The 72,089-nt window shown below is 37.8% G+C and overlaps 3 protein-coding genes and 1 pseudogene across 16 annotated transcripts in view; 3 read left to right on the top strand and 1 right to left on the bottom strand.

Moving 5' to 3' along the window:
* Nucleotides 1–34,493, top strand: part of LOC113105807 (trithorax group protein osa-like) — a 61,446-nt gene extending 26,953 nt beyond the window's left edge. For both annotated transcript variants that reach the window (XM_026267110.1, XM_026267111.1), the window contains exons 2-5: nucleotides 8,861–10,483; nucleotides 30,289–30,414; nucleotides 30,557–30,629; nucleotides 31,492–34,493. In XM_026267110.1, coding sequence (XP_026122895.1) covers nucleotides 8,861–10,483; nucleotides 30,289–30,414; nucleotides 30,557–30,629; nucleotides 31,492–32,519 — 2,850 coding nt within the window. In that variant the 3' untranslated portion in view covers nucleotides 32,520–34,493. The remainder of the gene's footprint in view (nucleotides 1–8,860; nucleotides 10,484–30,288; nucleotides 30,415–30,556; nucleotides 30,630–31,491) is intronic.
* A 1,862-nt stretch (nucleotides 34,494–36,355) lies between these two features.
* mtm1 (myotubularin 1) lies at nucleotides 36,356–50,095 on the top strand. 3 transcript variants are annotated; one of them, XM_026267108.1, is made up of 15 exons: nucleotides 36,356–36,447; nucleotides 38,575–38,658; nucleotides 40,453–40,525; nucleotides 41,344–41,438; nucleotides 42,870–42,980; nucleotides 43,278–43,379; nucleotides 43,584–43,667; nucleotides 43,803–43,952; nucleotides 44,327–44,512; nucleotides 44,976–45,161; nucleotides 45,247–45,450; nucleotides 45,627–45,719; nucleotides 46,190–46,303; nucleotides 47,281–47,457; nucleotides 48,111–50,095. In XM_026267108.1, the coding sequence occupies exons 2-15, from the start codon at nucleotides 38,596–38,598 to the stop codon at nucleotides 48,291–48,293; spliced, it is 1,821 nt and encodes a 606-aa protein (XP_026122893.1). In that variant the 5' UTR covers nucleotides 36,356–36,447; nucleotides 38,575–38,595; the 3' UTR covers nucleotides 48,294–50,095. The 3 variants fall into 3 exon arrangements, with proteins under 3 accessions (XP_026122893.1, XP_026122894.1, XP_026122892.1); XM_026267107.1 differs by having other exon boundaries at nucleotides 36,365–36,447; nucleotides 38,476–38,658; XM_026267109.1 differs by lacking the exon at nucleotides 38,575–38,658 and having other exon boundaries at nucleotides 36,361–36,447.
* A 1,508-nt stretch (nucleotides 50,096–51,603) lies between these two features.
* On the top strand, nucleotides 51,604–61,297 carry mtmr1a (myotubularin related protein 1a). 11 transcript variants are annotated; one of them, XM_026267097.1, is made up of 18 exons: nucleotides 51,604–52,040; nucleotides 52,617–52,722; nucleotides 53,062–53,085; nucleotides 54,106–54,129; nucleotides 54,483–54,548; nucleotides 55,138–55,213; nucleotides 55,302–55,396; nucleotides 55,519–55,626; nucleotides 56,466–56,567; nucleotides 56,663–56,746; nucleotides 56,852–57,001; nucleotides 57,555–57,743; nucleotides 57,988–58,173; nucleotides 58,592–58,798; nucleotides 59,418–59,510; nucleotides 59,661–59,774; nucleotides 59,864–60,040; nucleotides 60,133–60,300. In XM_026267097.1, exons 1-18 carry the CDS (start codon nucleotides 51,916–51,918, stop codon nucleotides 60,298–60,300), a joined length of 2,094 nt encoding a protein of 697 aa, XP_026122882.1. In that variant the 5' UTR covers nucleotides 51,604–51,915. The 11 variants fall into 11 exon arrangements, with proteins under 11 accessions (XP_026122882.1, XP_026122881.1, XP_026122884.1 ...); XM_026267096.1 differs by having other exon boundaries at nucleotides 51,605–52,040; nucleotides 55,135–55,213; nucleotides 60,133–61,297; XM_026267099.1 differs by lacking the exon at nucleotides 53,062–53,085 and having other exon boundaries at nucleotides 51,605–52,040.
* An 8-nt stretch (nucleotides 61,298–61,305) lies between these two features.
* Nucleotides 61,306–71,882, bottom strand: LOC113105806 (CD99 antigen-like protein 2; annotated as a pseudogene).
* Between the last annotated feature and the right edge of the window lie 207 nt (nucleotides 71,883–72,089).

The following is a 72,089-nucleotide window of genomic DNA, read 5'->3' as shown; positions in this document are numbered from 1 at the left end:
AGTTCAAGCATCCCTGGAAATCGAACCCATGACCTTGGCATAGTTAGTGCCTTAGGTCTACTGTTTGAGTTAAAGGAATAGAATGAGTCTGAAATGCTGGAATAGCATTAACAGAACACAAATGAACATTATAACTAAAATATAACTACCTAAATAAACAATTGGATCAAACTGAATCTAAATCTAAATGGCGAAATTAGATTCCCCAATTAACAAAGCTTTTGGGTTATCAGTTGCACTTCATTTTACAGTAGGTGTACCTACATGTACTTATAGTGTACTTACAGTGTATTTATCCAAGAAAGTTCTGGTAATACAAGGCAATCGGGGTAGGTTTAGGTTTAGGGGTAGGTTCAGGGTTAGTACCTAGTTATTACATACTTATAACATACTTATTGTAATTACTATTATAAGTACATAGAATGAACATGAGGAACAGGACTGAAAAAAAAAGTTATACCGGGTTATCTAAACTAATAATATCTATAGTACATGTTTGCCGCTGTGTTAGATCTCATCTTCATGCGTGGTCAATGTCAAACTTCTCAGTCTCAGGAAAAAGACAAGTATCTGAGTTGTGTGTGTGTGTGTGTGTGTGTGTGTGAGAGAGAGAGAGCTTGTGCCTCGTTGCTTTGACACAGCTGGAGTGTCCAGTGAGACTAGCAAAGCTGCTAAATTAGCCCTACCCTGCAGCTGCTTTTATATATAGTCACACGCAAACGCACACACTCTATCTCTCTTGTTTTATTAATAAAAGTGCTCGGATGGACGTTAAAACAGTCTGAGAAAGACAACTGGGATCACTGTGCGTCTGGTCAGGATGACTAACAAATGCAGTAAAAAAATCACTGAATGAACACTTCCTATCTGTGCGAACACAGATGTGCCTACACGCACGCATATCCAAACAAAGACGGGCTGTCTTGCATTTCTTTTCTCTCCGTTTCCTTTTGTCTTTGTCCTGCGTTTATCTTTCGCTATGAAAAGGCTGTGCATCTGTCTCTCTCCTCTCACTCGCTCGCTCACTCCTCACAAGTTCATTGGCATTCACTGAACACAGCACAGAGCGCTCAGACCTTCCGGCACTCTGCGCTCAGAGACTGTTTGTGTGTGTGTTCCTCGCTCTAGCTCCGTGATTAGGATTGTTATTCTGTATCAATAAGTGAATTAAATCACAGTCATGCTTTTCTTAGAGAAAAATAACAGATGGAACCGCTTGATTTGGTGTCAATGCGTTTGAACTGGAAAATGTTTGCGCTTTAATGACTATTTTTGTCTTGTTTTTCAGTGAAACATCTTTTTACATAATAAACAAGATTATTTACCTAATAACCGAAGCCGTGCAAGATATTAAGACTTTTTAGATATTGCATTACCTGAGCATTGTTCCAGTTGTTTGTCACTTGCTTGTGCTTTTAAAAAGTTGTTTTAAGCCTTAATATTTTAAAAAATAAATAGATGAAAAGATGATTTTATCTTCTAAAATTATTACTTTATATGTCAGAGATTTCATGCATTTATTTATTTATTTATTTATTTGCAGGTTATTCTGCAGGTTTTGGTAATGTTATGCAGTCTTTTCTTTTTTTTACTATTTTTTTTTTTGTTGTTGTTGTTTTATTTATTTATTTCGATCACCTCTCATGCAATGCCACTTATCAGGCGAATTAATCTTGTCTGTAATATTTAGTTATTTTTACTGGAAATCGCGACAAAGATGTGCATTTAAAAACGGTGTGTGGTGAAAGTGAGCGGAAAGTGCGTTTAGGTTATTCCCTCGGTCTGATCTCTCTGTTACTTGTTGCTCGTCATTTACTGAAATCAAAACCGGAAAAACATCCTAAATCGCAGTCGCACAAACAAAGATTCACACATCGTGTGAGAGTGACTATCAAGAAAGGAAAGAAAAACAAGCAATGACTCAGAATAAGAGTGCCCCAGTTATCTAAATCTTACTTCTCTCTTCCTCCTGATGAGAATTCAAGGACTTCCTCTCTCAAATGAGCTTGTACGATATGTGTCGCCCTACTGCTGCTGCATGCTCATTGTAATATGTAGACTCTGACTTTCCAACCAGTGAGAAGAGTAAACGACAAATGAACCCAATGAGCGGAGTGTGATTTGGTCATCCGTTCAGTATGACCTGTAGGCAGACCGTAGTCTTTCTTAACTAATCAATATCAAGGTTGAAGGATTGTATTATTTTAAGGTGATATAGTGTGAGAGGGGTGAAAACGTCTTTATTTGGGCCGATTAGTTCACTTGTTAGACATTGTTTTGGATGTGATCCACATGGTTGACAGATTAAAAAATAATGACTGTTTGTCTTTCTTTGTTTTAGCTGTGATTTGCTCTTTATCTCTGTGTCTCTGGCTCTTGCTCTCTGGGGTGCTGGAGAAGGGCTCACTCCTCGCTCTCCTAATCCTCTTTATCCTCTCTGAAACCTACCCCACCTGTCGTTACACATCTGGACACACACACACACATTATCTGTGTTAAGTTAACACAGTCATACATACTTAAAATACATTAAAGTGTCAAGTTTATAATAGATGTTATTTGTACAGATATACATACTGCACTTATAAATGATGTATGAACAAAGCTGTTTGTACAGAACATGGTTTGTTATGCATCCAGGCTGTCCTGTTTATACGTGTAGATTCTACACTGTCATATATAGCTAAGATTTAAAGATATTATGTATATAGTTGGCATATGGCAGTGGGAATTGGGATTCCAAATGGGCAACAAATACATGAAATGTATGAGATAATTATCGTAATATGGTGTAATTCTCAATCAAATGGTGAGACAGTTGCTAAATCAGTCCCACTTTAGTGTTTAGATTATATTCAAGATAAATGACGGCGCAGAAATTGTAATCAGTTCATCTCCTTATTCAATTATCCTCACAAGTATTGCTCCCTAATTAAGATTTGAACAGCAAGTATGGGTTTCTGTGTGTTATGTGGATGCTGGTGGATTTAAGACTGAAGATCTGGGCTAGTTTTCTGTCAGTTTCAGGTTGCAGAATTATTGGGTACCATCACTAGTTTGCCCTTGAGCGAGGAACTTAACCCTAGGCTGCTCCGAAGGGAAGAATCCCTGCAGTAAATGTGCTGTTAGTCACTTTAGGTAGGAACATTTCTGCCTAAATGACAATGGTAAGATGTGATTTTAAGGTGTTTCCCCTTAAGAAATGTACTTTGACAATGAAGAGTTCATATACACTCATGCTTTACTGCAAATTTAGTAGTCGGACTACCGTTCAAAAGTTTGGGGTCTGTAAGATATTTTTTCAAAAACTTTTATTCAGCAAGAAAGCATAAAGACATTTATGATGTTACTAAGTATTTATATTTCAAATAAATGCTGTTCTGTGGACCTTACTGTTAATCAAAGAGTTCTAAAAACAATGTTTTCAAAAAGTATGGAAAAATAGCTGCTGAAAATTCAGCTTTCACAAGAATAAATGACTAAATATATAAAAATAGAAAACAGTTCTTTTGATTTTCAGCATTACTGTTTTTACTGTAATTTTGATTTAATAAATACAGTTTTGGTGAACATAAAATGTCCTTAAAATCTTTCTAAATGGCATTGACCCCAGACTTTTGAATGGTACTGTATATATTTCAATAAGTACAACACAGTTATTGTCCTTCTACATTTCTATAGAATATATGATGTTTCAACACAGGATAGTTTGATTATTAAAATACAAAAACAGGTGCAATACACAAATAGCTGAGATATCCTTATCCCCGATATAGAACAAAAAATATCATCTACATTGAAAAAGTTTGCCTCTGTTTAAGAGTAAAAAAAATCAGTATGATCCTATTAACCTCCACTTATTAGCAGAGAGTTGCGAGAATAGTTCAATTTCTCTTTATTTAGATGAATTACTAATCAAGCCATAATATATTCCCATCTTCATGTGGACTGCTTTTCTTTGTCTATTGTTGCTGACTAGTTTTATTAATTAGTAGATGATCGTATATCTGCTACTTTATAGCAGTAGACTATATGGCCTTGCAACACCATTATCAAAAGTTTTGATCAAGCACACACCTTGACTGCACCGTAAGTCACTTTATACAAAAGCATCCGTTTATGAATAAAACTTTTTACACTACTCTTCACTTGACACACTATCATTAATAAATACAGTTACAAAAATATCTAGTAATATATTTTCTTAGTTACCATTTATGTAACTAGATGGGGCATGTCTGAACAAATGCTTATCTGCAAGGTCATCGTGTTTGTGAGATAAGCGTTTGTGCTCATGCCGCAAAAGAGAGTTTGAGGCCGAAAGCATCACCAGAGCCGAGCAGAAGACACTAACACACACATACTCACGGCGCAAGCTCACACTAAAGCAGTGGCGCATGGCTGCCGGGCTATTCTTTGTTTATTAGCATATCTAGATGACAGTGGCATCGCAGAGGCAGCGGTAATTAAGGGCATGACAATGGAAACAGTAATGATGATTGGCATACCATTACATGCCACAGGGAAGGAGGGAGGGAGAGAGGAAAAGAGTGCAGTGGGAAAAGAGATAAATGAAGAAAGCTTGCTCTTTTAATCTCAGCAGGGCTACTACCTCAGTGTGCATGCGGGTTTGTGCGTGGGTGTGCACGTGTGTGTTTGCTCTCTTGTTCGCCTGTGTGTAAATATGCACCAGCTCGTTTACTTTCGCTGGGAAGTCGCTTGTTTTCCTTTCCCCTCCCTGTCACACAAGCACACAGATTTTTTTGAGATGGCTTATTTAGAAAGGAGGGGTTTTCTTTTCACCTCTCCTAGCTTTTACTGCTTTAAAACACTCTATCCTCCAAGTGTCTCATCATATTTCTGGTCTAAAGTCTACTTTTGCTCCATCAGTATTTGTGACTTTTACATTTCTGCTTTTATGGATTTTTTTTTTCGCTTAAAGGAATAGTTTGTGCCGAATTAAAATTCAATCATTAAGTACTGAGATGCTAGTTGTATAATTTACCTTAATGTTGTCCTAAACCTGTATTACTTTCTTTTTCTGTGTGACTCAAACTGATACTACAGATATTTGAGGAATATCCTCATCCCTCTTTTCCACACTGTTATCTAAACGTTTGGGGTCAGTAGATTCGAGAATTCAGCAGCTGGTTATATGCAGCACTGAACGTTTTAATCACACTGGTGTTTGTCTTTGTGAGTGTATGCGAGGTTGGCCATGTGTTTTCCGGCACACACACACATGCATTAAAAACATTAGGCGTGTTTATGTTGGTCTATGAGACGAAACTCTGTTTATATGCGCAAAAAGTGTCTCCAGACCCCTCCCATTCTGTTTCTCTTGGCACAGACCCTTCCTCTGCCCTACTCTGTATCTCTATCTTTCTTTCTCTTGCACACGCACTCCTCATCCTGTTTCTGTGTTCTCTAACATGAGGGACTGTCCTTAATTACCCTCTTTGTGCAGTGAAACACAAGTAGAAGTAGCTTTCTTCAAAATCTTCCTCTTAATCATTGCTCAGATAACCTTCTGCTCTCCACAAGCCAAAAGTGAGTACACTTTGGCTCTTCTGAACTGAGTTAAATTTATTTTTTCGAATTAATCACTGCACATTCATTAATAATGGTACTGTGAACGTTACTTAAATTATTTAGAACTCTGGTAGTCTGTGAAATCCGGTTTAGTTGATTAATGGTGGTGGTTGGTGGTTAAACTGACTTTTTATGAATAGTCATTTTGCCAGTCATTTGAATTACTGAATGAGTCATTTAAGATAATAACGTGTCAAAGATTCCATAACTTTGTCTTGGCATCTGTGAAGAGTCCAAAAGCTTCTGAATCATTGATTCGTTTCAGATGACTGCACAGACAGGGACACAGTGGTTGAATAATCAGCCGTTGCAGAGGTGGATCGATAGCAGCCGTCATGGAAAGCTGACTGTGTGGACATGACAGCCAGGTCCAGACGCAAGGGGAATGAAGGATGAAGAAACAAATATAATAGCCTAGAAAGAACGCTACGCAGACCTGTTATTTACAATAGACAACAAATGATTTGAACACACCAGGATATTAAGTAGTTAAACCAGGAACCAGAGTTTAAGAACATCAGTAAATTCAGTACTAAATGCATTTTAATCTGGAGAGATAATTTACTAATTGTAATCCGTTACTGATTCCAGTTAGGGTTAGTTTGTAATCCATTACATTACACACTTTTGTTCTATAATCAGATTACGTTTTGATTACTTTTAGCCTAATTTAACTTGTTTATCACATTTATTTAAATAGGAAAATCTTGTACCATGTTAATATAAAAATACAAAGAGAAAGGAGATATATTCTTTGGTTATTAACAACATGAAGTGCATTAATCCAACTACACAGAGTTCTTTATTATTGATTCACTACATAACGAATGACTCTAATGAGCTGATTCTTTTTAGTGAAACTGAATTAAAAATTTTAAATTGGGCTATGCTGGTCACACTGTTGGGTCTGTGGCGATGCTGCTGTGCCACTGAATAAATAATGCAGCAAACTCTTTGAGAATGTTTTAGTTCAGTATGCATTACAGGTGCTAGTGCCTCTAATGGAACTGAATGTCATTCATGCATGCAATGTCAGTCATGGTTTTGACATGGTATGCAGTCTAATAAACATACTAGTGTGCATTTTTTGTAGTTTTTGCTGGTTTTTATTGATTAAGGTAGTATTTTATTGATAATTCTTAGTATTGGTGATGGTGGCTGTAGTATTTTTACTAGGCATTGTTCTAATTGACAATTTGGTCTCTGGTACCATTTGATGCTTTTTTATTTTAATCTCAATACCAACCAAATCCACAAACCCATTTATTGAAATGTAGCATTACACTCGGACTGCACTAATTTACTAATCCCCTCTCATCACGGTACCATTCTGTTTGTTTAGCATCCTGCATTTGTGTGTGTGTACAGTGCAGCTTTAATGAGAATCAGAACAATGCAATCAGATGTATGCCTTACCAGCCATAATTATGAGGAATATGCACAGCAGTGTGGATGATAGGTCTGCTCTCTCTCTCTCTCTCTCTCTTGCCAGCGCTCTGTGCTGACAGATGGTTGTGTCAGTCATAATGGGACAAATCTGATCGCTACCGAATGAAAGGCATCCCTCTAGCAGAGAGAGAGAGAGAGAGAGAGTCAATGTGTCTGTATTGATGTGTTTACTCAGGGTGAAATTGGCATCCATTAGAGAGAGAATTGTGTTTGTGTGTGTGTGTCAGTGAGAATACAGGCTCTAAAATGAAGGCTGCGTTAATTCATATTCTTTTACATGTGCACAGACACTCTTCCTTTTTGTCACATGTTCACACTGTCTCTTTTTCATACACAAGACACACACACACATGCACGGCAGGGTGGACTGCGCAGACAGCTTGGCGATGCCGGGGAAGGTGTGTCTCCAGAGTTCCATTGTTCTAGTCGGAGAGGAATCTATGTGGAAAACCTCCTAGATGAAAAGGGGGTGGGGAATGGAGGAATGAAGGAAGAGAGAGGAGGAAAGTGTGCTTTTGTAGGAAGTGGACTAGCAGTGTCCACAAACCAGCTTCTTGGGAAGGGGGTGTGAGTTGTAGTGTTTATATATTCCTGTATCGTATCTAGGCGGATGCAATGTAGGGAGCTGTCAAAACTGTTTTTCTATATGATATGTACAATATTTTGTAATTGTTTTCCCAATGGCTTTTACAAGTCTGAAAAAGAGCTTAAAAATTGACAATGTTGTCAGGATCCTCATGAAATAGAGAGAATGCAGAAGAGACAAGAATGAAAAAATACTGCACATTTTTCTGCAGCTGGAATGTTACAGTAAATTATTCATCCCGTCAAGAATCCATTTCTTGGAGGTCTCTCTTCATTCGTCCCTCTATCTCTGTCTTTCTCAATTTTTCTATAAGGTTAAAAGTGCCATGGAACACACAGGATTTCTAGCTGCACTGGGACTAAAATCCACCAAGATGCTGTCTTTCTAGTTATATCCTCTCTCTCTCTCTCTGTCTCTTTTTTACTCTCTCTGTCTTCTTGTACCTCTCTTCTGGGAGTCCACTAGTCTCTTAAACAATAAAAAAGGCTAAAAATCTGTTGCTCTCATGAATTGAAACTGCTAATACATGATTTTTCTGGTCTATTTTGTAAGACCAGAATGAAAACGTATTATTTTATTTTACTAGAACTCTGTTTTAAGTTTCATTCAGTGATTTGCTTTGATAATAGGTGTCCCTTGGAGGCCACACATCTTAAAAATGCCCAGACTCTGTCTTTTATATAATGTGATTGGCAAGTTTGCAAACATCTTCATTCTGAATGTGAATGAGGTGCTTTTGATTGGCGGCTCTTTAGTCTTAATCTGCTAAGAGGGCTCTCGAGAGGGCTAGAATTGGGGAGGATGGGGTAAGAGAGAAGGTGTTCAGGGTGCTGACCCACGCACTAATGGAAACGGTCTGCTGAATGATCCCACTTTTGGCACCATTGGACGACAGCTGGGCCCTTAGAAGACTCAGACCCAAAAAAAGCCAGTTTTGGAAACAGGCATTCATACTGGTAGTGTTTGAAAGATGGAGCCTTGAGATCCCTACAGACCATTTGTGGGCAGTAACAGACCAGTCAGCTTGTAGTAAAAATCAATGTGTTGCCAAAAAACTAAATACATACTTGAGAAATGTGAATGAATGTCAAGATTTGGACTCTTAGTAAATGTTCTCGCATAAAATTAAACAATTCTGGTCATATATCTTTTGTGTTTCTTTTTTTTTTTATTCTGTTTTCCTTGAAGCAACTTGCTGTGATAACAAGGCTGTCTCTCTCTATGTCCCCACAGCTGCTAGGATCCCTGAAGAGGAAATTGACTGGGGCTGTCGAGAGTTCTGCATCACTTAACGGGGTCTCTGACACCTCTATGACCCAGGGAGGTGGCAAACGACTATGTCTGGAAGATGTCACCCTGGCCATGGGCCCCAGCTACACTCAGCCCCCATTCCCTTCTGGGATGGGCAACCACGGGGGTGTTCTGGAAGGTAATAGGCTGAACAGCAACAACAATAATTTGGGCTCTCCATATTCCGTACCCCCAAATGCTAGTCCTGGATCAACACCAGTCACTGGGGGAGGCTCAGGGGGCTTCAACCCAAATGGGAGTTCAGCCACTCCTTCAGTGGAACAAGAACTGCAGGAGATTTTGGATGAACTTACAAAGAACCCTGATCCATCTTTACCAGAGCTTGATATTGAGAAAATCTTAGGAAAAGAAAGTGATGACCAGGCAAGTACAGCTGGAGGTTTTGTCCACCCAGAAGGTAATGGCACCCCCAAAAGATCTCCGCAGAGACAGTCACACCTGGAGGCCCACCTCACTCAGTCCCCTGGTTTCTCTCAAGCTGGGTCTCCTCAAGTGGGTCCAAGTCCTGCTGGGGCACCATATACCCTACCACATCCTTCCAAACCAATTCCATCTCAACTCTCAGCATCACCCCTGTCCTCCTCTTCTTCAAAAGGGCAAAATCAAGCACGGTCACCTATGCTATCTGCCGCCCTATCCAACTGGCATGAAGTGTCCCGGGCTCAACAGCTTCAGCAGATGGCATCTAGTAAGCATCATTCTAACAACAGTGCAGGTCCACCACCTGCACAGTCAGGGTTGTCTGGATTGGGCCAGCAGAGTACGTCTTGGGCTGGTCCCTCTCCACCTTACCGACCAGGGGATAAGCTGCCCAACTCATCACCTCATCAGCAGCCCTTCAGCCCAGCAGGAAATATTCAGAGTCCCCAGAATTCTCTAATCTCTAGCATGGCTCCAGCCCCATCCACCAGACCTTCACCACCCTACAGGCCAGAAAAGCTGGCCAGCCCAGCAATTGCTCAGCCCCCTTTCAGCCCCCAGAACAGCATTCTTTCTGGAAATGCCCCACCAGGAGTTTCCGGAACTGCAATCCAAGGTTCTCAGGCAAGTTATCTTCCTGGTGTTGCCCCAACATCAAACAACACTCGACCATCACCTCCTTACCGACCAGATAAACATCCTAGTCCAGCTGGGCAATGCCAACCAGGAACGCAACTTCCCACACAAGGACATCTTTTCAACTCGCAAAATAATCAAGCACCTGCAATGTCTAGCCAGCTGTTCAAGGCCATCACATCCAATCAGCCACCCAGTAGCCTCAAGCTCCTAATGCAGGCGCAGGGAAAACCCTCACAGCTGCAACTAAACAAGACCTCCACAACTGGTATGGGTCCAGAACCATACTCTTTCAACAACACAAAGCCGTTACGACATTTTGATCCCAATCCCTCCGTGCCCAAGCTGGGTCCTCTGGCTATGGGAGGATACCGCAGTGCTAGCATGCAACCCACGGCGCCCACTTCAGCCACAGGACATGGGCATCTTCTGCCACAGCGCATGCAAAGGGGAATGCCTGCTGGTGGTATTGTGCCTCACTGCAGAGATGTGAGTACTGTTTCTTGCTTGTTAAATTTGTATGTAAAATGTCATATATTGCAAAATATATTTTCACAAATAACATAATGTCAGACAGCTAGTATAAAACTCTACTTTAGATATGAGCTCAAGGATTTTCATTACACTCAGGACTAGTGGTTTCTTTATGTCTAACTTGATGTGTTTAGCCACATGAGACTGACACTTTACTCTAAGTGTTAGTTTACCCCAAAATGAATATTCTGTCATTTAATTACTCACACTGACCCTGCATAGACAACAACGCAACTGACATGTTTAAGGCCCAGAAAGATAGTAAGGACATATTTAAAATAGTCCATGTGACATCAGCGTTTCAACCGTAAGTTTATGAAGCTACAAGAATACAATTTGTAAAAATAACGTATTTCTTCTTTTCAATGATTTTGTCGCGCATTCAAAAGAGTACCACAGTGCATACATGTGCATTCCTCTTCCTGCAAAAAAGCTGCAGCACATCCAGGTTTTAAATCAGAATGCCGGCTCCTACATCAGCAGCATCACTTTGAAGATTTGACATGGAAGAGAAGAAATTGGTGAATAGTTTTTTTTCTTTTTTTTTTTTGAATTCTCGTAGCTTCATAACATTGTGGTTGAACCACTGGTGTCACATAGACTATTTTAACAATGTCCTTACTACATTTCCGGGCCTTGCACACAGTTGTTCCGCTGCTGTCTATGCAGGGTCAAAAAGATCTCAGATTTCATCAAAAACATCTTTATTTGTGTTCCAAAGATGAACAAAGGTCTCGCAGGTTTTGAACGACATGAGGTTGAGTCATTACTGACAGCATTTTAATTTTTGGGTGAACTCTCCCTTTAAGTACAGGCAATAGATGACTTCTGTGGTTGTTTTTCCTCAGACTGTGATGCATCTGTGTAGTCTTCATAATTCTTGATTTATAGAGTCGACAGATGATTTAGCACACTGAAAAAAAGAGACAAAGGAATAACATTTAGGCAGGGCTTCTAGAATTGTGTAATTAAATAAACAAAAATATATAAGAAGAGGGAATTACATCCCTGGTTTTTCCATTAGCTTGTGGAGCTTTGGGTATGTTCACTTCATACAGCGGAGACTGTTTCTGAAAGATGGAGCAGGCACCCTGTGGTGTGTACCAAGGGAAGGGAGGGCAGTGGGTGTTCCGACTCTGATGTGTGTATAAGGGGGGCAGTTAGGAAGCTCCAAAGGTTAATTGAATGGACAGCTGAACAGAGAGTGAAGGAATGTGAGTCTTTGTATGTGATTAGCTTTCATGCTAAGAGGCTGAATGTGCTCAGTCCATCTCTGTTAATTAGGATAGGGCCAAAAATACTGTTGTTTTTTTTAGTTGTTTCGATAGTGTATCATGTCTAAAAAGATCATTTCTTGAATCAAAAAAAAAGAGAAGAAAAAAAGCCACATTTTAAGTTGTTTGTTCTGTGCAACCTGAGAGAAAATTTGAGTTTTATTCATTATTGTTTTAGCTCTGAAGTGAGAGTATGTGTGTTTGTTTATGCAGTAAAGAGCAAAGGCTTTGTGGCTGTGTGTGTGTGTGTGTGTGTTTGTATTTCCGTGCTAAAGAGAGAAAGGCAGTGTGTGTAAATGTGTGTGACTATAGAGTTTCAAAGTACTGCTGTGCATTCTGTCTCCCTCCGTGGCGGTCTGTTTGAAGACAGAGTCCCCCTCTTTCAGCCCAGTAGTCCTCTTTCATCACACCAATAAAACATAATGAATTTTAGAGGAGACTGAGATTGAGGAAGAAAGAGAAAAGGGGGCCAGTTTCTTTAGTGTCTTGGCATGCATGGCTGCAAACTAAAGAGGGACTCAAAACTTCTACCCCCCCAAACTGACTGTCTCTCTCTCTCTCTCTCTCTCTCTCTCTCTCTCTCTATCACACACACACAATCAGAGTTATTCAAAACCATATTTAACAACTCAACTCACCATGATTTTTGTTTTGATATGAGATTAGATTTTTGTCCATCTTTTGCAATGTCTAATCTTGGACTTGAATTAAGCATTATTAGTTATCTGAAGTTCCATTGTTTGAGTTTAACATTTATAAATATATTTAAATATATATTTATATATATATACACACACACACACACAATACAAATTATATTTTAATAAATGTATTTAAATTTATCACATATAGTATAGATTTTTATAATTGCATAATGTTTACATATTATATATACTAAATTTACATTCACATTTATACATTTAGCAGGCACTTTTATCCAAAGCGATTTACAGTGCATTCAGGCTACACATATATATATATTTTTTTTAACCACTTAACAGGAAAGTGTTTGTAATTGTTTTGGTAAAACTGTGTGGCGCATCTTATTATAAACTCACCATGTACGTCTATTTCCTCGAGGAGCATAAACGGGTAGAAAACAAAAGTTTGATTGTTATCAAGACTCATGATTCACAAGAAATATACAGCAACACAGGTATTTCCCAGCAGGAGCAGCTTTCTGGTAGTCGTTGACTCAAGTGGGGATTCCCTCCTCCTACTGAACACCTCTCTCTCTTCTCTCTCTGTCATACTAACAGTTTGTGGAGGAAGTCTGTTTGTCTGTACGCTCGGAAGCAGAAGTGAGATTGCCTTTTTTATCTTTGTAACCTCTCTGACACTCCACAATTAGGGAAAGTAAGAAAAACCTTCAGAGCGATGAATTGATTGTAAAAAGCCCAGAATCAGGAAGACAAGCAAACGAGAGAGAAGAGGATGGGGAAAGGAGTTGTTAAATGTCGAAAAAGTTAATTTCTATGTGGGATTTTAGAACAAACACATTTTGTCCTCATCTTGCCGTCTGTTTGTAGTCAGTTCCAGTTACCTAGATATGAAAAACCCTTTTATCCTTTCCTCTACTTGCCTTTTTGACATCAGTGACAAATTCTTTGTTTCACTCTGTCTCTTTGTGCTTCTTTTCTCTCTGTTTTAGCTGTCTTCTGTGCCTTGGTGTGACAGATTGGATAACCCTAGCGGTGTGTGTGTGTGTGTGTGTGTGTGTGTGAGAGAGAGAGAGGTTTATTTGCCCTCACAGCAGCAGTGGACACTTGACCACATGTACTGAATATACACTCTCTCACACGAAGCCTACAGGCTATAAACACGGCTGATTTGTGTTTGTGGTGTATGCTGTCATATAAGCAGAGCTGCTTCTGTCCACCTCTCTGTGTGTTTAAGTGGTTGCCGGAGAACCTCAGGTGTGGCTTTAGCTGATTGGTTTATGTGACTAGAGACATTTTTGATGTCATTTCCCTAGTGCCCAATTGATGTTTAAGTGACTCAGTGAATCTGAGGTCAGAAGGAAAGTGATTGATTGTTGTCAAAGCACAGTGGAGACGTGGTTGAATGCTGGAGAGGGTTGAGGAACTGTGCTGCCTCTACTGTTTATAGTTTAAACTTTGATTTCTCCTCAAAGTTCATAAATAAAAAGATGATTCGGTTTCGATTCGAAAGAATTGAATCAGAAATGTTGATATAAAAAGATTCTGTTGAGACTTTTCCTATCAAACTACAGTCATCTTTTCAAAGTATACTTCACAGGAAACATAACTGAACATTTGAAGGATTAAAAGTTCACCTCCCTCCATAAACAATCCCCACCAGTGTTATTGTAATATTATTTAAATACTATTATAGTATTTAATAATTTAGCTTAAATTATATATTTTTTATTTTCAATTTCATTTTGTAAGTTTAGGTAATTTTTGCTATGTCATTTTATATATATATATATATTTATTTATTTATTTATTTATTTATTTTTTTTTTTTGCGCTGGGCAATGATTAATTGCAATGAATCGCATCCAAAATAAACGTCTTTGTGTAAATAATAATATGTGTTTGTATTGTGTATATTTCAATTAAATTCAGGTTTATTTGTATTGTGCTTTTCACGATGCAATTCATACAAAGCAAAGTTTCTACTTTATTTTTAGTAATAGCTTATCAGTGGTGATGTCCATCTCAATTTGATGTCCAACTCAAGCAGTTAGTTAATGTCATGTAATCAGACAGACATTAAACACTATTGACATCAATGATTATATACTGTGAATTTTTTTTTTTTTTTTTTTGTAGTTTTGTAAGTTGTCTGAGGGTTGGCATCATCTGAGGTCTTTTGGGGGGTTGGCATCATCTCTTCTCAGGTGTACATTTATTATGCATGCAGTATATAAATATACACTCATGCATTTATATATTTAAGAAATACATGTTATGTTTTTATATTAAATATATTTTTATATATTGTAAATTATATGAATATAAATATAAACATAAATGTTTTCAAAATATTGTATAAACTGTATGTGTGTATTTACATATACATAATAAATATACACAGTACATACACATATATTAAATCAACAAAAAAGTTTCTTTTGGATGCAATGAATTATGCACTAATGCACTAATTTTTACAAATGTAATTTATTTTTAATAGTTTTTGTTGTAGTAATTTTAGTACTTTTGTATGAAAATGATAAATGCTGCCTTGGCGTTTTAGTAAGCTTAATTTTTCCATCGAATATTAATGGTTTATTTAATTACACCTCTATTTAATAAATTTTAGTTAACAATAACAACACTTAACTCCGCTCAGCCCTGTTGGCTTGTATATGTATGTATCACTCTCTTTTCTCTCTTGTTTGTGTGTTCATGTCCTTCCTTCAAGGCTGAAATGGTGGAGTGGGGGGGCTGGCTATATACACGGGAGAAAATATTTCATACCAACACTATACACACACACACACACACACACACACATATCCACAGCAGTCTTCCCAGCAGGGTGTGGAGAGTCTAACCTTGTTTTGCGCCTCTCTTCTGCTTGGGCACGTTCAGTGATTTTAACCATTTTTAAAAGCTCTAAATGGGTCAGCTGTACATAAATGTGTCTGAGAGAAATGCAGAGACGGACAGACAAAGGGAGGGCAGGCCACACATTTCCCCACATGTTATCTGTGGGTTTCGTGCCATGCATGTGTTTGTGTTTGTTTTATATTCGGAAAGTGGACGTGTCCTTTGTGATGTTGTACTCCTTATAAAACTACTGTAAACAGACTTTTTCTAGTTGTTTGCTAATGCTTTTATATATTCATTTTTTTATGAATGTAGCATTTATGACTTGAATTTTCTATCCTTGTTCAGTTGTCACATCACAGGGCCATTTCATATGAACTAGTGAAGGCAAATAAAGCTGTTAAGATGTTTGTATTCATTTTAAATTTCATTTACGTCTCATGTGCGAAACTCCAGACTGTGGCCACAAATGCAAAAGCAATTTAAAATCTTCTTGGGAAAGCTTTTTGTGTGTCCCATATGAGATTTCGATATCATCTGATTAGAGTGCACCCCACTGTTACCTGTGTGTAACTACAAAAAAAAAAAAAAGTATTTTTGTTTTCTTTTTTATTGGTCAGTCAAAAAGATTCATAAAACAGTTTAACCTTGCTGGTTTGTAACAACAGACTCAGTGATTCAATGAAATCTTCATAGCCATTATGGACTTCACAACTGATTATTTTTCTCTCTCACTAAACCGCAAGTGTTTTTTTTGTTTTTGTTTTTTTTTTACTCGAAATGAAACCGGAGCAATTGCTTTGATTTGTAGCTACACTTTAGATGTTTGGTGTACAAATTAATTCATATATTCTATAATACAGTGCTTAAAAAGATAAATGTAATATTTAAAAAATATGAATATGATTATGAGGTCCAATTGTAATCAGCTGTTATGAGCACTTTTTATGGGTGAAATGTTGGAAAAAATATCAACTCCACATTTTTTATTAAATTTAAATAGCACAATAACACAATTAATGTATGAAGTGATAAAACATTTATGCTAAATACAAATATAAAACCACCTTATAGTAAATATGACTTAAATAATATATATATATATATATATATATATATATATATATATATATATATATATATATATATATATATATATATATATATATATATATTTATATATATACCAAAACAGCATTTCTTCTTAACACACAGCAGTGACAGTTGTCCCAAATATTTTATTTTATTTTATTTTGTTTTTTGGATGTGTCCACTACCCATATGTCTTACAGCTTAGCCCTTACTCAAGAGTTCATATTGGGGCCACAAATGATATCTTGATTTATTGTAATGAAACTGACAAGGAGGTCTTAGACTAAATGCCTTCTTTAATTTTATTCAGTGTGTATAAGAAAGAAGCCTTGTTGTGTCAGCTTCTGTGCTTTGTACCCGGAGGAGACAGAGAGAAAAGAGAGACGGAGATAGAGAGGACATTCAGCAATCCAAGCCCTCATCAGTCTTTTATTAAGGGAACGAGAGGGTTTTGCTTGCTTTCCACACACACAAATACATATTCCTGCTCTTCGTACTCACATTTCCAGCCGCCAGAATCTACAGACGCACTCTCAGTCAATGTCAAACACATTTACCTATCCTCTCTGATTCTTTGTTTTGTGTTTGTGCGTGTGTGTTTGTGTGTGTTGCTGTTTTAGCAAGAACGGCAACGATTAAACCCATCTGCACCAAATGCTCTTTCTCTGTCTGTTCAAAGGCAGCTCATGTTTAATTCTCTCATTTTTTCATCTTACTGTGGGGGGAGAGAGGAGGGGACGGATGCTAGAGGAAGAGAGAGAGGGAGGGAGGAGCGGAGTGTCAGTGTAGAGACACTGAAAGAGTCTGACTCCAGACAGGAGAATGAAGCAGACATACAGAAAAAGCATAGTGTGTGAGCGACACTGGGAAAGAGAGAGTATGTGAGTTTAGTGAGGGAAGAAGAGAGAGAGAGAGAGAGAGAAAAAGAGGGAGGGAGAAAGTGGAGGCGGAAAGGGAGAGACAGACAGGAAGCAGACAGAGTGAGACAGTCTTGGCGACTGAGTTCTGGGAGCTGCTTCACACACACACACACACACACACATACATGTTCTAAAAGTATCTGAGTGATATACACAGTCTATAAAAATATCCACCTACACAAGAACTCTGATTGTTTAATATCAATGGACTAGCTCAGATTTATTCAGGACTGAGGCAAGAGCAGTGTTTTGGATGTTCTTGTTAGGCATTCTCCTCTGTTTAAAATGTGTACAATATGAAGTTCTGTCAAAGCAAACCATGTTTATTTCAAATGCATATCACATGAGTATACTTTTCAAGCAAAAACATATTTAAAGGTTAGGTTTTAAATGTAAACACAGTAGATATGCTGTTTACTATGAAGACAAATATACTGTATTTGTTGGTCAGTCTTTACAATGATTAATAACCAAAATGAGCATATAATCTATGAAAGCCTGTTTCCACCATGTAAAAAAAAAAAAAAAAAAAAAACCTAAACTAAAAATCATGTAATTATGAGATAAGAAGTCATATTTTGATATAAAAAGTCAGAATTCTGACTTACTAAGTTATAACTGATTTTATAATTTAGACTTTTTATTTGATAATTATGACTTAGTATATCATAATTATGACTTTATTGTCTTAATCATTACTTTTAACTCATAAAATTGATTTTTATCTCATGTTAAATTGACATAATAATAACTTTTTGGTTTTTTTTACATGTCAGAAATGAACATCCATATAATGCAGTGCCGTTCACTACTGAAAACAAGTATTATTACCCTTAGTATAATTGAAATCAGCAGATCCTCATTGATGAACGAGACCGCTCATTCTGTGTCAGTCTGAGTCTTTGAATTCACATTCAGTAGAGTGACTTGTTCACTGAAGTGCATGTTCGTTTCAATAGTTCAAACCAATGAAATGTTCCCATTCTGTGCTCAAATGCTATTAGCTTGTGCTCTAGCTAGTCTCTGAAGGCAAGAAAATCCAACATTTCGAACAAGAGAGACGTGAACTAAAAAATACCAGTGCATAGAAATGAATGAGAACTGTCCAGTTGTTTAAATGGTTAATTCAGAACCACAAATTAATTCATGAATGAGATGCCAATCTGTTTCACTCTGTATCGTTTTCATGCTGTATATTCCTGTTTAGTCTATAATTCTGAACTGCTCTCTTTGTATATTTAGCATCAGTTTACACAAACTAGGCTACATGACCAGCCACGTGTGTGGTGACTTTTGGATTCGGTTAGACGCTGTGTTTGTGTTACAGCGGGTTATATAAATGTCAGATTGAGTCTAACGCGACATGAAGCCATGTGTTGACAGTGATGACTGGCTGTTTGACAGCTCTAGTGTATCTGCTTGCCAGATATAGTACATTTACCTACATGCATGGTACTTTTTCATATTTGTTCATGTCTTTATGTCAGATCTATGTAACTTTAATAGTGACCATGCCAGCTCTGTTTCATATCAGTGCCTCTGCATGTAAAAGCCTTAAAATGTAAAAATGCAATACATTTGGTAATATTACATATTTCTGACTGCGTATTGAGTTGGAAATAATAGAGGATGGGATTTAGTTAGGTTTGATATTGGATTATATTTTTACCAGCTGATGTGAACTTGGAGACACAGAAAAGACACAGAAGGTACGTCTGGAGTGGCAAAATCTTCAGTTCAGACCGTTTATGTCTGTTCTTTTTTAATATTATTGTCAAATATTTACGTAAGTAGTTCAGTATGACAAAGGATCATGTGTCCAAATGCCCTCGTCCTCAGAAACCATTAACAAAACTACACAAGCTAAAAGAAAATATGACCCAGACGACATTAAATACTGGTACGGGTTCAATTTCAGTGAGGACAAACATGGCTGGTGCTTTGTTTAGTGAATTACCGGCTCCTGAGAGCATGAAAGTCAAAAGTTCAGAAGGCCATCAAAGTTCAAAAGATAACCAAACACTCCAAACTAGAAAGAAGAGCCGGTGGTTAGTCTGATCTTAATATATTGCAGGAAAATGATCAGTTTAGAGTTAAGATTAATACCATTTAATGTTGTATTTCAGAGATTTCTGGGTCTGCCTTGGGTTGCCACTCGGTGTTCTAATGTAAAATGTGAGCCTGAAGCCAAAGCGGTTGAGAAGCAGTGATCTAGACAGCAGCTCTTGCTGTGGTGGATGCTGATTCAGTCTTTTCTCCTCTCAGCGCCTTCCTGCTCCTGTTTGGGTGTGTTTCTCTCTCTCTCTCTCTCACTTTCTCTCTCTCTTCTACCATTCATTCTGTCTGACATGCAGTCGTTTGTTGTTGTCTTTTCCTTGCCTTCTTCCAGACACCCTGTGGAGAGAGTGATGAAGGAGAATACAGGAGAATACAGAAGAGGGAGAAAATGACAAGGAGGGAGAGGGGGGAAAAAAGAGGGTGATGGCGTAAAACTAGCACTGAGCGTTTGAGCCTTTGTTCTACTTTTATGTTGAGGAGGAATGAAAAATGCTGCGGTGCGGTTGGAGAATTACCAGATCCGGGTTTGATTTGTGTGTTTAAATGTGTGCTGTAGCTTTAATAAGGATGGGTTTTCTTGAGCAGGTTAAAGATATCAGTCAAGTGCGGCGTGTGAATGTTTCAACCAAATTGATTTCTCTCTCTTGTGCTTTTTCTCCCCATCCATCTCATCTGTCCCAATAATGCACTCCCAGCTATAAATATATTATTTTAAGAGTGTAGAATACAGCAATCACAAGCATCTATAAAACTGCCTTTATTTACTGGTGGTAGTATTCTACAATTGTGTCAGTGCCTGATATCAAAGCATCATATCATGGTGTAAAACGGTGCAAGTCAAAGTATAGCCTTATTTTAGACCAAAAAAGCAATTTCAGGGTATTTTGGAAGTAGCTAGGAATTTAAAATCACCGTTTCAACCATGCAAAAGAGTCAAAAGTAATGGAAATCTGTGTAGTGAGGATGCATTTTGTAGTTGCGCTCAGCTCTAAATATTTAATCAGCTGGATATTGCTCTTCTGTAGAGTAAAAACATTACAAATGATTGCTTTGAGTCATTCTTTTGAATGAATCAGTCAATCTGGTTCGCAATTTGGTCTTGATGGTTCATTAGCAAATCAGTCTAAATTAGACTGTTACTTATTTGTTTATTTTAATTTCGTATCTAGTAACCACAGATGATTAGAAAGGTTACGATAAATCCACTGGTCATTAACACAATCCATCTAAAAGATTTGCATAGCAGAAATAAATGCTCTGATTTATTGCATCTATTCAAACCACCGACCTATAAACACCCACGTTTATACACTCATGCAAACATCCTCCTCACGACTAGAAATTATTCCAACAGGCCTATTGTAGAGTACAAAGTGAATTCTTTCAGATTGTGCAACACTGAAGGTTCAGTCATAACACTGGTTTATTTTGTGAAACCTCCTCAACTAATGCCACAAACCGTAGACACACCCAGTCCTATTGGCCCAGGAGGAACATGAGGGGCGTGGTTACAGTCCACTAAGCTACCAAGTCGACCACTTGTAGACATTACGTCCACAATGTGTTTGTTCCTGTCTTTTATACACGTATGGGTGTGTGTGTGTGTATGTGTGTGTGTGTGAGAGAGAGAGAGAGAGAGAGATCACATTATGGTCTGTGTCAGTGGAAACCTCTCTCGGCTTGACCTTTGTGTAAAAGAAATATTCATTATACTTTACCCGGGTGACTTTCTTAAAGATACAACAACCAGCATTAGACTGTTTTTGTATACACAACCTTTCAAAAGTAAGACTTTTTTTATGTTTTTGATAGAAGTCTCGTCAAGGCTGCATTTATTTATAAAAAAAGAAGAAAAACAGTAATATTGTAAAATATTACTGTAAAATAGTTCTATTTTAATATATTTTAACTAAAATGTATTTCTGTGATGGCAAAGCTGAATATTCTGCAACCATTAATCCAGTCTTCATTGTCACATGATCCTTCAGAATTTATTGTAATATTTTGGTGTTTAAGTAAAATATCAATATTAAAAACATTTTCAGGGTTCTTTGATGAATAGAAAGGTCAAATGAATAGTATTTATAAAGCTTTATAATCAATTTAAAAGTCTTTAATGTCTCTTTGAATAAAAGTCTTTAATGTTATTTGATTGTATCCTTACTATATATAAAAAATAAAAATAAAAACATACCGACCCTAAATATTTGATTGGTCTATATCAGTTTTTTCTAAAACTGTCTGTCTGTAATAATGGTGGCTGTATCTCAATGTCAACGATTCCAGTATAACACTAACATATTGCAATAACATACTTTACAGAATAATTTAGACAAGATTAAAACCCGGATTAAAGTTGGCAGTCCAGCAGATGTTACTAAAGTGAATCCATCTCTCACGTTCTATCCCATTTTATTCCCTCCCCAACAGGGGATCATCACACACATGGATGTTCATCCCTGCCTCTTCTGTCACACTCTTGCAGAGGAACATATGGGCGGGAATGTGGCATGCATAATTAAACAGATCACCAATAACATTAACAACACCAGTTTGTTTCAAAAAACTACATTTCAATTCTGCCTCATTTATATATTTCCAGCATGATTCATTCTCAACTTTAAGAGTTGCTCATCGAAAACGTTGCCTTGAATCATTAAATTGTTGTACATGAGTCAAGTGCTCTGTATAATGCCTTTTAAATTGCGCATGAGGTACTTGGCTGTGTTTCGATGTTTAATACAAGTAGCTAATGACAGAGTAAGAGGGTGGAAAAGGAGGTTTCGTTTGGTTTCCTCCTTTAAATAACAATAAATAAACGTAATGACATGCCATTGCGGGCCCTTAGCATGCGATTCGTGTTTGCCTGTTTGGCATCTGTCCGGTTTAATAGTGGCGGCTCCTCCACTCATCCCATGGGGCTTTATCTTCCACTCAGCACACAAATCTCCCAATCAATTTACCAAATGAAACCGGGTGTGCAGTGCTTAAAAGAACAGTCTATGCTTACTGAGCATGAGAGTGAGATGGCAAGAGAGAGAGAGAATATATTGTTTATGTGACCTGTTCCCCGGCATTAACCTAATTCATTCATCCAGGATTACGATGCGTTATTAAAGAAACAATGGAGGGTGAAAGAGAGTGAAAACAAGAGGAGACGTTCAAGAAACTAAGACTGGGAAGAATGAGAGAGGAAGAGAGATGGGCCAATCGATCTTGAAATATCAATATGTCTGATGCTGATGAAGAAGGTTGATCCTGCATTAAAAATATCTGTTTAAATGCTAACCATTTAGTTATTTATTCAGCAAGAAAGTTAATGTGTATCATAAACATCAAAGTTGTAAAATGAACTGTCAGCAAGAAAAGCATCATGCAGTTGCATTTATTTCATATATACCAATAACAAACTAGTTAAATGTGACATTTATCTTTTTGCAGCATTTACAGCAGCAACTCATTATACTGTAGTGTATAGAAGCTGCTAAATGTTTTATATCTGATGTTAGCAATGCAGTTACCAATAATTATCACAATAACATTAAGGTAATCGGTGTAGATTTTATTGTACTTGGAAAAAAAAAAAGTTGTACCAACCTGAAGCTTCAATTGTATGGTGTCTTCACATCCTTTTGGTTGCTCCTCCCCTTCGTGGTTGTCATACTAGGAAAAAAGGAATAGAAAGAGCAGCCACATAAAAACACATGGGGTTTTTTTTATAGATCCTCTCACATTTCTGCATCATGACAAGAGAAAGGGGAGTGATACTGAGATACTAAAGGGAGAATAAAAGAAGAAAGTGCTCAAGGACGTGTGTGTGTGTGTGTGTGTGTTATATACATGTTATCAGTGGATTTAAATTGCTAACCTTGCATAAAGAGAGCCAAGAATTGGTGAATCTCAAGGACTCCCTCCAATAAGTACCTTGGACAGGCTGCAGATATCACAGAACACACACACACACACACACACAGTCATACATCTCATGCATTATTTGGAATACTTGATTGTGATTGGTCAGTCATGACATACTTGGATCAGTTTCTGTGTAATGTTAAACTGTAATTTGACCATTGTCCCTGGTAATTAGCATTTTATTTTTATTTTATTTTTTTGCTTCAGTGCTTTTAAAGTAAGAGAACATATATTTAGCATATCATACCATTTAAAAGTTTGGGGTCAGTAAGATTTTTTATTCAAGGAAATTAATTTTTTATGCAGCAAGGATGCATTTAATTGATCAAAAGCGACAGCAAATTTACAAAACATTTCTATTTAATATTTAATATTTATTCATAAAAGAATCCTGAAGAAAAAGGTTTTCACAAAAATTCAGCAGCACAACTAAAACAAACCATTCTTGAGCACAAAATCAGCATATCATAGATACTGACAATTCAGCTTTGCCGTGACAGATATAAAATACATTTTAAAATATATTAATATATTTCAAATGTAATATTTCACAATATCACTGTTTTACTGTATTTTGATCAAATAAATGCAGAATCTGTGAATTTATTCATATTTTTAATTCATAGATTTATTTATTAAGTAGCCAAGTGAGTCTGGGTCCTGACCCCCCTGTTGGAGTTTACATCATTTTCTTGAGCTTTTAGCTAACAGACATGGTTTGGTTCAACTTTTAGCTAAATCACCACAAAGATTTAAATAGCTACTTTCTATTTCAGCATTTCTTGTATGTTTCACTCATCCAGTTTTGAAATGGAAGCCAGAACTTATATGCATTTCAAAAACATTTCTGTGCTTAGAGGAAGATAAAACCTTACGGAATGAGTGTTATTTTAGGGCAACAACCTGTCATGGTAGCTTTGTGGAGTGTCTTAGAGGCTAATAAGCTACGATTACAGGTTTAGAAAGAGTGTCTGAGGTGTTTATAAAGTGTTTGTAAGGGATTGCCTGTTTCATGTAGCTTCTACCAGTCTGATTTAGACAAGGGTGAGTGGTCTAAGCAGCTGATCTATCCTGACAGCAGTAATCCCCCCATGATCCCTCTCAGACTGTGTGTGTGTGTGTGTGTTTTAATTGAAGAAAGTGTCTTTGGTTTCAAATTGGAGAGGTCGAATAGTACAATGTAGCAGCACAGCACACACTGCTCTTCATTTCTTTGTTCAAGATAATCTTTCCCCATTCCCTTCTCATTATTAGATATGAGCCGCCAGACCTGTGTGCTTGGTATTCTGCACCACACTCACACACACACACACACACACATACACCTGCAAGGTATCAGTATCTCAGGAGAACTACATGGAAATCAAACTTTCTCTCCCCCAGTAAACAGTCTACATTGGAAACAAAGCCCTCCTGTCTGTGTAGTCAAACAGACACTGTGTTTGCCCAGTAGATGAGAAACGCAAAGGCTGAACATGTGATCAGATCAAAAAAAGAAGAAATGCCAGAGGTCTGTCCCCCATCGGGGACTGTAAGACATCAGGGAAGCGCGCAGCCAGTTACAGCAGCCTGTTTTGCATGGAAGAGAGGAAGTGAAAGACACCGTGTAAAAGCAACATGTGAGCTAGTATAGTCAACCATCATTCAATTTTAAATTCAATTACCGATGACCAATCGCTGGCTGGTATAAGCTAGATATATGCTTTTTATTTGTTTGTTTGTTTATTTTTCTGCTTGCAATTTTTTTATATATTTGAAATTTTTTAATTATGAAATGTATGTAAATATAATCATTTATTGATACAAAAATATTTAAATAGAATTTAAGTAAATTAATTTACTAACATTTTATTTACTTTTTTATGATTTTACTTGATTTTTGTGAAATTTCACAATGAATTTGAATGCAAATGTACTAATCTCTATGATCTATTTTATTTAAATAAATCATTTAAAATGATATGTATCTATTTTTTTATTAATTTTACTGATGATTTATTCAACTTAAAAATAATTCAATTGAATCACACAAAAAAATAATTTAATTTAAAATATAAACATTTGAAAATATGCATAACATATTAGTCAGCCAGCCAACACACACGACATCCTTCTGGTTGATATATTGGTCTACAACTAATGAAAATGTGATTGATTCAGTTTCTGTAGAGCTCTTTTTATATAAGAAGATTTCAATAATGAGTATAACTGTTCATTCATTTAGCATTATTATTCAGTGTACAGTAATAGATTATAACAGGTATGACACTGTGTGGAGAATATTCACGTGAACAGTACAAGACGTTACAGTGGCTAAAATGGCTTAATAAAACACTGGGTGAGATGCACTGGGTGAGATGCAGTTGAAGGCGACCGTGTTGTCTTTGTGGTGTAGTGTAGTGGTGAAGCAGAGCCCGTCCCGAGTGACCTTGCCCTGAGGTGGAATGGAGGGAGGAGTGTGGACAGGAGGGGGGCGGGGTGTAGATGGTACAGATGGTAGAGAATATGGTTCCAGGGTATTTCGGAGGGGCCTAGATTGGACGAATGCAAACAAATAAGCCTCTGCATCCGGCGCAGAGAAAAAGAGCCTCATTGTTATAGAAATGCTGAGAAGGATCTTAGAAGACAGCCAAGGTAAAGTAAAGCAATTCAAGAATTTACCGAGTAATAATTAGAACGGCCCACCAGGGCCCAAGGTGTGAGAGCCGCACCGAAGATATCGTAGCCCAGCGCGGTTCTGTGGTTCTGCAAGGTTGAGGACACAGAGCCCAGCTGCGGCAGGAATGAATGCTGAATAAATTAAGCACTCTGCCAAGTTAACACTAGCCTGGCAGCGGCTCTTTCCCTCTAAGCCCAGGTGTGTGTGAATGTGTGTACTGTACGTGTGAGAACGTTTTCAGTGTGCAAATATGTTTTGTGCGAATGCAGTATGTGGGCATGCTTTATCACACAAGTGTGTGTGTGTGTGTGTGTATGGATCTTACGCTTTCCAGTGTCTGGCACTGGTAGGGGGATGGGTGAATATGTGTGTGTCTGTGTCTGTGTGTTTGTGTTTGTGTGCAGAAGTGCGTGCCAGGAACAGTTCGGGAATTTGAGGCGGTGTTTCAAAGGGTCCCAGGATAGTTAGCAGGCTTCAAAGCACCAAGACTGGGAGAGCTTGTTCTCTCCTTCACATCCGTCCACCCACACACCTCCGTTCTTTATTTGCTTTCCCCTTCAATAACAGGATTTTTTTTTGCTAATCTAAAATCTATTTTTACATGTGTGAACAAAACACGTGGAAATCCTCGGCGACCCAAGAACTGGATTTTTGTGATGGGTATATGGTAGACATGGCACAATTTGGTTAACCAAACTGGCATGAAGACTGGCTCTTGTCTCCAAGCCACACAAACAGAGAGAGAGAGAGAGAGAGAGAAAGTGGGAGCTGATATGTGTTGTTGAGGAAGTAGGTCAGGCGTCACATTCATTAACATCCTCCTCTCATGCCCAATGATGTGAGCCGCTCCCACTATCACACGCGAGTACGTGTAGATATCGCCGTATGTGTGCACGCATAAATCAGGGCATGCATATCAAATATTTTAGAAATGTTATCAATTCAAGGATGCTTGTGCATTTAAAGCTGGTATTGTGTCGGTCATCATTTAATAGCAATTTAACCCCACCATCAAGGCAATAGACGTAAATAAACTTGGTTACTGTGGAGATAAAAGCAGTACTTAGTGTCTGCCTGGGCTCTGGACAGCTGGACTTCTGCCAGGACGGCAAAGCGGAGCTCTCTACACAACTCTGGCCCACTTTCTCTCGCCTGCTTTCCTTGCATGCACTCTCTCTTTCTATCTGTCTCGCGTCTGCTACCATTACCCACTGAGCTTTCTAATTCTACCTGTTTTGTAAAAGTTGTGCGCCTGAGTCAGTCCCTTTCTCGCTTCTTATTCCTCGCTTTCTGCCCACTCTATTCATCCTCATCTCATTCTTTCCTAACTCTTGCAGTCATAAGCTTTCCCTCCTTCTCTGTCCCTCCCCCTCTCTGCTCCCAGCAAGGTCACTTGGAGTTGCATGACAAAGCGACTTAACTGACATTCAACAACAACCTCTCTCTCTATCTCTCTCTTTCCCTTCCTATAGTCCTGCACTGCTTCTTAGACATTTTCCCATGACAATTAGCTGAAGCCTGGAGAATGGATCTAAATATAGAAAGATTTGATTTTCCACTTGTTTTTATTTTTGGGCAAATAAAGCCTTACTTGGTGTTTAAATTGGGGTCTCAATCCAAGGATGTAACTAAATGTTTAACACTAGAGGAATGTAATAGTTTATGCATCTATGGTATATCAAACAACCACAATTCACTTTGTGTGTGTGGGGTAGGCATTAGAGTGGACTGTACTGGAGTGAGTACATTTGCAATAAGTCACTGAAAATAATAAATAATAAATAAATATCTTGTAAAGGGTGAACTATTACTTTTCCAAAATAAATTAAATGAAATAATTAAATAAAAATTAAAACGAAATAAAAAAACGATTGAAATGTCAAAAATCTATAATAACCCTGATTCAGATGACAAAGGCAAGGTCAAACATGCAAACTCTGGGTTAAGTGAGAGAACATCCTTTCATGCTCGACCGCACGCAAATGCATAATTGGTTTTATTTCTCATGTTAGTTTGATATGGGCAATTATGTCTCTTTTATGTGGTTTAGGGCATATTTAGTGCTGTTTTTCATCATAATGCCTTTTATAAATAACTTTTAATTAATGTAATTTTGCTTAAATTTGCTTTCGAAATAATACTCTGCACTTCTAATATTCTTTTTAGATAATTTTGCTTAAATTTGCTTTCAAAATAATATTCTGCACTTCTAATTATCATCTTTTTTATATTATTGATAGCCTAATTGTATTTATTCATAGTATTACGTTATTGCTTTTGTACTTGTTTTGAAATGCAAATACAATTCTGCAATATAAATGGGGGGGGGGGGTAGAGAGAGAGAGAGAGAAATCCAAATTTACATTTCTTTCCACCCCAATGGATTTGACAGGGTTAAACATATCTCTCTTTCTTTGTTACCGTCTCGTACGCATAGGAACGGTTACATTCTGTTCGACAACAAAGGCAGCGGATTGCTTTGATAACCTCTGCTGCTGTGATATCTAATCTATTAAATGCACGCTGAAATGTGAGTTGCATGAAAAGCTGAGTGAGCGCGCGGAACGGAAAGGGGAGGCGGCCGGCTTGCTTGATGGGCTGCTTTACTTGAAACGTGCGTGTGTTGCTGGAGGCTCTGGAAAGCTTGTGAGGTGTTGGGGTGTTAGCTCAGGACGGGGAAAAGAATGAAAGGCCGTCTCTTATCGAGGGCACAATCGGAAACGCTGTTTAACTTGGCGAGCTTTCCCGGATGGAGCAGAAAAGCTGCGTCCTGACAGACTAAAACATAAGTCACGGAGTATGGGCACATCAATCATTTATATTTATCAGTAAATACACTAGGCTGAATGGATTTGGAACACTGGCTTTTTACAAAAAGGGGATCGATCAAGACAGGCGACTGAAAAGCTCACCGTAAACTCGAGGTGGATCAAGCGATTAAACGCGCAGAGCGTACCGCTTTATTACGGACTGTTAGAGTGCGCATGCGCCATCTAGCGTTCGCTTAGAGAAAAAAACAAGGGTTTTATTCACATCTCCCTGTTGGATTTGTGTGAGAGTCGCTGATTATCATACTAATCAACTCACTATTTTCTTTCCTTGGGCTTTGCAGAGAGCATTCGAGCGGGTTATAATAATGTTTAAGCATTACTCATAATAGCTATCTTAAAGGGATAGTTTGACTAAAAATTGAAATCCTGGCATAATTTACTCATCCCACAAACCCGTATGACTTTAAGTGATTGGTGACTAAATGATGACAGAATGTTAATTTTTGGATGAACTGTTCCTTTAAGAAGTAACAGATGTGAGTGTTCTTTATAATCATTAGAAGTTTTAGTCCTTAATGGCAAAACAGAATCGTGCATGGACAATACTCAGGCACAGCCCTAACCCAACACAACCAACAAAAGCATCTAAACCAGCTCCTTATTCCTGCTGCACATACCCAAGTGCTGGATCAATATCCATTACCAGCACTAGTGCTGCAGACAAGCCATTCATTTCCACTGCAAAGCACCACGATATTCCCCCTGGGAAGTCGTTTCACCACCCTGCCTGCTACAAGCAAAGATGATTACACCAGATTCATGCTAGGAGTGTCTGTTTGTGCCTCAGATTACCTCTGCTTGTTCTTGAGCATGATATTAGCTATGTGTAATGCTAAGCATATGTAGCTGGAGATTTAATTGAATTCACACAACATAATAAACCCATTAATTTCATTTTGTGTTTGTGTCTTTATGACGTGAAGCAGATCATTGAATTCTGCCGTAGACCTGCAGTAGTTATCTCTCCACGTCTTCATAATGGTCCGTGATTAATGTTCTACTCTGGTTACGCATGTGTTTTCAGGATTTGGATGGGAGTAGGGAGGGAAGAGGGTGGGGAGTGTTTCTTCTGTGGGAATGGGAATATGGGAATGCCTAGCTGGATTGTTCGGGTTGGAGGGGTGCATTCAGACAAAGCCAACGAAAACAAACGTCCTTGGCTCTGGGAAGGCAGGGTCTGGTCTGAATCCTCTGTGGTTATTTACAGATGTTTACAACTTTGCTAAGGAAAGAAGCCCTGTTAGAACATGTGGGCTTGGTTGAGATGACCTCTTTAGCAGTGTTGAGTTACACTGAATGGCGTCACGTCTTTGATCATGGTGAGATTATACGTAGTTAGTTGCAGTCGTCTGTGTGGGTCAAGTGAAGGTGAGATCATGTCTGTGCGAAAATGGCAGCCATTGTTTTGACACATTTGAGTTATGCAGAGCTACAATATAGAAGGTGAGTGCAGGTTTTATATTGATCTTTCTTTTATTGTTTGTGTTTTAGGATCAAGGTGCAGGAATGGTGCCACCTCTTCAGGACCCTTCGTCAGCTGTGCCACGGCAGCCCCAGGGCAGCAACTACAACATGATGCTTAAGAATCAGCTAATAAAGAAGCAGCTTCAACAACAAGTCAGTGCTCAAACTGCATGTTGAATGTATTATTCTGTTAAATCGTAATTTTGTTGTTTGTGGTGAATGAATGGCCTAATTTACACTTCTTAAGAGGTATTTGCCTTAATTGTGTTAATGTATTCTTTTCTGTTTCTTATAGGAAAAGCAAAGGCATATGGAGCAAATGAATGGAGGGCATATCACAGACTGCCAACAGGTGGCACTATTTCAAGGTACGGTATCATCACCATACCACATGAATGATTGTAAATACTGGGTCTGATTTACCATTTTTGCAAAAAAAACTAAACACAGATTTTTTCAAAATGCAGAAATCATGATTCATTATTACGTTTGCACATAGAAAATTCTGAAACTGTGCACACAAAAATGCTCCTGGGGGCAAATCATTTATTAAGACTTGACATAAAAAAAAAAAAATATATATATATATATATATATATATATAGAGAGAGAGAGAGAGAGAGAGAGAGAGAGAGAGAGAGAGAGAGAGAGAGAGAAATGGAATAATGGAATAATACAATTAAAAAATAAATATTGAACAATAAAAATAAAGAAGCCCTTATATGGACATAGTTTGGGCATGTTTAATGCATAGTTGAAGCCTTTGGAGTGAGAACTTTTCTGTGCACATAAATATGGAATTTTTACAAAATCTTTAGTAAATGGGGGCTACTTTTTATTTTTTGCCAGCATGTTGCTGTTCAAACATTTTCTTCTTTTTTCTTTCTTTTTTTCAAACAAAACATAATTCTTTTAATACAAGGATGCAAAAAAAAAGTCATAAAAAAAGACTTGCATATTTTTACAAATCACAGATGCTTCTTGAGCACCATATCAGCATGTTAGAATGATTTCTGAAGGATCATGAGACACTGATGCCTTTTACATTCAATTACTTATTTTAACTAATTAGATTTCACAATAGTACTGTCTTACTGTATCAAATAAATAGCCCCATGGTAATCATAAGAGGTTTCTTTTTAAAACATAAAAAAAAATCCAATCCTAAACTTTTAAACAGTAGTATACCTAAAGGCATGCTGAAAGTCTATTGTTTTTGCTTTCTTACAGGTCCAGGTCGACCGCTCCATCCAGAGTGTGGTGGATATCCTCTGGGAGCTTCTCAACAGCTGAATCCCTCCATGCTCTCCCATAGTGGCCCTTTACCCACAAACCAAATGGGTCTTTCCTCCAGCTCGGTCTCTCAGATGGGCCCGTCGGTTGGAGGATACGTGTGTGGCAAAGGCTCCAAACAACCCCTCTGCCACCCGTCGCAAGACTTTGGAATGGCGATGCAGTCTGGCCAGAGCATGATGGGAATGGGTGGGCCTCCACGTCAACCGTTACACCCAGCTCATGCTGTGACGCGACCTGGAATGCCATGCCCCAACTTACCAGGCGGTCCCGTGCCCACCCACCACCTGCGGCAGGCACTGCACCGAGCTGGAGCTCTTCAGTCACGCATGATGTTCCCTCCCCAGCAGCAGCAGCAGGCCACCTCACAGTCCCAGCTCTGGCAGCACCAACAAGCAGTGCAGCCACATATGGACTCTGTGAACCACCCACATCCTTTCCCCTCCAGAGGAGCCCTATCTGGATGTGGAGGTCCTCAGTTTCCACAGCGATCCGGCATGGCAGGTATGCCAGCCAACTTCCCTGGTTCCCGTCCTCCTCATAATCAGGTCGCCCCTGGTTTGGTTGGCAGGCAGGACCAGAAGATGCCCACCACCCAGCCGCTATCCTCCATGGCCCAACAGAACCTCAGAATGCGAGGTCCACTTTCCGCTCTAGCTGTTATGAAACCAGGAGGCCCATCCATGATGCACCCTGCCCATGGGATGGGGCCTCCTAGTTACCAGACTGCTTCTGCAGGGAAACACTGTTCACCACAGGGCTACAATCCCGGAGATAAACTGCCTTCCTATGACTACATCTCCCAGCATCAGAGCAATGGGGCAATGGCAGCGGGGCTACAAGGACCTGGAGGAGGAGGCAGTGGTGGTGCGGAGGTAGACTTCATAGACACTCTGGTGGGAAACAACGAAGACTGGCTGAACAATCTCACCATGATAGATGAATACCTTGAGCAAAACTCATAGGGACTGATCAAGAGCGTCTTAGGTTTGAAAATCACTACACAGCACAAGAATGGGTTTGTGGGCTCATCGTTCTGTAAAGGCATGTTCACACCAAGAGCACTAACTATAACAAGAACTATATTAGTGTCCACACCAACGGACGGTAACTTTCCTCTTGTCATAACCGCGCATTTGTATGCAGCTTTAAGGCCCCGATATACTCACTTTATTGTTCTTCGCTTAGTAAAAAGAAGTTTGAGATACGTAATCAGCTATGTTCTGTTATAGGACATCCTGACGCCATGGACAAATCGTAGTTCCAAGGTGTTTACTTTTCCAGAATGTTTGCTTGGGCAAGCTGTTTCGATCTCCAGAAATGATTTTGTTCTAAATTATGAAGTTTATTGGGTCCTATATACATGCAAGCTTGGGTGACATCTGATTGGCTCAGAAACCTTTTAGTTCATTGTTATAATTATCATCTTTGGTGTGAATGAACCTTGAAGTCCTAAAGCGTTCTTTTTTGGTTAGCATTAGTGAGAATGTATCGGTGGGCATGAGGCACTGCTTAGGCACAGCAAAACCTGGCTTTGGCCGTCATTAAACTGACTCATATTAAAAGATGCCCTTTCCTTTTCTCAGTGGTTGCTCTTCCAGTGCTCTCTGCGCTGTTTGAATAATATTGTAATTATCATCAAATTTATTATGGAGTGAAACACTGATTTATGAAAACATGAGCTTTCCCAAGCAGTGTAAAGAAAGTTCTCATTCAGTTAAAGGGACAGCTCACCCAAAAATGACAATTCTGTCATCATTTACTTGCCCATATGTCTTTCCAAATCTGTATTACAGAATACATTTGGAAGATTTTTTTTTTTGTCTGTTCAGTGGAAGTTAATGGGGTTAAAAAACAACACTAACTTTCACTGTATGGACAAATCGGTTTTTATTTACTCATTAACGTGGGGCGAATAGATGTTGACAGAATTGTCATTTTTGGGTGAACTGTCACTTTAATGCAATGTGGTAACAGTATTGTTGGCAGTATCCTGCCAGACCAGGCTCATATGTGCAGCTTTTCATTCTTGCTATATGAAAAGCATATGAAATCATTTCTGTAATGAACTATTTGAGGGTATCTAAAAAGGGGCTTGTCCTGTACATAAAGTATTTTGTAAAATATGGTTTCTTAAACTGTAACATACAAAGGAGAAGTACACATATTTATGCTTCTTTTCTGCTGATGAATTCTTCAGAATTTCTTTGTAAATAATTATCAAAAGAATAAATAAAACAAAAATGCAATGATGTAAAGAAATGAGTGTCACATTGAAATTTCAAATGAAATATTTTACACTAGGAAACTCTATTGTAATTTGTATTATGCAAGACAGTATGGTTAGCTTTGGAGTAATACTATGTATTACAAAAGTGAAAAAATCTGTTATGTTTTTGACATAACTGGACTTCTGGTACTCCAGTCTGGCTTAAGAAGGTTTTATGTTTTGTGTTTTTAAATTGGGAGGTTTCAGCAGTTCATTCTGACGTAATTGCACAGTCTAAAAGGCTCTCTAACTTGTGTCATATTGCTAAAGCATAATACATTTTACACTAGACACCAGTGTCTTTGTAATAGTCTGTTCCATCTAACGAAATGAGGATCTTAAGGATCTTGATGCTTTTTGGACCAAGGACACTTTTCAGCAGTTCTAGGAATGTCTTTTGTAAGTGCACACCAGCTACACTGAAACTGCAGCCTTAGTGTAGCAGAGGGACAACATCTATGATCACACCACCTATTATGTAATACAAGAGCAGCACCAGTCACAGTAAGTGCATAAAACCCACAGTCCTTTGTGCCAGAGTCTTGGGTTTCCAGTAGTTCATGACCATGTAGTTGATGCCATGAACTTGAAGACATTCTGATTTGTGATTAATTGTGATTTATTATATTTTGTCTTCATATTTTTAGATTGGAAAATAAACCTCATAAAAACAAAAAATGTCTCCATTTGGACTTTTTTTGACCTGTTCTTCTTCAGTATCATACTTCTGTTTCCATTGGTGGTATGAGTGATATTTATGACTATAAATAAATATTAGCACCACACCTCATTTAGTGTTGAAATATCTGATGTCAGCTGTGCTAAAATGATCTTATAATGATACAAGAGCAACACAGTCAGTATATCTCTTTTGTGACTGCTTATCAGGACAAGGCGGGAACAAAGTAATTTGTAAAGTGATTTAAGAGAGAAAATACCTTCTTTCACTACTGCTCACTTTAATTTCTGTTCTAGTCTGTTTTGAGCAATCCTTCATTTTTTATACAGTAAAAAATGCTTTATTGGGGCTTGAGGTTATTATGAAATAAACAGTTTCATTTCCTTCAGAGTGTAGCTTTTTATTGTGGTAAATGAAATCACTATTTTCTTACCTAGAAGTAATATGCGAATGAGAAAATTAAAATGTTAATTAGTCTAATAAAGGTGCTCCAAAATTTTGTGAGGCAATATTTTTTTTTTTAATTATTAAGTGAAGTCATACAGGACTCAGGGAACCATGCATTAATGTGTATCTAAATTGTTTGAAATGTTTGATTTAGTACAAGCTAAATGTTCTGCATATTCAGTCTCTTTTATTTTGCTATTGGTTTCCTTATGAATAGATAAATATAAACAGCCAATTTTGGCATAGTTCCTCTTAATGCTGTTTTATGGTTTTGCCTCTTTCATTTTTAGATCAGCAGTTTTGCTTCCACATAAAAAGCTGCCTTTGTTTTTGCATCAGCAGTTGATAGTTTTAAAAACTCATATCTTCATGTTTTATAGTTACAGGTCAGAGCTATTGCCACACAACCTAAATCTGGGTAAAATCAAATTTGATAATCCACACTTTGAAATCCACAAGTAATTCAAAGTAATACAAAAGCTCTTTCTTTCTTTCCAGAGTCATAATTTGCAGAAGATGCTGTGTGGACAGACTCTAATGAAGTACAGTTAAATGCCATCTGTAAGAAGTGAATGGAATGATTGGTATGACTATGACACTGCAGGGATCAGATTGCACAGACATCAGCTAGACTTTACTGAGCAAGTCTCTTTAGTTTGCACTTTTATGAAAGATGCTACCAGTTCAGTGGCTTAAATTAATACAGACAGTTTATGCGAGAAAACTATTGCATTCATTATGTGTCAAATATTAATGACTGGTAAAAGTAAAGAAAATATTTGAGAGGAGTAAAATAATTATTGGTCATCTGTAATTATATGGAATAATAAAAACTCCAGGCATGCAGTTTTTTTGTGTTTCTCTAAATGATAAACTGGGGAAATGGTGTCTGAAATGGAGGTTGAATACACTATATACTAGTCTATATAAGTCTTATATACACTATATAAGTCGTTTGTTATCAGGCAACAATGGAAACAGATGTAGGCCTATCGTTTGTCCAAATTAGCAACACTATTTCTGACCCCATAGTTCCAAGCAATGCTGACACTCAAAATAGAGGATTTTTTTTTTTTTTTTTTTTTTTTGCCGTCAGTAACACTGTGACATGAAATATATGAACAAATAATATTTTTAAATATTTGTTTTGTTAAAAGTACTCGTTTTGTTTTTACACATTATCCTGGTTTAAATTAAAAATGTATTCATATTGTGTGATGAAATAATAAGTTATGGTAGGATATTTTAAGACGAGTATCTTCAATATTTGAAATCTTTCTCACGAAAGAAACATTACGGTTTGACAGCATGTTTCCAGAACGAGCTTCTTATTTCACCCTTCTTATCAAAAATACAACTCCCTAAATTCCTTGCAGTACACGATTTGACAAGTAGCCAATGGACGCCGTGACCGCTGTCACGTGACTGGGGCTGAGCGCTTCCTGCGGCGGTGCAAAACAGACTGGCGATCAGAGGAAAGGAGAATTGCAGTTTCTGGGTAAGTAAAGACATTTGCAAACCAAAGATTGCTCAGGTCGCACGTTATGACTTTTCGGCGAGGGTCTGGTCTTTATTTAGCGCTGCTTGGAGCGGACTCGTGGGTAAATGTAGCACTTGAGAGCTGTGGCAGAGATAGGCCCGAGCTATTTCCTGGTCACAGTCCTGTGCTGGAATACATTCACAATGTAGCCTAAGAGCTCCCACGAAATCGCGAGAAGTTATAAAAGTGGACTTTTTAGACACCTGAGAAGCTTGTTTTGATGTATATGTCGTTATCTGTCATTGTATATGAATGGAAGTGGATATGTGCGCATTTGGGCCAGATAAATACTGCTCATTATTTCCATCACATCATCACATAAGTTAGTGAAAGTGTGTTGTTAACGTTACGTTGCTTTTTCCTTGATTGATCCGTGCATTTAAAGCCTTAGGATGAGAGTTTTTTGAGTAACGTTATTAGTATTTTGAAGTAAAACTGTCTGTGACCGAGTTGATTTCATTCCTCTCTTTGAAAGTCATTTTCTTTATAGGCAGCAGGAGAAGAAGGCTGTAAATGTGCATCGTCATGTAAGAGCCACAACAGCCCTTTCATCATTTTAAATAATTCTCTCTTCTCTCTCACACACACACGAACACACAGGTTGGTGCTGTTATCGTGAACATGCCTGTCTCTGACCACTAATCTCATGTGTCATTCCCTCAGGGGTCTGTTTCAACCTCAGAGCTTCATATCTGCCCCACAGTGACTCAGAGATCTGAGCTTGTGTTTTCAGCATTACAGTTCATGTCAGAAGTGTAAATTTAGCCCAAATAGTGATTGCTATGCTGATATGGTCTGTACGCGGACATATTGCTGAGGTGTTCGGTGAAAAAGCTTGTGGCATGTTTGGGTTGTTGGGTGGCTTTTATACAAACATCTTTTGTATTTTTATTAAATAAAGTTTATTAAACAATTATGATTTAATTTATGTTCATGTAATACATTTCAGATAAATATGGCTAAGGCTAATTGTCCAAATTATTATGGCATTGCCACGGTTATAATCAAAATCAACTTAATCAAGTAAAGATTTGACAGCATATCTATCCCACAATGCATCACTTGACAAGGATGTTCATTAACTTTCGCAGATGGGGTGTTGTCGTTTATTCACACTATGTTTCATATTTTCGTCTCACTTCCACTGTGACACATCTGCGGTAGTGTCTGCAAAAATATCTGCCTGTCGCACTGTTCTATAATTTCAGTTTGAAAACTCGATACGAAGAGTTCAACAACAACAGATGGCCTAGAGCAAACTGATATTTCTGTCTGTTATTGTTTGGTTATAAACTTGTTTTGCCTTGCAGATTGAAATATTTGTCTGTTTGTATTGCAATTAAGTATCGTACTATGGCAGTGGTTATTAATAATGTTGTTAACTATTAATACCGTGGTTATTCATAGGTTACACAGTCTATCATTCAAAACTTTGGGGTCAGTATGAATTTTTCTATTCTTAGCAAAAATTAATTGACAGTAAACGCAGTTACAATGATGTAAAATTTTGGTTTCATCTAAATGCAGGAAATAAAAATAAAGATTAAGAACCTTCAACTTTGAAATAAAAATAAGCACGTTTTCCACACAAATTTAAGTAAGACTGAAGTAGCCTAATTGCTGATGTAATTTCCACTTTGTACATCACTGGAATAAATTACATTAACTGATTTCTATTTAAATACATTTTTTACTTTAAATTGTAATAGTATTTTACAATAATTTAATTGGGATCAATTAAATGTAGCCTTGGGGAATATAAGAGACTTCTTTCAAAACAATCTTACCTACCCCAAACTTTTGATGATAGTGTAGTAGATGATTTACAATAATCTTTGAAGCATCTGTTTGAATGCGTGAAAAATCACTTTATAACATTTTTGTCCAGCAAAAGCAAATATATACATTTGTTGCTGTCATAGTTACCCATTTTAAAAATGTAGATGTCAGACATAAATATATTTTTTGCTGAAACTGAAAATGTAGACCGGGACAGGCTACAAAACTGGACTGCTAGCCAGGAGAAAAAAGAAAACAAAAACGTTATTGTTGAGCTGAAAGAAAAATGACATGTCTCTTGTGGAGGTGGAAGAAGCAAACCCAGTGATGGCCTCGGCTCCTATAGCACCTTACAACTCCAGTCCTCTGGGGAACAGCTCCAGCCCAAACGTGAGTGCACACATGCTGTAATTGTGCTCTCCTTCTGTCCTTTTGACTGTAACAGATTGTTTCTCATTTTCCCCCTTTGCTTTACAAACTACATTATCCTGTAAGTGTGCAGTGCTGTTGTATGAGGGTTAGACTTTCGTTTTCTGCATGAATTAATAATACTCTTAACTGGTATCAATAGAGCTGCCCTTTGCTCTGCTTCCTATAGTATTAAACAGCCATATAGATGCTTTAGAAGAGGCATATGCTGCTTGTACTTCTTTTATTGACGTCACTTCTTTAACATTTGAGTTATTTTAAACAGCGTTTTTAAGACCACATGGACTATTAGCACTTTTCAAAATAATTTGTCACAAGCCAAGACTATACAAGTGAGTTGTTGCAAAAGCAGATGATTTCATTTCATTTAGAATTGGGTTAATATAATTATGAATACAGTATAATAAAATAAGATAAAAATAAAAAACAGATGTCCACATTATTTATAATATATCTATCATTTATCTTTATGACCTATTTTAAGACCAAAATGTGTACTCAGACCAGCTTAGCTATTCAGTACATATATAGAGTGATTAATAATATTCTTGCAGATTGCATGTTGCTAAATGTTTGAAAATGGAGTTCAAATGGGAACTTGTCTTAGTGGTTAAAGCGAAATAGGTTGTTTCCTTTAAAAGCAGAGCGCCCCTCCCTAGATAAACACATGCATATGCAGTGTGTGTCCTGGCACATGTAACCTCTCTGGGCAGAGGGGATTCCAGGCAGACAGGGAGCTGGCACATCGCTAGCTCTTGAGCCAGGAGACTGCTGTTCCATACATATGTTAGTGGAGCTCTAACACCTGGCAGGTGATAGGCAGCAAAACCCGAGTCTCCGTTTTTCCAAGGTCCCCGAGGACAGCTAAAGAGATTTTGTACAGAGAGCCGTCCATCTGTCTCTGTGATTGCCTCAGTTTGTCTCTTTTATCTCAGTCAGTCTCCTTTCTTTCTTTCTTTTAGCTATCGCAGCTTAATATGCAATAACGACTATAACTAAGCCATTTGGGCATGATTTCCCAGATGGCTGTGAACAATTGCAGACGAATGTTGCAGAAAATGCACACTGTACCTTTAAGATGTCTTTAACGTTGTCTCTTTTAATCCTCTTACTAGTTGGCTGTTTTTTATTCTCCCCCTTCCTCATCTGTCCTCTTCTGTTTACCCAACTACCTCTTATTTGTGTGAACCAGGTTAGTTTCCCTGCTAGGATCACGGTGTGTGTGTGTTTGTGTGTGTGTTTGGCTGCTCCATTTGTCATCTCAACAACACAGGATAGACCATTACCCAGAACCCCTTGCTTCACTCTGCCCACAGGGTTGCGACGTGCAAAACATTGTACAGCAGCAAAAGGCCAACAGAATAAACGACTACATGCAGCGAATGACACTCTTAGCTCGCATTCCAGTTCACTAACCTTCAACTGGCAGCAGGAAAATAGCCCAGGGAAAGACAATCTGGATCCCTGATCACACACACATACACGCACACACACAGAGAGCATCAGACTGGTGCTCACAGCCAGAGGGTGAAAGAGGACAGTCTCCTCTTACTCTTTATTTTCCTCTCTTCACTACTTCCTCTTCCATTCCTGTCACTCTCAGGTTTTTTCCCAGCGTTTTTCTTTTCCTCTGATCAGATGCCACTGAGTACAATCATGTCTGGTTTAGAACTGTAGTGTATTAATGTTGTGAGTAGTTGTGTGCATGTGAGGGATGTGCCCATGTCAACTCGATGTTCTTGCATGTTTTGACAGGCGTCCAGAGAGAGCCTGAAGATGGAGCCGCTGGCAGATGTTGCCATGCTGCCGGGAGAAGAGAGAGTGATCGGTGAGTGAGAGCACGCGTGTGCTTCTATGCTCTTAAATGAATAAGAATTAGTCTGATATTTCCGTAAGAATTTTGGTCATACTTGTATATTTTAAAATGCATATTAATATTAACAGTTTGTAATGTTCAAATTACATGCTAGTCGTAAAACTGTTAATTCAAGATCGCCGATAAACATCTTGGCTATTAGGGACTTATGAAATATATTTTATTTTCTATCAGATTTCATTTCTTTTATTTATTTCTGGATTCATCTTTTTCAGTTCTAATTTTTCTGGACTCAAATAAAATTGTATTTATTAGCATAGCACCTAAAATGCTTAATAAAGCACCTCAGTGAGTCAAGTCAGTGTTGCACGCTAATCATTGAAAACCAACCCAGTATTTACAGTAAACCGATTTAACCTTAAAATCATGGGGAATGCCATTGTTCATTTATGCACCATCCATTTTTTAAATGATTTCTGGCAAGCCAGCATATAGGCAAGGATGCAGTATTACACAGTTGTATTTAATAATAATAAATAATAGAGGGCTATCAAAATAAAGTACCTGGCAGGTCACGTGATCTCAAAATGGCATCCTCTATGAGGGGGGGACCACTCTTTTGTTTTGTACAGTAGTTTTGTCTTGAACACTGATATGACTGGAGTCTTCATTAAATGTGAGTGTACAACGTTTTAACAAAACATTTTATTTGTCAAAACTTACTTTAATGCACCTTTAATTGTTTCACACAGGCATGTTAAGACAGACTTTAATGGGATTAAATAAATGTTGAGCTTTATTTGTATTTCCTACTCTCTTTTACTCCTCAGATAAAGACATCATCTACATCTGCCCTTTTAATGCTGCAGTCAAAGGAAAGGTGTTCATCACCAACTACAGACTCTACTTCAAGAACACTGACTCCGTAAGAGAAACTTTCATTTCCCAAAATTGCAACGCATAGTTCTCTACGTGTTCAGGCACAGTCATTCTGAGGCCATGTCAGGTGCTCCTTTAAAACCAGCTCATCCATTTCCTTCTGTCTTTCAGTCTTTCCTTCTCAAAGGGGCTTGTTTCTGCATTCTTTTTTTTGGATCAAATTTATCGGCTACCTTTAGTTAAAGCACACATCTTTTAGTCTGTATTAAAAATGAAGAACATGAAAGGACAGGAAGAAGGAGGGATTTTGTATCACATCTAATCAGAGAAAGGCTTTCATCTCGGTTCTGGCTCTGTCCTTGGTTGGCTCATGGTAGCGGACACCCGCGACCCTGTTTTGTGGATGTTTTGACCGTTGCCGGGGTCTGTTGCCATGATCTGTCAACCTGGCAAAGTGGCAAAAGAAAAAAAAAAAATCATTGATGCAGTAATGCAAATTGTTTTGAAAATCTTGTTTTTTATTGAAGATCTAGTTAACAAATATGTTAGTGGACTGGTTAGATGGAACCAAAGACCTATTAAACACTCTTTATTTGAAATGCTTTAGCTCATATTTAATATAATTGCACGGAACTGAAAGTGTCACTTCTGAGGTGTTTATAATACATACTATATATACAGTACTGTGAAAAAGTCTTAGGCCGCTAGTATTTTCACCAACAAAAAATGGTTTTAAGTCAGTTATTTCTATCTTTTGCTGTATTGTGTGAGTAGGTAATATCAGTTTACATTTCAAAGCATTATTTTTGCCATTAATTGTAATAATCCAGTGAGATTTTTGTTTGCACAAGGAGTCTGACAACAGCCAGTGCTGCGCACACAGAGATCTGATCTCATCATCATCCTCAGTCTGTCTGGAATAACATGAAGAAACAGATCAAACTGAGACAGACTCAATCCAGAAGAACTGTGGCAATGTATCCAATGCTTCAAAAACCAGCTTCAATACTGTGAAAAGTTTTAGGTACTTGTGTAAAAATGGTGTGACCACACTATGCATTAACAAAAGCTTTTGTCCTAGGTGCACTTGCACATTGTTTTTCAGGTAGCTTTGCAGGTTTTTGACGCATCTTGGATACATTGCCACAGTTCTTCTGGATTGAGCCTGTCTCAGTTTGTTCTGTTTCTTCATGTTATTCCAGACAGACTGAGGATGATGATGAGATCAGATCTCTGTGTGCAGCCAGTGCTGTTGTCAGACTCTTTGTGCAAACAAAAATCTCACTGGATTATAACAATTAATGGCAAAAGTAATGTTTGTGAATGTAAACTGATATTTACTACTGACACACTACAGCAAAACATCAAAATAACAGATTTTTTTAACTGAACGATTTTTTGTTAGTGAAAATACTAGTGGCCTAAGACTTTTGCACAGTACTGTATGTGTAAGATTGTTGTCACTTTCTGTCTAAAGGAGTCGCCAGTTACCCTGGATGTGCCATTAGGTGTAATAAGCCGTGTAGAGAAGATGGGCGGAGCCTCCAGTCGAGGAGAGAACTCCTATGGACTTGAAATCACCTGCAAGGTATCACTCACACAAAGCCTCTGAAATTCACATTCCATATCTGTTAATGTTGGGGAAAGTGGTAGTTAGATGTTGAAGTATCTCATGCCAGATTTGAACTCTCCAGAAACGTTTTTGAATACTTTCTTTAAATGTAGGTACCTTCATGTGTTTTTAAGAGCACTTCTTTAAAGCTTCTGCTTTAATTGTAAACATCTATTGTATGAATGTTTGATAGGTAAGAGCAGAGCAGAGCTAGCATCTTCTTTTTGAAAGTTGTGACATTCTCAAATCATTTTGTGTGTGTGTGTGTGTCAGGACATGAGGAACCTGCGATTTGCTCTGAAGCAAGAAGGCCACAGTCGAAGAGACATCTTCGAGATTATTTTCAAATATGCTTTCCCACTGTCTCATGGAATGGTTAGTTTTGATGTTTAACTTAATTCTCAAATGCTAATTTTTAGATTCATTCAGAAATGATTTAAAACTTCTGTGAATTTTATGCGTTGCGATTAGATGTTGTTTCAACAATTCAGCATTTCACAACTGGCTTTCATCAGTATCAGAATGCATGAAATACTGGTTTAACTCACTCTTTCACTTTTCTTTCTTTGACTTTTACAGCAACTCTTTGCATTTCTGAGTCAGGAGAAGTATGAGGAGAATGGCTGGAACGTTTATGAGGCCATGGAAGAGTACAGGAGGCAGGTGAGGACCAGATGCCAGGACTCGTTCAACTTTCTCACACTCATCATTCACTTGCAAATATAATATAATTCGAATGTATACAAAACTGCACAGTGTCCTAAAGATTGTGTGTTGTGTTTCTGTTCTGGTTGTCAGGGTCTACCCAATAGTGAGTGGAGGGTCACGTTCATCAATAAGAACTACGAGCTGTGTGACACCTATCCTACAATTCTTGTTGTTCCATTCAAGGCCACAGAGGAAGATCTTAAAAGAGTCGCTACCTTCCGCTCCCGCTGCCGCATCCCGGTGAGCTCTTTTACAGATGACCAGTGTGAAAGGCCAGAATCACCATGGGCTTTTTGTTGGAAGATTACATTCAAGCTTTTGCTGCGTAACGCAGGCTGTTCAGTGGAAATGTTTGGAGAATGTCAATTTCAGTTTTTGCACATATATAAGAAAGCAATGCTTTTCAGATTTATCTAACAGTATTTTTACTTTCACATATTTACTGTGATACATGGTTGGAAGTTTATATGTTTCTATGAGGATAATGACAGACATGCATTAATATTAAAATTGTGTCCAATGCAGATAGCAACTCAACAAGGTTTTTTTTTTTTTTTTTATGTTTGTTGATGACTTCACCTTCTGTAATGATGATGTGTTTCCTTCCCCATTAGGTGTTGTCATGGTTCCATAAAGAGAACCATGCTGTGATCACGCGGTGTAGCCAGCCATTGGTGGGAATGAGCGGCAAGCGCAACAAAGATGATGAACGTTATTTGGACCTAATCCGCGAAGCCAATGGTACCACCAAACTCACCATCTATGACGCCAGGCCTAATGTCAATGCAGTGGCAAACAAGGTAAGATTCCAGAGGGTTACTAATAAGTGGAGATTATTGGCAGGTTTGAGAGATACAAATTAATTTCCAAGAAGTTCTTGAATATGAAAATCTGAATCTAAATCTGAAATTTAACTTATGGCCTTTTCCACTGGAGGTATGGTCTGCTTTCTGTTTTTCAGTCAGTCTTGGACTCTTGGTTTGTATTAGACAAACAAAACTGTTTTTTTTCGCATGAGTATGTTTAAAATTTTTGTGTGTTGCAAAACTAATTAAAAGCAAAACCAACCACAATGTGGACCCAGAAGCCACGCCACACTGAACACCGCTGACGGAGCATTTTTAAATGGCGTAATTGATCCAATATTTTTTTCTTGCACAATGTATTTAGGTACAAGGAGTGTGAAAGCAAGAGTGCAGATGCAGAATTTCTCTGCATGATCACACATCTTAACCTGTACACTTCTCATCTCTTACCCTCCAGGCCACAGGAGGGGGTTATGAGGGTGACGATGCTTATCAGAACGCCGAGCTGGTCTTTCTGGACATCCATAATATCCATGTCATGAGGGAGTCACTGAAGAAGTTAAAGGACATTGTCTACCCCAATGTGGAGGAGTCTCATTGGCTCTCCAGCCTTGAGTCCACCCACTGGCTAGAGCATATTAAGGTTTTTATTATTTTTTTTAATGCTGACCAATATATATTATAAAACTCAACATGCTCTAATGTAACTACCTTCCTTCTTGCTCTAGCTGGTGCTATCAGGGGCCATTCAGGTGGCTGATAAAGTGTCTTCTGGGAGCTCTGTGGTGGTGCACTGCAGTGACGGCTGGGACCGCACGGCTCAGCTCACCTCTCTGTCCATGCTGATGCTGGATTCATACTACAGGACTCTCAGGGGCTTCCAGGTGCTGCTGGAGAAGGAATGGATCGGCTTCGGACACAAGTTCGCTTCAGTGAGTTTACAAAGTCTTGCATCTGTAAAAACCGCACGTGTAGTGATGGACTTTGAGTTCTGTCAGCCGTGTTAGAAGTTGATTATAGAGCTGCTAGAGAATAAATAAGTGTAAACTACATCTGAGTGTATTAGCTTCTGTGTAAACAAAAAAAATAATACTCTGTGTGTGTGTAGAGAATCGGCCATGGAGACAAAAACCATGCAGATCAGGACAGGTCACCTATCTTCGTGCAGTTTATTGACTGCGTGTGGCAAATGACTAAACAGGTATGGATCTAATTGTCTTGACGTGATCTATCATGCTGCTCCAAACCTGCATGGCTTTCTTGGTTTCACTGCTGTTTGGTTATTGTGGATGCTGATACGTGGCATATTTAAATATATGTAACCTTGAGAGAGATTTGAGTAAGAAACCACTTAACAAAGCAAGCTCTGTGTGTTATCTGGACTCTTAAAAATAAGGGAACTTTACGATGCCATAGAAGAACCTTTTTTATCTAAATGGTTCCATAAAGAACCTTCAGCATCTGAAGACCCTTTTTGTTTCACATCATTGTCTACTTTTATTACACAGAAAACGGCATCTCAAATGTCTCTTGCATAAGAAACCAGATCATACAGACTTGGAAATGCATTTTCTTAATGTGTTTTGTAAAATGATTTTATCCAGCTAATTAGAGTTGAATTCGTTAATGCATTAAATCTCTCTAACTTCTATCTCTCTCCCACATCTGCAGTTCCCAACAGCGTTTGAGTTTAATGAACGTCTCCTGGTGGTAATCTTGGATCACCTGTACAGCTGCCGCTTTGGCACTTTCCTCTACAACTGTGAGAGTGCCCGTGAAAGCAATGTAAGAAATAACAAACACACACACATCACAAACGATTGGTGTGTCCGTGATATTAAACCACATTAATATGCAAACCTTCAATGTCCTTCCTACCTTATAAATGTGCTCTTACGTTTGGACCTCACTGTATATGAATTTATAATTATTACGTGCATTGTGGAAACAGGCTGGATTTATTCAAATGTTCTCCACTCTACCTTTCTTTGACTTGATCACGCCTTTGTCTCTGAATCTCTGAAATCCAATTTTCTTCACTGCTTATTGGAGGCCACTTGTCATCAGTGAGATATATTGGCCATTGCTTGCTTTCTCTCACAGGCACACATTGCTTTTTATTTCTCTCTGCGCTCATTGTGTGAAGTAGAGCATGAGTAAAAGGGATGCTTCAGTGACTCTCAGTCAGAGTAGAATGCACTTTGGGGAGATGAAACATTCATTCTGGTGGCCCTCTAGAGCTGTCCACTGCAAAAACAATGTTAGGGAACACACTTCCACTTTACATCTATTGCTAACCAAAGGATTCAACACCCTTAGCTGCTGTATTACCAATATATTCAACAGCTTAACAGCTGATTCTGTATTACCAATTAAATCGCCTGTACTTTAGTTCAAAAGAATGATTTCTGAAGGATCATGTGACACTGAAAACTGAAGTAACGGCTGCTGAAAATTCAGCTTTCCCATCGCAGGAATGAATTGCATTTTAAAATATATGATCATAGAAAACAGTTCTTTTAAATTGTAATAATATTTCACAATGTGACTGTTTACTGTACTTTTGGTCAAATGAATGCAGCCTTGGTGAGCAAAAGAGACAAATCTTAGTTATTCCAAATTTTTGACTGGTAGTGTAAACTGCTTTCGTTTTCTTTAACATAGAATAATACATAAGATTCATTTTAAATAATGGAGCAATGTTTATTCAAAATGCTAATTTTCTGATTCTTCTATTCTTCCCCTGTTGTTTTATTCACTAGAACGTTCGGGTGAAGACGGTGTCTCTGTGGTCTTTTGTCAGTAGTGACGCGTCCTTCTATGTAAACCCCTTCTACACGCCAGAGTCCAGTCGCGTGCTTTACCCTGTAGCCAGCATGCGCCACCTAGAGCTTTGGGTGACTTATTACATTAGGTGGAACCCTCGCATACAACAACAGGTATCGACATACATTCACAATCAGGCCTCTATAGCATTTTGTATGGTGGTAAGCATTATTTAAGCTGACTTTTTATGGTAAATACAAACAGATCTTTGAAGGGAGGAAAAGCATGTGCATCTTTTTTTATAGTGGGTGTTTTTGCCTCTGGGTGGGATTGAGTGTGTGTGTGTGTGTGTCTGCACACCCGATTCAGCGGTGCAGAAAATCCTCTCTCTCCATTTTAATTACGTCCTGACTGGCACTGCAGTGAACTGTCACTCAGAATGTCCTTATCACCACATACACACACACATTCTGTTACAGAGGTTTTGCAGGAGCTGCTCCAGCATTGGCATAAAGAAGCGTTTTGCCACATTAGTCATAACAAAGATTAATGCTGTTTACCATTTACATATTAAATGCCACCAGACAAAAAAAAAACAGAAAAAAAACATTCAAATGTAATGTGTACAGGCCATAGTGCCGTGTTAGAGTATTAAACTGGACATTCTTATTATAATTATCCAGTTAACCATAGATTAATAAAAAAAAAAAAGCTTGTCTGAACACTAGTATTCCAGCATCTTATTGTTTTTGCTGCCCTCTGGTGGCTATTTGACACATTTGTCACTTCACACTTGTGCATGTTTGTGTGTATTTGTGCATATCAGCAACAGAGTCCAGTGGAGCAGCGCTATAAGGAGCTACTGGTGTTGAGGGATCAGTACCTGAAGAAACTAGAGGAACTCCAGCTCTCAGACTCCGCCCCCTCCTCCACCCACCTGACAAACAGCTCCACCCCCAACGCTGCCACGCCCAATCAGCACATCACACACTTACAGACACCGTTTTGATCCCACTCACTAACTGTTACAGACGCTGGACAATTGTACATAGCAATAGTGATAATTATGGTAACACAATAAGTAGTGATGTCGACGATAACAAGTAACAAAACAATTATGCAGTAAACCACAGTACGCAAAAAAAAAAAAAAAACGTCAAGCGAAAAGAGAAGCCTTAAAGTGACAGCGCTGTTGTTGTTTTTTTCACATCGCTAATCACGGATGAAAGTGAGTCCGATTATGTGTGGGTATCCCAGACGCCACTTGGATACGGTTTGGAACAGTCACGTAACGATTGAAAGCAATGGAATCGGATGGATGTATGTGGATTATGTATTGCGTTACATGTGATATTAGGGTTCTAAAGTGTCTAGATCTGAGTAAAGAACATTTTTGAGTATTGAGCACCAGTAAGATGCCATCTAAATGGTGTTCAGAGAGTGCTGGTCTTGTAAACTATAGTCAGTGTGGTGTCCAGTCAATCCAAGCAGGGTCCTCAAACTTTGGTAGAGCAATCGTTTCATTAGTATACTAGGTTTAACTGCTTCACAAACTCAAATGGCTGACCTCAAAAGCTAAAGGAAGCAGATATGTTGTCTAAATGTCTTACTTTTTTCCACCATAAGTGTCATTCGCTGCTCAGGAGAGTGTATGATATGGTAGGAAAATGTTTTGAAGCGATTAATATTAGCTTGTTGAACAGAACCATGTTTGTTGTTTTTTTTTAAGTGTGCGACGTGGATACCTTTTTGGTGCCTTTACTCATGTCTGAGGTTTTCAGGTGTATATTTTATAGCGAGACGTTGTTGTTTTTTTCTTTATGGCAGCATCAGTGGTAGAATAGAGTGATTTCCATTCACTGTGCTTTTGAGAAACCGGTTTCTTCTCCTGCTGAGTTCTGGAGTTGAACAGTTTGAAGTCCTACATGCTAGTGGCTTTACCCCATAAAACGACGTGCAGTTGCCACGGAAAGCAAATATTTAGTTTCTGATGGAGGAACTGAGAGTATTGCTCCCAACGAGCCGTAGCATGGTCTGCAAAGTCTTTTGGGTAGGACGGAGTGGCTGGGATATGTTTGAGCTGTCCCAAATTCAGTCTTTTTCTGAGGAAGAGAGCGGTGACTGACTGAGGAGGGCTTCATCGAGTCCTTGCTCACGCTGCCTCGGAAAACTGAACTTCTAAAGACTTTGACCTCAATGAGGATATGCGTTTAAACCATAGTATGTGTGAAGAAGACAAACAAGTCCAATAAACAAACAAACCATTTGCGGTTGGTTGTTTCTAGGGGGGGAAAAAGGACAAAAATCTATTTTTGGTTTTGTACAAGTACCAGAACGATGTAATTACCTCAAACAAAAACCTATTTTACTGTTGAAAGCTCTATTGTTGTAAAATATAATTATTTTATTCACTGTAAAATTTGACAGTTTTATAAAAAGGAAAGTAATTAGAAAAAAACTGTTTTGGTTGGTTTTGGTAATTGTAGGTCATTTGTCGGACATCCTCTTACATGTATAATTTTTTTTTTTTTATTGGGCATTTAGGTTTTGCTTTGTAACATTTGAAAGATCTGAAAACGATCTGATTCTGTAGGGAATTCTTTTGTTCTCAATCCCATCGCATGAGATTGAGTGAAGGAAAGCTGCACTCTGAATTTTTTATTTTTTTCTGACATTATCTTAAGTTAGACATAATAGTTTAGAGTGATCTCTTTTGTGTTTTGTATTCCCACATGTATCCTTTATTTGTTGGCCAGCTATTGTTCTGTACATAATGCTGATTAAATTAATTTAAAGAGTTCACATGGAAAAGACTGTATGCTCATTATTCCAGGCATTCTGATTGTATGACAGAAGGGTTTAAATGTTACTTCCATTACGGTTATGTGCAGTGTTTATAGCATATAAACCACCCAGTGCAATCTGTCTAGAGCCACTAATCCCCTTTAAAACCTCCTGAGACCCTGCATCCTCATATGAGGACATTATATTTCAGTGAATTTCTCTGAGACTATACATGCCACAGATTTAAGTCTTAAGCACATTCAGGGCTTTTCAGAGATCCTAAATGATTGGATGTTTCACCATGACCACTCCCTCTCCCTTTGATATTAATTTAGTGATGCTCTTATGGAAATATGATCTTATTTTGTAATTATAATTTAAATCTGACACATTGTTAAACTGTGTTTCATAAATCAACATCTCAGGAAAATGTTATGGGGTTTCAAATCAAAATATGACTTTCTGTTATGAAACATTGATTTCATACATGTCCTGAGGACACCAGACTTAAAAGCATGTTTAATTAGGCTTTTTGGGAGACGCCACACATGAATAGGGAAATAAATTATATTTCAATATTCCTATGAAGTATAACACATTATTATGAAAACTTTGTCAATTATCACACTTAATGTTTAATTACTTTGCCCCACAAAACACATTACTATGCAAATTTGATTTAGTTTATAGATGCATTATATATGAGAAGACCTGTTCATGGCTATTTTGCACACAATTTGCATAAAGAAAAATGGTATATCAAATTATTTTATAACATAGTTGAGAATCATCTTTTATACAAAGTTTGGTGAAAGAAAATCCTGAAAACTAAAAATGTATTGGTGATTTAAAAATTGTTTTTGCCTATGCATATTCATTCATGTATTTTTAATTATTTATTTATTTATTATTCAGTTCCCGTGTCCTCTAGTAGCATAACTAATGAATGAAATATATTTTTATTATTATTCTTTTATTTTTTTAATGCTCTGAACAATGTAATGACATGAAAAAAATATTCCCTACAAGTTTTGACTGCAATGAAAATGCATACTCTAAAAACTAAAATGTATATAATTTCACAGTATGAAAACCACACATAACGGAGATTATTTCCAGACATTTTATTAAGCACAAGCCGAACCTAAAAGCAAACCGTTATATATTAGGCCTAGTTTCTTTAATTATATTAATGAGAGATATCTTATTGAAAAAAAAAATCAAACATACAGTAACCTAAAAACCGATATAGTGAGATGTTACAATTTAAAATAACCTTTTTTTTGTATTTTGATGTAGTTCAGTTTTTCGCCATCCATCAGTCTTCAGTGTCACATGATCCTTTAGAAACCATTTTATTATGCTGATTTCATGCTCAAAACATTTTGTATAATTATTAATATTGAAAACAGTTCTGCTGCTTGCTTTTGTGTGTGGAATCTGATACAACTGTTTTCAGTATTCTTTGTTAAATAGGGATTTCAAAAGATCAACGTCGGTTTAAAATATATAAAATCTTCCGAATGTTTATGTTAAAACGTCATTTCTGGTGGGGAGAAAATGACATATGCATTAGCACAATATATGGCTGCCGATATGTTAGTGATGTATGTGTTTGACGACAGGGGGGAGGTTTCGTCATGGCTTCCTCCTCGACATAAATAAAGAGAAACGCTATTTGTGAGCGGCAGCAGCAGAACAGGAAGCAGAGAGGCGACCGCAGAGGAGTCTGCTGCACTACAACAGCCAAAGAGAGATGACTTCCTAAACACAGAGACTCCGCTAGCAGACTAGAGGAAGCTGAAAGACATCCACATCTTACTAGACGGAGCTCGGGGAGGCGAGAAATGGAGAAACAGCAGCATTCGTCGGGTTCAGAGAGTCCGGTGCTGCCGCCTGTCCCGCGTAAACCGAGGAGCCTCGGAGGAGTCATCCCTGCACCTCGTCAAGACATCGTGGATCTACCAGACAGGTACGGGACTTGGGCTTATGCTCAAATGTACAATTGCATATGTATTTTTAATAAATAAAGCCATCTACTGTGTACGAACACGCGAAACAGGATGGAGAGAAGACGCGTCATATATATGGTTATTGTTATGATATTTACCTTTATATGTACTGTAACGTTATATCATAGTTTATTTTTTGCTCCGATAACACTAATATCAAAACTATTTATTATTAAATGATTTATGTCCATTAGAAACTATTAGCACGCATCCTTCCTTCATCGTTTTAAGATAGCAACGTTGGCCTGTAACGTTTTACCAAGAAGTGATGCATTAACTGAAACAATAAAACATTTTTTAAAGCCAGGTTGCAATGTTGTTGCATTTTTCACCCATCAAGATCAGACTGTGACATTTTTCTGACCTCATAATGCCATCTGTCATCTTCTGCCATCAGTCCACACTGACTTGCACTGCATTACATTAATGCATTAATAAATGCATCTGCTGAATGCTTGTAGCTTCACATTATATCAGCTAATGGCAGATGCATTGACTGAAGCTTGAGTGTCTTATCTATATTTTTTCTCACACAGTCCTACTGGATCTCACGTGGAGTGGTGTAAACAGCTGATAGCGGCCACTATCTCCAGCCAGATCTCTGGTGGTGTCCCTCCAGAAGCCATTACCCGTGAATACAAGGTTAGAGAATGTTTTCACTCTTAATCAGACCTGTATTTAAAAAATAAGAATGCAATAATGTCCAGCTAGTTGGCTGTTACCACAAAATAAACCCATGTGGATTGATAGGGACCATGAATAGATCCTGACTGTACATGATCCCAACTTATTTCTCTGCTGGTTAACAAATAAATAAACATATGGATGTTAAATTTTGAGCCGAGTGGAAACAGGACATTTATATAAATTATTGTGTTATATTTAAGCTTAGAAACATGGTGTTCAAAAGGAATGTGGCCAAGTGTTAATTAGTTTTTTGACTCCGAGTGAGCCATTATGGTATTGTGGTTTAATCAACAGGTTGGGAAGAAGATAGATTTCAAGGTAAGGGTGATGGAAGTAGGGTGTTTGTCAGTTTGCTTTTAAAGGCCCAGTGCTTTGAACTGCTTTGAGCTTGTAAATTTAGAAATTGTACATAATGCTACAAATAAATAACCACTGTTGATGTTCGTCTGCTTTACCTTAGTGTGCATTCAGTATGGCATATTGCACACTGTTTGCCTTCTGTTCATAAGCTCTTCTTCATGCTTTCTCAAGGTGGTACAGGATGAATCTCTTGAAGAAATGTCATTTTGTCATATTTTATCACATATTCAAAATGAAAAAAAGGGGAAGCTATATTCTGCATAAAAATGAAGCCTGTTTTTAAAATACAGTTGTTATTGTCTGCTGTATTTTCAGACAAGTTCTCAATCTGTCTTTACAGAAATTAAATGTAAGATTTATATACTTTTTGAACCATCCTACATGCACATTTGAGTAAACTGTGCTTCTCACAGAAATCTCCAGTTCATTGGTCTGGGATTTTCTGTAAAGCTCGTCTGAGATAGTAACAGTAACCCAGGAGCCAGAGCTTATCAAAGGGTCATATATTACATAAAATCTTTTTTATTATTATTATTATTATTATATAATTAAATTCAGCAGAAGTAAAAATGACTTTTTTACTGTCTTGTCTCAGCTTACTGTCACTTTTAGTCAGTTCATTCAATGCATTCTTGGTAAATATTAATTTATTATCATTATTGTTATTATTACGTTTTTAACAACTTACCCAACATTTTTAAAAGGTAGTGTCTGTATACTTAACTTTTATTCTTTACAATTTGAATAGTATATAATTAATAATATTAAATATGAAAAAATATGAATGATCTACTGTACCCTTCATTTTATTGGTTTTCTTTCTAGTTATGTGGTAAAATATGACTTGGAGCTCTCTTGTCGTTTTGGCTAAAATTCAGTCTGTGTGCCTACATGTTCATGAAGGTGTGTGTGTGTGTGTGTGTGTGTGTGTGTGTGTTTGTAACTTGTTTTTGTCTGATGTGTATGTGTGATCTCCAGGTATCCAGGAGGACAAATCTGAGGGTAAGGCTGAAGATCCAGAATCGGAGATCTGTGTTAAACACATCAGAAGCATCAAAAATGCACTTTTGAATGATTTGGTTGCCATTATCTCAGATCTTCAAGTGAAGTGGTGATGGCTGAGCAGCTGTATGTTTTGCGTGTTTTCTCTCTTCCTCCTTAAACAACACTTCCTGTCTCTGTGTGAGGATATGACCTATCAACCCCTAAAGAGCAACTATTATCTCTGCTGCATTGTCTCTCGTTCTCTTTCCAAAACAGACACTAAAATCTCTGGAACTTTTTAATTAACTCTTTTCTGTCTGTCTTTCTTTCTTTCTTTCTCATAATCTATTTGTTCTTCGTCTGGTGCTCAGTCTCAGGACTCTGGTGAAGATGGCTGTCAGTTTGACAGTGACTATGAACTGCCATCTCACACTACGGCAAGTTTCTCTCGCTTCAACACTATCTCTTTACTCTAACCTTCCTCTGTCTGTCTTCTTTTTCCACTCTCGGTTATTGTACTGCTGTCAAGCTCTTTGTCAAGCCCTTACATCAGCCCAGACTTTATGATAGCAGCTATATTATTATGAAAAACACTGTTTATCAAAACACTGTTTTATCAAACACTGTTTATTTAAGCTTTTTTATGATGTTTTTGTATCAAATGTATAAAGTAGCATAATCAAATTTAACTATGATAATTATAATGTTTCTTGAGCACCAAATCAGCATGTTAGAGGGATTTCTAAAGGTACCGATGAATAGAGTAATAATAATGCCTGGTGAAAATTTAAGTTTGCCATCACAGGAATAAACTACATTTTAAAATATATTAAAATATTTTTTAAGAATAGTAATGCTACTTCAAAATAAAACTGTTTTACAGTAGTTTTGATTTTAAAAAATGAAGCTTTGGAGAGCATGAGACTTTCAAAATCATTTTAGCGGTAGTGTATGAATAAGAAATTAGCAGAATAAAATACCTCCAGTGTGAATTTTAAGAGGTTTTGTCTGGTTACCCTGTAGCAGGCTTTCAAGGATGTGCGACGGCAGGCCCCCATGGATGAAGTCCCACTGGTCCCTGGAGAGACAGTCAAAACCACTGGTATGCTGGATCATTCGTGGTGACTCGTTTCCGGTTTCTGCTTGTTTGCTGCCAGTTAACTAACATTGGTTATCTTCTGTCTCTGCAGTTAAAGATGTGATGTATATCTGTCCTTTCACTGGAGCTGTGACCGGCACACTCACAGTCACAGACTACAAACTCTACTTTGTCAGTCTAGAACGGGTACAGAGGGGAAAATTTGTGTTTTAGTCTCTTTCTCAATGTCAAAATCAGTATAGTGTCTTAATATTGTGTTATATGCCTAAACAATTATGTTAAACAGCTTATTCCATCCTTCTCTGCAGGATGCTCCTTACATATTGGATGTGAACCTGGGTGCCATCAGCAGGTTGGAGACTATCAGTGTCCAGAGTCTTGGGGAGAATACTAGTGGCATGGAGATTGTCTGTAAGGTTAGATTCACCACGATCCACCCACATGCTTGTCTGTTCCACCTGTAGTAAACATCCACCCACAACGCAGGTCTCAGTGTCAGTGTTTCGATTGAGTCTCTCTATAGGGGTAATTATTGACTTCGCTGATTCATGGAAAAAATCATAATCAGCTCCACTGGTTCATTTTGTTTAATTATTTCCTTTCAGTTTTCCATGTTATGCACAATTTGGTACAATAAATTAATACACTTCTCACTTCTTGTTCAAATTGGCCAATGCCTGCCCAAGAGGCCATATGACTGACAGATAAAGTAACCAATCATGTTTCGTTTTTGTGCCGCATCATGTTTAGGTGTGTGGAAATGTTCCCAGAATTACAGCTCTTGGCATATTTTATAGATTTTATGCCATGCACTTTAAATATTTCACACATTTTTTTAAATCTAGCATTTAGTAGCTCTAGTCTTCACAATAGTAAACATAACAGCTTTCTTCTTCCATGAGGGGATTTGGCACCATGGCATCTTTGTTTCAAAGCGGAACTTTAAAGAACGCAATGCACACATCGACTGGAAATCCTGTGTAATTCAACCAGTCCTATGACGACTTCGAAACTCATGAAGAGTTTCCAATTTTGTGCGCCATATGCATCAGACATTCAGCCAAAGGTCACATGGCTGACACTATGGTCATGCAGAAAATGTGCTTTATAATCACTAATAAACAGACTAAATGTTAATAATAGACATTCTAATAAGCAACTAGTTAATAATGAGAATTGGTCCCTATAATAATTAGATTTCAGCCTTAAAAACTGTACTTTGTCCATACCAATGATTTTTGGTTTATCTCAACAGGATATGAGGAGTCAGAGGTTTGCTTATAAAAAGGAAGAACAGAGTAACCTGGAGATTTTGGAGGTGTTGACCAAGTATGCCTTCCCCTTGTCCAATGAGCTGGTATGTGATGGCTCCAGTCAGAGCAGGGATTGGCCACTAGATCTGAGTGCAGTTCGTTCATGTCTCCACAATCCTTTTTTTCCTTTTATTTCCAGTCACTATTCGCCTTCCAATACAAAGAGCAGTTTCCAGAGGATGGATGGAAGGTTTATGATCCAGTGGCTGAATATAAAAGATTGGTGAGACGTGCACTTCGCTGAAAAAGAACAGACTTGTCTGACTGAATGCATAAATTGAGAGTAATATGGCTTCATACGGCCTCTCTCTTCTCTTTTTGTTTGCAGGGTTTGCCAAATGAGAGCTGGACCATCAGTAAGATCAACAGTAATTATGAAGTGTGTGACACTTACCCTGCTCTGCTTGTCACCCCAACCAGTATTAAAGAGGACGAGATCAAACGAGTGGCCTCTTTCAGAGTAAAACATCGCATACCAGTAAGTGAGTGTGTGTGTCTGTGCAACCTTACTTTACAAAGCATCTTTTTTCCAGTTTGTCTAGTGGTTAGAGAGTTTGACTCCTAACCCTAAGGTTGTTTGTTTGAGTCTCGGGCCGGCAATACTACGACTAGGGGTGCCCTTGAGCGAGGCATCGAACCCCCAACTTATCCCCGTGTGCCACAACATTAAAGCTGCCCACTGCTCTGGGTGTGTGTTCTCTGCTGTGTGTGTGTGTGTGTGTGTGTGTGCACTTTGGATGGGTTAAATGCAGAGCACAAATTCTGACTATGGGTACTTGGCTGTACGTCACTTTCACATTTGGGGCATTTTTCTTCACTTTCGGTGGCATTTTTGCCCGAGTACTTGTTAAAATTAAATGCTGTTCATGCTAAAACAACAACAGAATGAAAATATTAATCAAGTAAACAGTACTGGTAGTAAACAAGTAAACAATGTTTTTCAGATATTTTTAAATTGGGGGGGGAAATCTAAAAACTACTGAAATAATTGGCACGTGAGCATTCAAAAGCAGCCTCATTTTGTCTTTCAGGTCCTCTCATGGATCCACCCAGAAACTCAGGCCACTATAGTTCGCTGTAGTCAGCCTATGGTGGGGCCGACAGACCGCCGGTGTAAGGAGGATGAGCATTACCTCCAGACCATCATAGATGCCAATGCACAGTCCCATAAACTCACCATATTTGACGCACGACAGAGTATTGTTGCTGAAAATCACAAGGTAATAGTGATTTCCTAGATGAGATGTTTTTTTCGGTTCAGTTCATCAATGTTGCTGTACATGCAAATAACCCGCTGCTATGTGTATTTTTCTGGGAAATGTAGGAAAACGATTTGTATGTCACTTTCTCGAACTTAATGCACACAACCTTTTCGATTACTGAGTAGCCATCTGTGCTAATGTACATCTGAAGATCCTGTCAGGAGATGTTAACCCCTCGATGTTCTGCTGTTTCATGCCTCAGGCTAAGGACGGAGGTTTCGAGAATGAAAATTTCTATTCTAACATGGACCTGAATTTCCTGGATATCCCAAACATTCATGTTATGAGAGAGTCTCTGCGTAAGCTGAAGGAGGTGGTCTACCCTACCATCGACGAACCCCACTGGCATTCAGCCATAGATGCCACACACTGGCTGCAGAACATACGGGTAAACACCAACTCTAATCTTTATTGCTACAGTATGAATTAATAATAGATATTTTTGTTCTCCTACTCACATTTATAAATAGATTTTTGAAACCTCTACATGAGTATATGATTTAGCTATACACAGAGAGGCTGCAAAAGGTCAAATAATATCAAACCAAGTTGCATTGGCAAAGAAATGATGCACTTTTACTTCTCCCAGTTTTTTCTGAATCAGAAAGTAAAGCCAGGTGCACACTTTTACTATAAGCCACGAGTCAGTAGACATGATTGAAGACTACAGATTTTGGCCTAGAATCAGAGGATTGTTTAGGATTTGCGAGATTTGTCTCAGACGGCAAATCATGGCATACAGTGTGCAGCCGGCTTAAGATGATTAGACGCTTTTAAATGATTAAACTCTCTCTCTCTCTTTCTAGCTTTTGCTTGCGGGTGCGGTGAAGATTGCAGATAAGGTCGAGTCGAGTAAGAGCTCTGTGGTGGTGCACTGCAGTGACGGCTGGGACCGCACGGCTCAGCTCACCTCTCTGTCCATGCTGATGCTGGATTCATACTACAGGACTCTCAGGGGCTTCCAGGTGCTGCTGGAGAAGGAATGGATCAGCTTCGGACACAAGTTCGCTGCGGTAAGGAACACTGAGCGTGAAAGAGAACCCTTGTATGTGGGGTAGAAAACTTTATTCAGCTAATCAGATGGACATGTTATCAATGTTGGAAATTGTTTTGCTACTAGTGCTGTCAAATGATTAAACACGATTAATCTCAACCCAAAAATTTTTTTTTTTTAGAATTGTTTAAATATGATATCCATAGGTACTGTGTGTATTTATGTATATATATATATAAATACACAAACATGCAAACATAACATAGTTCGAAAATATGTACATTTAAATTCATATAATTTATACTGTATATAAATACTTTTAATATAAAAACCTAAAATTGTTCTGAAATAATGCATGCATGTGTTTGTACTTGTGTTTATACATAATAAATATACACAGTACTCACACATATATTATGTAAACAAAAATGTTCATTTTGGATGCAGTCATCATTAATCATTTGCTACTCTATTTTTCTGCAAAACATAATTTAAATTTTTTTTTTAGGATTCTTTGAATTGAAAGTTTTATTTGAAATATAAATACTTTGTAAAATGATAAATCTATTTATTGTCATTTGAATGTCCTTGCTGAATGGAAGTATTCATTTCTTTAAAAAAATCTCCTTCTGTCACAGCGTGTTGGTCATGGAGATGAAAATCATGCAAACTCCGAGCGCTCGCCTCTATTTGTGCAGTTCATAGACTGTGTTTGGCAGATGATGAGACAGGTGAGCTGCAACTTTTTTACTTTCCAAGTACTAACATTTATATTTATAGTAAACTGTATGTTTAAAATGAGCCTAATTCCTGTCGATTCCCATGAAATGGATGCTGGTGTTTTAGAACTCACTGTGAATGTCTTTATAATGTGTTCGCAGTTTCCCACTGCCTTTGAGTTTAATGAGCTCTTCCTCATCACTATCCTGGATCACCTCTACAGCTGTCTGTTTGGGACATTCCTTTACAACAGCGAACAGGAGCGAGTGGAAAATGTATGTGCCACGATGCCAACAGTAGTAGTTTTGAGTAGCTAGAGATGTTCCAATGCTGACATTTTCTAAATTTTTCTTCTTTTTTTTAGGAAGTGAACAGTAAAACGGTGTCTTTGTGGTCCTACGTCAATAGCCAGCCAGAGGACTTCACCAACCCCTTCTATGTGGACTATGAAAACCATGTTCTGTACCCTGTGGCCAGTCTCAGACATCTGGAGCTCTGGGTTGGATACTACGTACGCTGGAACCCCCGTATGAGACCACAGGTGCGAAATGTTCTCAATACATTAGCTTAAGCAATGCATTGGAAAACTAAAGCTTTTATAACTAACACCAGCTCTTTTGGACTTTTGATCAGATGCCTGTGCACCAGAACCTGAAGGAGCTGCTGTATCTTCGTGCAGAGCTACAGAGGAAGGTGGAGGAGTTACAGAAAGAAGCATCTTCATCACACTCTATCTCCTCTTCATCAGAGCATGCATATTCTCCTTCGAATGGCGGTACACCGTTACACACCTCTGTGTAAATTCGAGAATTCTTCATTAACAGAATGTGTGGAAGGAATCTATAGGTTACAGTAAACATAGGTATGTGAAGTCTTTATCTATTGGTCGTTTCTCACTGGATAATAATGCTTTGGGCAGGATGTATAGAGGCCCAGCACATACACTTGTGTAAACTAGCATGAACACCAAATAATTATGTCCCCCACACAATTCAGGTTCAGTTCAGTTGTTTGGATCTGCTCTTAAAGACTGATAACCAGGAAAGCGTTTGATCGTAATGAAGTTTATGAAAAGTTTATGGCCAGTATTTGTCTTGTAATTATTGACATCATTTTAATAATTTATTTGTGTGTAGTCTTATATTTCACAGCATTTCTGTGCTTTGTCTGTAGTTTTTGTTCAATATTTTTGCTTTACTGCCTCAGCATTGCCTGCCTTTATGCTAATACCATACCAACCTTTTAACTGGTCACTCAAAATTTTTTATTCCTCTATCAGCTTGTGTTCTTATTGTGTCTTATGTTCCATAAGCAATGGGGTTTTGAATTGCTATTGCTTTTGCCATACTGCCAATTTGAAACCACATACTGTATTTGTTTTTTTCTTTAGCACTTGCTTGTATGAAAGTGGAATTAGGTTTTAATGTGCATACCCTACTACTGCACTACTACTGTACTTTCACGTACTACTGAAACGTATGTTTACACAAGGTAAAGGGACCAGCTGATATATATGTATATATCAACTCATGATTGATTAAGCTAGTGCAAATATCTTGTTTTATCTGTTTTGACTTTAGAAATGGTCAACAGTTCAGATCATTTGAACAGGGGATGCCATATAATGTTTAAAAAATATGTAATAATCATAATGCACCTTAAAAAAATTATGTATTTGTTTTGATTTGTGTGTATCTTTGTATTTGTGCAAACCTGGTTATTCTTTATACACACACATTTTTACTCATGAAACTTGCAACCTGACTTAAAGAAAAATAAATAGGAAGGAATCAAAGACAAGATAAATTGTTTATTATTGGGTTTCTTTATGCTGATCTTTTTCCACCAAGTGAGATACAGAGTGAAATTTGAGTACATTTAAATATATAAAAATGTCTAGAAGAGGATTGCCAGTTGATATCTGTGAAATTCATTGCATTTTCATCACATTCTGTATTGGAGTGAGCAGGCACTGATGTAAACTCTGTGAATTTATGCTGAAAGTCAATATTTCTGAGGTTCACATCAAAGCCAAATTTCAGTTCATTCAGTGACAGATAAAGCTACAGCATTACAGTCTGATCTGTGGCAGTACCATAAACTGGCAGTGCAAATCAAGACACTTTAGAAACGTATGTCCCAATAACACATTTTTCTCAAGTTGATAAATAAACCCAGTACACGAGAAAAAACTTGAATATCTACAGCTAGAATCCAAAACATGCATATCTGTATAGTTCAGCACGTACACCCTTGTTTTGACAAAATTGCAACTATGCTGGCCAAACAACACCAGAGAGAGCCCAGAGATCCTTACAAATGTAACATCCACCATATGATCTACTAGACCCCAGAAATGTAGATGGTCAATTGAAGGAATTCGGGAGGTTTTAACAGTCACATAATGCGTCCAAGCAACAAATCTGGAAGCAGTTCAACACAAACAGGTGATAATGTTGTCCAAAATGTTCAAGACACTTGTGAATTTCCACATTTGCCTTAACCGAGACTGTTGTACCTTTCACTTAGCTGTTTCAAATTCATTCCACTGGATCACTAGACACCAAAGTCAAAAAACATGCAAAAAAGGAAAACCACCACATTTCATCTTTGGTGTTCTTCATTTCTAACAAGTGTAGCACCAAAAACGCTACATTGTTCTGGTAGCCAAAGTAGTAAAGAGAGTATAACATTCTGCTGACATTCTCTTTGTTGATTTTCACCCTAGATACACTACCAAAGCCTTTAAAGGAAAGCACCAGGCAACATTCTGTGCCGATATGTCTTTGACATCGTTACCATTCGCAAGACTTGTAAATCTGCTTTATCTTGGATGTGTGAGTAAAAAATATTTCAGATGTGTTTAAACTGCACTAGTGTTAAGGTGAGGTCACATTTTGCACAAGGGCAAATGATTTTAGCCACACAAGTCAACAGAAAGCCACGTGGTTTGAAAGTGATCTACGCGAGCACACAGCATTTGACGCTGGACATTTTTACCTGTGAAATTTCAGAGAATGTGACCACACCTTTAAACTGGAACAACGTACGTAACCTAGTACGTCTAGTTTGTAGACATTCAAGTGAGGCAGCCCTTCTAACGGTTGTGACTGTTAGTGCTGTGTTAGTAAGCTAGCGTGTCTTCCCTAATGTTGGTAAGGCATTGGGAAGGAAAGCACCATTGGCGAGAGCTTGGGTTGGGGGGTAACAAAGGTGCACCTGAATTCACAGTGAAAAACAACAGCTACAGGAAAATCTGGAGCATCTCAAGTGGGGGAGAGGATGGTAAGGACAGAGCCGCTTTTTAATCCGGTTTTGCTAAATTGCCCTTTCCAGATGGTGGCCTTCCAAATCGGGAGAGATGAGGGCTCTGGTCAAGATCTGTGACACAAACACCAGACCCTTGGCAAAGGAAGTGGGGAAAATTAGCAAAACTGGAAAGCACCTGGAGACTCATTAAGGCAATAGCAAAACTAGCGAGGGTGTAACAGGTCTCTAAAAAGTCTCAAAGCTAAAGCTCAAACATGCTACAAACGGTACAAACACTAAGCTAGGGCGAAAAAACTACTCCCCATAATCCAAAAAGAGTGGGGGGCACAAACATTTATGTACATTTACTGCTACAAGTGTAAATAGAGATACACTGATACAACAGTTTGAGTACAAACTTGGAAACGATATGCGATATACAAGCACATTAACCCCTTAAAACCCCACAAAAGGCAATGGATCAGAATTAGCGGTACGAAGAGTTACTAGACTAAGTATTGTGCTAACATGAAAACACAACTTCGGTTACTTCCACCCACAAGTTAGTTCACGCTAATCTATCTACTCATTCTGATCTCGCCGAATCAAACTATTCCTCAAAAGAAGGAATCGCAACCACTGACATCCAACTAACACACACGTATGCACTCAACACGGCTTCTTCATCAACACACGTCAACACATCTTCACAGTTAAACCCATTTTAGTCAATGTTTCATTTTAAAGCAAATTAGAAAGAAGCAGCTGTTGGTTAGTTTTTGACTTCAGTTGTTCGTCTTTTTTTTTTCTCTCTCTCAAAAAGTCACTCTAGTAAAAAGTTCACTAAGACACAAAAACCTGCATATATGTATGACAATCTTTTCACACTGCCGTGAAAGCAAGGCAAATATATACAGATCATGTTAAAACATCAACAACAACAAAAAACCTTCACAAATCCTTCATCTTTTTTTTCAACTGTATACTTCACAGCAACTGATCTGTTAAGCCTGTCTTGCTGTGAAAGCGTAAGGAAAACAGCCTTGACCTTTAAAACCAGATTTCTATGATTATCCAATCAGCTGTTTTGTAAACCTTGGATTAATCATTCGGATCACTGTTCATTAATATGCATTTGTGCTCAATAGGAATGATGGGATAAATTGACAAACAAAAAGACTGTAGCGCATTATCTGTTTGATTTTTCTTGGGGCTCTGTAAATCATTCGAAAATTATTAGGTGTTTTCCATTTCATAGCAGTATTATTGCAAACAGGCTAACTGCATTGTTGCATGTGAAGAGTTAAAATAGAGTTTTAAAAAAATGATTAGATTATATTTAAGGTTGATTTAAACAGTCACATTAGTAATTCAAAAAGGGCATTGTGGTGCAAATGCGCTGGGAAATAACAGTGGCATTCAAATTGGAGAACAACGATTTAGAACTGCGCCCTCTTCAGTTTGGACGATGCATTTCAGATTACACTGCATTCTCCTCTGTTGGCGGCTCAGCATTGGGAGGCTGGAGAAGAGTTTGCTGAACTGGAGTAGGGAGGAAAATAATGCAGTTGATTGATGTACTAAGTTTAAAGAAAGGTTTTCTACTATTGAACATAAATTGTAGGTTATAATTGTGCTAGAGAATGGCATCCGTAACCAAAAACTATTTTGCGCCATACTACAACCACACCAGTAAATGTCAGTCTAAGACCACAACTATTTAGCAAAAAGAATAACAGAAGGAATGAAAATTGTAGAAAAAATTTAAATTGGGAATAAAACTAAAATTCACAACTGGCAATATGGGGAAGTACAATCTGGCATACTTTTTATTGGCAAATAATTGGGATATCTTAAAACCCTAATAAAGAAATAATTCACATCGTTCATTACTTATTCTACCGACATTGTAACAATACAAAGCTAGTTAAAAATCGGATTAACGGATTTACCCTTTAATTTTCACCAAAAAATGTTAAATGAAGACATTTTCCTCATAGATGCAACATAAAGGGGGTCAGTACCTTGTGGCTCCTGTGCAACTACAGCATCTGGGGCATCTGCTTTCACTATTTCTGCATTCAGACTCTCTGTGGTAAGATAAAGAACGTGATAATGAATGCACGAAAAAATACAAACAGTGTGGAGCAATTAAAAGAAAATGTATTTGTTTTTACGCTGTATGCTGAAGCACAACTTCTTCTTCTGGTAGGAGATGTAGCTGCTCACTGCACCAACCAGAGCCATAGCCACAGCGCTCACAATACCAGCAATGGTTCCAGTCTCAGCCATGGTGTCTATGGATCAATACATTGGCCACTATTAAAAGATTTAACTGTACCAAATTAGCAAAAGCTATTCAGAATGTTCTTCTAATAGCCCTGAATACTAATTAACGCAATCATACTGTAGCTGTCATCTGCAGGATCCAAATCACCACCACTGTTTCTGTCACTGCTTCCGCCACTGCTTCCACCTCTTCCACCTGTAGAAATATGAACATTTCAAATGACACTCCTACTTTTATTTGACATGTCCCACAATGTGAGGATCTGTCGGGCAGTTTAAGTTTGTCACCTTTGCCTTTGTCAGGTTTGTAAGAGTTATCACTGCCCACATCCTCAAGGTCTTCGTCTGAGAACTGCGCACCTGAGAATGTAGAAAAGAACATTAGCCTGGGGACAACATTAAAAAAAGTGCTCATGCATGGCTCGGCTTGGGTTTACTAATCCTATCAGCATTCAATCAGAGACCCATAGTGATCTAAACAAAGGTGAAGCTTTTGTAACTCAAAAGAGGAAAAGCCCAGCACTCCAACACTGCAGGAAACAGAAAGCTGAGCTGCCAACTAGGACTGGGCCAAAAAAAAAACAGTTCAATTTAATATTGATTTTCAAGATAATTAGAACTTTTTCTTTTTTTATTTCTGCAAAATGTATCATGTCTCATGTAATTGCTGTCAGAGTTTCAAGATGTACTGTAAAACAGCTTGTAAACAGTATGTCACCTAACATTTACCTGTAGGAAAGTAATTTAATGTCTGCAACTTGTTATTTAGCAAGAAACAGCTCTAAAGCGTTTTGATAAATATATGTACTATATTAATATTAATTATATTTAACACGTTCCTAATATCGTAATAATGTAATAGATATTTGAATAATGTCACATTTTCATAATAAAAGCCACCATTTTAATGATGATAACATTTCAACACGTATTTGTATCATTACATATTATCTAAAAATAGCAGTTGAATTTAATCTACGTTGTTAAATATAATAGTGAAGTACCATGGAAAGGGTTCCCTGTATAAGTCACAGCATTAGTTCAGAGAAAATGTTTTTTACCGTTCAGAAAAACTGAAATATAGTTTAAATACTGACATAGACATCAAATATTTATAAATAAACAAATATTGAATTAAACTGAGATCAGAATTGGCTGTTATCTAATCAAAAACTTTGAAATCTCATGAAATGTGTATCAAAACCCAGCCCTACTGCTGCATACAATCTAGAGGAAGCAATGAAACTAGCAATTTGATTGATTAAACCAAAATTCATGCAAAGTCAAGATGCAAGCGCTCAGCAGCCATGCTGATCACTAGGTTAATGCTTCAGTTCTACAAAGCCTTGACCTGAAATCTGTCAGCGATTAGATTTTAATAATGGTGAGATGGTTTCAATTTGCGTTTTTTCAGCCAAGAAGATGAAGTGGGGAAGAGGGTGGTAGAAGGGGTTTCCCAAGCGGTTACTCTATTTCTTACCCCCAGTTCCACCTCTGCTATTGGGTTTCATCACGGCCCCCTCCTCCGAGGACTTTATCTGGCAGGGACAGGAGATGCCATCGAGCCTGGCTAGCTTGGGTTAATCCATGACTAGCAACACAGTAGCCTAAGTTTCCCAGTGATAGACTGTACAAGTGATATTATTGATTCCTTAGGCTATGCCTTTGATTACCTTCAAATTTACAGACTTTTACAGAAAAAAGACAAAATGATGAAAACCATTCATCAGATTGAGTTCTTCTATTGCAACTCAGTTTAGTGGGATAGTTTTATCCAGACGTGGATTCTGCTCTGCAGAAGGTTACATTATTCCTGTAAAAGATGTCTGACTGAACTACTAAATTGCAAAAAAATAAAAATAAAAATGAAATATGGAGAAAGGTAAAAGCAGGTAAACAGAACAATACCTACCGCCTTTGCCAGAGTCTTTGTCATTTCCTCTGATATCATTGTCAGGGTTCAGGGCGTCTTTAAGATCGAAGTCCCCAAAATCTATAAGCCAAAAGAATTACTCACTGCATAACTAATGAAATATGCCGGGTATCAACTGTTATTTTAATATGTGAAAAACAAGTGACAGTGAAAAACAGATGTGTAATATGAGATGTGAATCAAAACAAAGCTTCAGATTTTATGCCACAAAGATACAACCCACACAATCTCACAAGACAAGATGACAATGAAGACAAATGTGGATGTGATCAAATTGTGTGCTGTGATATTGAGTTGTGAGACACACTGAAGAAGTTCATAGAAGGAGTTAAGTTGACATCCACCAGAAAATCTGTGATTGTGGCCATGACTTATTTTGTCTGCCATAATTCTATTATAGATTACATCACATGAGTACAAGCTAAAGCATGTTTTATATTTGCTGAGATCTAAGAAAGATATGCAATTTAGTAATAATGTATTATTAGGAACTGTTCCTTCTGTTGTGTCTGAATCTGGAAGAACATTCAGATCATTATATGCAAAATGATGCTAAACAATCCATGACCGCATTTATTACCAGTCTCAGTCTAAAGTGAACACTGTTAAACAAAATATCCAATCATTTTGGGCTTTCATCCCACTTTAAAACTGGCTTTGAACACACATATCTACATGACACAAAAAAACACGGACACAAACACGATGAACAGTTCTACGGTGAGATTGACAGCACGGTACAAACCAGACTGGGATTTCCGAGGGCCAACAGAGGTTCGGAGAGGACTAGGGGGTGTTCGGGGCAACAGGCCCGGCCGAATGGTGGTGTCAAACAAATCAGTGAATATCTCTTCTGTTACTGGAGGTTAGTTAATATGTTAGTATTGTTAAGCATTTGACATACAGAGGGTTCTGTGTATTCAAAACTTTGATGAAATCTGATTAGTAAGCACCAAAATACAGGACATTCATGAGATATTTCCTTTTACAGTATACATTCTTTAACATTCAAAATAGGCTACTTCCCAACCTTCGCTGTTTTTTTACCTAGATAAACTTATGAGCTCTAAGAACATTTCTATCAGGGTAAATGTCCTGCTGACTCGTCATAACACAAGACAGAAAACATATTTTAGCACTCAAAGATGTTAACAGCTCCAGTTGTTACTGAAGAAGGTTAGTAGGGATATTTGTTTTATGTTCATCTCAAGCAGAACAAGCATTTGAGATACATTAAGTGCCTCTCACCTGGTTGTTTGGGCTTGGGCTTTGTTGGTTCCTGGACTGGGGGCTTAACAGGTTTAAGACTGGGTTTCACTGTTGAACACATTAACATCATTTTATCTAATTAAATTTCTTTAATTATAATAAAGTAATATAAGGTAATAAATTATCACATAATTTAATAAAAAAAAAGGCTCATTTTAGATTTGCTCTGCTTATTACACTGCTATTAATTACAACAAACAATGATTACCCTCACCTGCTCCTCCTGCTTGGTCCACTTTAGGTGGTGGGGCAGCTGGAGAATTAAAAAAAAAACTAAATGTAATATGCAAAATAAAATCCGTCTGACACTACACTAAAAATATTTTTGTATACAGTGTATCAGACTAAAATTGCTACAGTAAAAACCTGTTAATTTGTTACTGGGTTAACTCGCTACGGTGAAAAACTAATAGATCTAACCTTACAATGAATGCAATTTTACAGTAAAATACTGTTAGATGTACAGTGGAAGTGAAAAAGAACAAGTAATCTTATAGTTTACAGGAAACATTTTGAACATGAAACTTTTTTGTAAATTACAGGTTTAAACTAAACTGTTATTGTCACAATTTCACTTTATTTTTAAAGAATTATTGTCAACCACAGCTTTTTCTGTAAATATATATATTTATATATATATATTTTTTTTTTGTACAGTGTAAGGCAAATCCCTTTACTGCTATCATCATTATAACTGTCATACTCACTTAGTTCATCTTTTTCAAACGCCTCTTCCAAGGCCAGATCCTGACTTATTCCTTCAAAACACACAAAATAAGAAACATTCACAAAATATTTTGTGCAAACATATTTTGAGCATCCAAATCATGAACAAGCATGTAATTAAAATAACTGATAAAACATAAAAATACTTTGTTTCAGTATTTGATTCTGATTGGTCAACAGCTGTGTTATTTTCACCATGAAGCACAGCTGCACTCATAACATAAACAGTCAGTATAGAACCTATTCCATGTATTATGTATTTCAGCAAATATACATGTTTTTTATTTATCTAATCAATTGTAAAAGACCCCAGCTGGTGTTGTTAGGTCATTCACCTTTCATTTTTAGGCCACTCCCTTTCTGCCATCAAAGAAAGTCTTCTCATATGGGAGATATGTTGATGTGTGTGTACCTTATTGCTTACATAAATGCATGATTTTGTTTACGCAAAAAGATTTTGTTTCTTATTTGACTGCAATACTGGCAGAATGTGGTAACGTTACCATAAAACAAATCTCAGATGATGGATGGATGCTAATGCTAAAAGTGGATCAGATGCCCAGCTTTACTAAATACTCTTTATAATACAAATTCCAGAGTAGTGTCGCTGCATTCCTGGATTTGAACAAAGGCAAGAAAATAATAGCTTACAAATGCATTCTTCAAGCACAAAGGGACAGAAAATCTTTTGTGCTCATGTAGCACACATAAAAGATGTTTCTACAAAGATTCTTTCCCCATGTGTCATTTTTGGTAGTACATGTCTAAATGGTTTCTTCTGTAATAAGCCAGACTCAACTCTCCGTGTCTTATGTAATGAATGTATGCCATATATTTTTAGCACTGATAATGTGGTGCAACACTCCACTGGGGTCAGACTTACACTTCTATAGCTATTTCTTTATATGTCTCTTTTAATCTGTAAAGCCCACTGTCTTAATTTGGTTGTTTTAATGCACTTTAGGTTTAGCTAAAAGTTAAAAGCCACAGCTAGTCCTGCAGCACTGCCAAAGCCAGCTCAGCATTGGCAGACAGTTATGTGATCAATACATCATGTGACAGCAGTTCATCTATCTCATGTTTTCCCATTCACAATAGATACCTATGGGCTTAAATACAGTACATTAGTTCATGTGTTTCAATGTTGGGTTGCATTGGTTATTCACAGATATTTGATAAATTACTGACAAATATATTGGAATTAAATATATATATTGGAACCTAAAGCCTAAAACAGAGGAAATACTATATGCTCATAAATACACAATAAGTCTTCAATTAAGGGAGTGTAAACGTATATCTAATTACATATTCAACACCGGGGTGTGGCTGACAGGAAAAGGGGAGGAGCAATTTACCTCTGCCAGAACTGAAGCTGGCTTGCCTCATTCATTTCAATAGTGGGTTAGTTAAGGGGATTTTTATACAAAATTCCATCCGTACTTCGAACAGTATTTTAAGTAGTCTTTTTCAGAAAAGTATGTCATTGTTTTTCATACGCCTACATGATTCTACTCATACAAGCATGGAATCTTTGACATTTAACTCGTGTGTGCCTCACACCATAAGAGGGGAAACACAGTAACCCCCTGTGATAAAATGATGGTATCTTCCTATCTTCCGCAGTATCCAAAAAATTCCAAACTCATCTGCTGTACCTGGGCGCATTGTGGCTTCTTATGCGCATGCGCTCTGACTCCCAGCCTCCCAGCGAAGGCTACCTGTACCGTGCAAGGATGAGGAGACTGTGGAAATAATACTGTTCTGTGAATAGATTTAATGTCAAGCCGTACTGAACAGTATTGTTTTGATTTTCTTTGAAGTCCAGATATAAAACTGTATTAATGCCGTTAGATAAGGTAAATGATGCATTTAATTTTCTGTTAAATTGGCAATATCATTTGAATTTAAAATACATGACGATCATATAAAAGAAACATCATTAAAATACACATATATGTGATGCACTCTGTTAAAAAGAGAACCATTTTATTCATAGCAATATCTTAAATAGTCCTAAATACGTTTGCGCAAGTGAAAAAAAAAACAGATTAATATTAGTGATGCCCTTTGAATATTCAGTGGTCAAGAACAGTAATATTCTTCTCATCCTCATTAATGTGCTTAACGGACAGATTTAAAATATTGAATTCAATTTAATTCATCGTATTTAGATCATTTACATCATTTGTTGAGCCTCAGCATGCCGTGCACAGCGCCGTGGCAATGGCTCGACCCAGACAGATGATCCAGACCCAGACAGATGTTAAAAGACGGTGATTTGTGTGATTCCTGCACCCCGTGATCTCCATAAAAATGGAGCCTACATTAAAGTCAAAGTCTAAATGCTTTAAATCAATGCTTGCCTAAGGTGCCGACAAAAATGATGAAGTAGGCATGGCACAGGGTTCAACAAAGAGGGGCGCAGCGCTTACCTTTCACTACCAGCAGAGAAAAGACCGCTAGGAGCGTCCATGTCGAGAGCTTTTTCCCCATGCTGAAAGTCTGAAATGGCACCGGGATTACAGCGATATTAAATATTGGCAGTAGGTGATGTATATATGACTCTTTGCCCTTGAGGCCTAAGGGTAACGTGATTTTAAAGAGTCTTAGCTCCTCTCTTAGAGCAGAAAAGCCTGCGCGAGAGCCTGCAGTGCGAATGAGCGAGCACGAGATTCACAGCCGCGTTTAGATCACGTTTCCATACACCGGCTTTAGGGCGGATCCTTAAACTCAGCTCCGCTTTTTACTCAGAGCGCACCGTTCTTACAAATAGACGAAACAACCTATTATTCTTGCTTTAGCTAAAAATAAATGATAGCTATTTTAACATACCAGTGAACTTTGTGATCAGCTAGATGTGCGATAAAAACGTAGTTGCTCGAGGAGATAAGATGACCTCTCGTGCATTTGGCTGTTCGCTTGGAAGGACTGAATTAGGATAATTGTGCGTCTCTGAATAATTAAGTGACTTGCACAATTGACTTCAGTTAATAATTTATAGGTTGGGATTACTCTTGGATACCATGTCAATTTATGTGTTAAAAAGTTGTACGCATTAATTAATTAATTGCACTTTTGGAAAAGAAAGAAATATACAGCAGCTGTAACAGTTAATAAAATA

The sequence above is a fragment of the Carassius auratus genome, chromosome 7, assembly GCF_003368295.1.
Source record: "Carassius auratus strain Wakin chromosome 7, ASM336829v1, whole genome shotgun sequence".
Taxonomy (NCBI): Eukaryota; Metazoa; Chordata; class Actinopteri; order Cypriniformes; family Cyprinidae; genus Carassius; species Carassius auratus.
The sequence above is the reverse complement of the archived record's forward strand: the minus strand, read 5'-3'. Positions and strand labels throughout refer to the sequence as shown.

Bases quoted from the DNA above. Each gene is read 5' to 3' on its own strand.
- mtm1 (XM_026267107.1), top strand. From the start codon at position 38,560: ATGTCTCTTGTGGAGGTGGAAGAAGCAAACCCAGTGATGGCCTCGGCT. The intron at 40,526-41,343 runs GTGAGTGAGAGC...TTTACTCCTCAG, and splicing joins GGGAGAAGAGAGAGTGATCG to ATAAAGACATCATCTACATC. The intron at 43,953-44,326 runs GTGAGCTCTTTT...CTTCCCCATTAG, and splicing joins GCTCCCGCTGCCGCATCCCG to GTGTTGTCATGGTTCCATAA.
- mtmr1a (XM_026267096.1), top strand. From the start codon at position 51,916: ATGGAGAAACAGCAGCATTCGTCGGGTTCAGAGAGTCCGGTGCTGCCG. The intron at 52,723-53,061 runs GTTAGAGAATGT...TTTAATCAACAG, and splicing joins CCATTACCCGTGAATACAAG to GTTGGGAAGAAGATAGATTT. The intron at 59,511-59,660 runs GTGAGCTGCAAC...ATGTGTTCGCAG, and splicing joins TTTGGCAGATGATGAGACAG to TTTCCCACTGCCTTTGAGTT.